The sequence below is a fragment of the Podarcis erhardii genome (assembly GCF_964252035.2).
Source record: "Podarcis erhardii genome assembly, chromosome: 6".
In the NCBI taxonomy this organism is placed as follows: Eukaryota; Metazoa; Chordata; class Lepidosauria; order Squamata; family Lacertidae; genus Podarcis; species Podarcis erhardii.
Window position 1 is genome coordinate 19,715,670 of NC_138510.1, and position 72,089 is coordinate 19,787,758.

Here is a 72,089-nt window from a genome sequence, read left to right on the forward strand (position 1 = left end):
TCTGTTTCTAGGGAAATTCATATAAAATGGCTTTCTCATTCAAGGTAAACGCAAGAAATTGATTTTCAAACAAAACCAAGCATGGTACACTAATTTGTTACATACACACAGGATAGTGTGTATATTAAGATACACTGCTTTTAATAACTGTACAGTCATACCTTGGAAGTCAAACAGCTTAGTTCCCGAATGTTTTGGCTCCCGAACGTTGCAAACCCAGAAGTGACTGTTCCGGTTTGTGAGCTATTTTTGGAAGCCGAACGTCTGACGGGGCTTCCACGGCTTCCGATTGGCTGCAGAAGCTTCCTGCAGCCAATCAGAAGCCGCGCTTTGGTTTTCAAACGTTTTGGAAGTCGGATTCCATTCAATTTCCAGGATATGACTGTACTTGGAATCTGTAGTGCATTCCAAATGCAATAATAGTAAGCTGGGCCAGTATTACCAACTTCATACTACAAATTGAGGGACAGTGACTTGACTAAGACAACCTAACATATTCACATTGGGATTTGAACTAAGCATTTCACAATGTACCATATTTTTTGCTCTATAAGACTGACTTTTTCCCTCCTAAAAAGTAAGGGGAAATGTGTGTGCGTCTTATGGAGCGAATGCAGGCTGCGCAGCTATCCCAGAAGGCAGAACACCAAGAGGGATAGCTGCTTTCACTGCGCAGCGATCCCTCTTGCTGTTCTGGCTTCTGAGATTCAGAATATTTTTTCTCTTGTTTTCCTCCTCCAAAAACTAGGTGCCTCTTGTGGTCTGGTGCGTCTTATAGAGCGAAAAATGTGGTAACTGTGATCGTATACAATGCCAGATACTTGCAAACAATCGAAATGAACAGTGCACCCAGTGAAAACGTTTCTGTCCAACCAAGCCTTTTGTTGATTAATATTCTACGGCCTTTTAAATGTGTTTGTGGGAAGGGGTGTTATTGTTTTGTTTTTATTCTAACTATTTATTTGTTCTTTTATCCTGTATTTTTATCTTGTGAACTGCCCTGAGATCTTTGAATGAAGGACAGAATAATAAATAAGTAAGTCCAAAACACAATACACCATACAGCCTTGCTTTCTTCCCTAGCCACTCCCGCAAGAGCGGTTCCTATCATAGTGGGATGCAGCAATGGGGATTTGTCAATGGAATGCATGGATATCCTCTTCCCTTCCACCTCCACTCAATCACACACTGACTTACTCTCCAAACAACTACCTAGGTGCAAAATGCTCTTGGAACGATCTCTCCGCCTTTGTGCAATAGCAGCTCGCATGTTTTTATAGCTGCCAACACAAACCCATTTAAGACAAGCCCATGCAGCCCAAACAATTACTTTATTCTTCTTTTCCCTATGTTTAATTGCTCTGCGCTCGCTTACTCCCTGGAGCTATTGACATCATTTCAGTTTATTTCCTTGGTCCAGATTTTGACAGATTGCAATGAGTTTTTGAATGCCGAGATAGATGCACGGGTACATAGTCGGAAAGGGGGGGGGAGGGATTTTAGACAGAGACAACAAGAATTAACAACAACATAACATAATTAGGTGATTAGGTGCATACGGTGCAGGAATCGGGCCATAGTGCTGTGGAATGAGCTCTCCTTACCAGAAAAATAAGAAATCAAGATAACAAACTTTTTATAAAAGAATGGAAATGGTTTATTGAATATTTACAAATAAACTGTTAACAGATAAGAACATTGGCAGGATTGTTGCAATAGCCTTCAGTTTGATAAGAGTATATATTTAAAGTAGATGAATAAATGAGTAAGTTAAGTTAATTTGGAATATGCAGAAAATATAAAAAAATAAATTTAAGGAACTGCAGAAAGAGGGGGAAGGAAGTCGAGTTTTTAAATGTTAAAATGATTGTAAAATTATTGAAATGTATAAAATTGAAAATCATTAATAAAATAATAATAATTAAAAAAGGAATGAGCTCTCCTTGAATATTAGATATGTGTCGTCTCTGTAGTTCCAACAAGCCCTCTAAGTAGATAATCTGTATCTGTACTGTAATTGGTTTTTAGGACGTTTTTACTTTTTCACTTTCTGCTCTCTGCCCTGGACAGGAGGGGCAGGAGGTATATACAAACAAATAAATGTTTCATTGTTCTTTGAATGTCCCGTCCCCCCCCCGGAAGCATGGAAATGAACACTAAACTTGCTCCATGCACCACTGTATTTCTGGAACTGGCTTTTTATGCCATGTGGAAGCTCAAACATAACGCAGACATTAACAGTTAGGGGGAAGTTGTGGAAACGGAATAAACCGCTGTGTGCAACACAGGTCCCAGTGCTCTCTGGGTGCTGTCAGACTCCAAAACCCATCAGCCTCAGCCAAAATGGACAGTGGTAAGGGATGATGGGAGTTGTAGTACCAAACATCTGGGGAGCCACCACATTGGGCAAGGCTGATCAAAATATTTACTGGAGCTTCCAAGACACAAGTACAGAGTAAAAAGGTAAAGGTAAAGGGACCCCTGACAATTGGGTCCAGTCGTGACCGACTCTGGGGTTGTGCGCTCATCTCGCTCTATAGGCTGAGGGAGCCGGCGTTTGTCCGCAGACAGCTTCCGGGTCATGTGGCCAGCATGACTAAGCCACTTCTGGCGAACCAGAGCAGCGCACAGAAACGCCGTGTACCTTCCCGCTGGAGTGGTACCTATTTATCTACTTGCACTTTGACGTGCTTTTGAACTATTAGGTGGGCAGGAGCTGGGACTGAACAACAGGAGCTCACCCCGTCGCGAGGATTCGAACTGCCAACCTTCTGATCGGCAAGTCCTAGGCTCTACTGTTTAACCCACAGCGCCACCCCCGTCCCTTCCAAGACACGAGTACAGAGTAGCTGCTGCTAAAGCCCAAGGGGAAATGTTTGGGTGACACCTTCCCGCAGCAAGTGTATCTTTGCTGCCATAGGAGCCAATTCCCAGCAACCAAGGTCCTTTCGTTCCCCACAATAAAATATTTGAGGGGGCTGGAGCCCCACAAAGTTGTTGGGCATTGTCATTCAAATGCTTTACATGTGCCATGTCTTGTGATTGATTATGCCAGACGGGGCTTGCCAGCCCTCCACCCGATATTTTATTCAAGTTAGCATCCTTGAAGGCCACTAAAGAGGTAGGAAGGCCTTCTTTTTGGCTTAGCGGGACAGCGCCTACCGATTTGAACAGTCCTTTCTGTGCTACTCTAGGCTGACAACCTTTTGCATGGAGGACGTCTCCCTGCGGTTTGGGGATGCTGTACCTGTGCAGCTCATTCTGCATGCCTGAAGTCTTAACACTCTCAAATTCCTTGCCCTTGACTTGAGATTTTTTCCCTAGGATTTTTAATGACTTCAGAAGAGTTGGCAGCGAGCTCATGCTGCCATCTAGTGACCTAACAAGAGAAAAAGAAATGCATTTCCCTCCAAAACGTGAACGCTTCCATACCTGGCATTTATTATCATTTTGTTATTTATCAGATTTCTATACCACCCTTCATACGAGGAACACAGGGGCTGTTTACAATATAAAGCACAGTCATGGCTTCCCTGAAAGAACTGTACAGTGGTGCCTCAGGTTAAGTACTTAATTCGTTCCGGAGGTCCGTTCTTAACCTGAAACTGTTCTTAACCTGAAGCACCACTTTAGCTAATGGGGCCTCCTGCTGCTGCTGTGCCGTCAGAGCACCATTTCTGTTCTCATCCTGAAGCAAAGTTCTTAACCTGAGGTACTATTTCTGGGTTAGTGGAGTCTGTAACCTGAAGCGTATGTAACCTGAAGCGTATGTAACCCGAGGTACCACTGCAGTTTGTTCTGGGAATAACTCCCAGCACTCTTTAACAAACTGCAGTTCCCACAGTTCTTTGGGGGAAGAAGAAAGGATTGTTATGAAGAAAGGCTGCAGCTTTTGCAACTTTTTAGTTTAGAGATAAGGCAAGTAAGAGGCGACATAATAGAAGTTTGTAGCATGGCATGGAGAAAGTTTTTCTCCCTCTCATAACACTAGAATTCACAGGCATCCAATGTTCGAAGATTCAGGACAGGCAAATGGAAGTACTTCTTCATGCAGTCACACCCTCCAATATTTTCCCAATGAAAATACAGTCATACCTCAGGATAAATACGCTTCAGGGTAAGTATTTTGGGGTTGCGCTCCGCGGCGAACTGGAAGTAACGGAGAGCGTTACTTCCGGGTTTCGCCGCTTGCACATGCACAGATGGTCAAAATGATGTCATGTGCATGCGCGGAAGCAGCAAAACATGACCCGCAGACACGCTGTTGTGTCTTACATTCTGTTCAGGTTGCGAACAGGGCTCTGGAATGGATCCTGTTCGCATCCCGAGGTACCACTGTAAGGACATCCCATTCCCTAATGATAATTTTACTATTTATACCCCACACATCTTACTGGGTTGCCCCAGCCACTCTGGGCAGCTTCCAACATATATAAAAACATAATGAAATATTAAACTTTTTTTTAAAATCCCTATACGGGATTACCTTCAAACGGTTCGGGGGTCAGATAACGCCATACCCTCCGTCATTTCTCCAATGAAAATAGGGACATCCTACGGAAAAGTGGACATTCCAGGATCAAATCAGAAACTGGAATGGCTTCTCTAAATCAGGGGTGTCCCTACAAAATAGGGACACTCAGAGGGTCTGCACGGTGCATAGTTAAACTGTGGAACTCACTCCCACAAGAAGCAGTGGTGGCCACCAACTTAGATAGTGCTTCTGCCTTCACAGCTGCAGGGAGTAATACTTCTGAATACCAGGTGCTGGAGGCCACCAGAAGGGAGTGTTGGTCAGTCACTGTGGGAACAGGATGGTGGACTAGATGGGCCATTGGACTGATCCAGTAGGCTCTTATGTTCATCTCACTGAGCCTGCCTCCCGTCCTCTCTACATTTTGAATGCCTGGCAAGGGCTTAGAAATCAGTTAACTCTTCAGGGCTCCTATGACAGGAGATCTAGGAGCTACTGTGACCAGCTGAAGAGAGATAAAACTGTAGAAAAGATGAGGACTGTAACGTTTTGGACAAAAAACTGCTTATGTGGTAAATGAACATTCACTAGCACGGATTTCCAGCTTTCAAATTCAGTTTGGTTAGGAAAATTCTAATCTAGTTTAATCTGTCCATGCATTCTCTTCATAAGGTCATTTACATTTTAGCATAAAAATTAGCAAATGCTTAACAAGAGAGGGAAGAGTTGACATGCTTATCTTGTTGCAAACATAACCGAGGATCTTGGCCACAAGATGGAGCTGTTGCAGAGCTTAATTTATTTTTATACACAGCATTCCCTCTTAGGCGGAAAAAGATTTGTCTTTTCTCTTGTACCTTTCATTTTAGGGGAAGGCGGGTGAGAATCAATTTTATCTCACCCATCAACACATTCCCAGTGCAGCTATAACTGCCAAATGTCTCCTTTCTTGCACATGGCACCGAAAAGAGCTTCTCGGCAGTAGCATCCAAGTTGTGAAAAACTCTGAAGAGACTTCTCTGTCTTCCTTTTCATGCTAGGTGAAGTGTGTGTGTGTGTATACATATATACATACAGTATATATGCATGCCTCTAAAAGGCTGGGATGTGTGTGCTGTGAGGCTGCTATTGTACTGACTGACTTTATCAGTGTTTGTCTTTATGCTTCATTTGTGATGCTATTGTTTTTGCATGTTTAATTTTCAAAATGTAAGTTACAGATAGGTAGCCGTGTTGGTCTGCCATAGTCAAAACAAAATAAAAAAAATCCTTCCAGTAGCACCTTAAAGACCAACTAAGTTAGTTCTTGGTATGAGCTTTCGTGTGCATGCACACTTCTGAAGAAGGTGTATCTGAAGAAGTGTGCATGCACACGAAAGCTCATACCAAGAACTAACTTAGTTGGTCTTTAAGGTGCTACTGGAAGGAATTTTTTTATTTAAAAATGTAAGCCACTCAAATAATCCTGGTTATAAAGCAGCGCAGAAGTACAGCCCCCCCCCCATACAGTGGTACCTCGGGTTACATACGCTTCAGGTTTTAGTTTTCAGTATCTAGCACCAAACAGGGCATAAATATTGTTCAGATTAAAAGGCAGACATGAAGTACGGTACTTAGGTTAAGTAAAACCAGCTTCTGGGCAATTAGCTTGTTGGGTACCACTAAAAAAAAAAAAAAAGATAAAATTTGAAAGCATTTATCTGCAAGGCTGTAATAGGGAAACTTGAATTATGGAAATTCACACTGTTAGTTGCTATGGGACTTGCTATGGGACTTGATTAAAGAGACTTTGCCCAGTAAATCCAGGAAAAGCAGAGAGGATATTAGCCAACCATTTGCTCAATAGACTAATCTTTCTCTAATTATTCAACTTCTCTGTTTTCAGAAATAGGTTAATGATTACAGTCAGGTCAGTCTGATATGCACAGCTGCCTTCAGAGTGTCTGGACATGAAGCAGGTTTCCATGTGCCCAGAGGAATGAAAAGGTTTCTTGGACTGGGCACACACCATACCTTTAAAGCACATGACTTCCCCCAAAGAAACCTGCAAACTGTAGTTTCTTAAGGGTGCTGGGAATTGTAGTTCTGTGGGAGGTAAACACACAGCTCTCAGGATTCTGTGGGGTAAACAATGTGCTTTAAATGTATGGTGTGTACACAGCCTAGTGTTTTAAGACGACATAAGCAGCAAGATTTCACGTCCAGAAGAGGTTAAAAAAGCAGGATTTGGAAAAGATCCACCCAGCTGCATGTTCAAATATTTGGCAAATACTCCACAGTTGTTTTTAAATTTGTATTTGACACCCAGTGGTCTTTGGTTTCTGCATTTGTTATGCAGCCATTCATTCATTCCTCCGGGTATAGGGCGGTATATAAATTCAATTAATAATAATAATAATAATAATAATAATAATAATAATAATAATTCATTTAACTTTTTTATAAAAATGCTGCAAAAATGGTATATAGGACTACAGAGTTCGCTCTGAAGGGCTAACCAACAGTCCCTTTATATATATTTTTTAAAAGATATTTATTAAGATTTTGTATAATAAAACAAGCATCACAATCAAACGAAAAGGAGTAAGACAATAAAAAACAGCACAATCAAACAAAACAGAAAAATACAATAAAAAACATAGAAAAAGTAAGGAAAAACAAAAAAAAAGAAAATCTAGTTTTTTACTTATTATCTTTATAACCCTCTTTCCTGACTTTCTCACATCTCCCTTTTCTGTGTTCCCCTTTACACAATCAAATTCAGCAATTCCTTACCCTCTTTCAAATCTTATTCAATATTATACATTTCAACCTATTATGTCTCCGGTTTATAAGTCCCTTTATAAGTCCCTGACTACAGCCTGCACCCTAGCTACCCTCAGGGAGCACAGGCCTTTCTCAAGCAGAAGCAAGAGAAGTGGCGGAGACCTACTTAGGGTCCCTTCCGGAAACGAGGATTATGTGCTCCCACTCCCTTTCTACATTCCCAGGCCTGGCACGCTGCAACTTGGAAATTACTCCAGATTGGCTTTTACCTTCTCTATTTAATAATGCATCCCGGCAGAGCTGCTTCTTCAGACGCACTGTTCCGTGGCCTGCACAAAAGAAAGCAACAAGGCTTCCCATGTTCCACAATAGGCAGCCAAAAGAAATGGCTTTGGATGTGCTGCTGTTCCTTTCTGCCTTTTTATTGGGGTCCGGGCACATTTACTGTCTCATCAGAATCTAAAACAACCAAAGATTCTTGTGGCACTTAAAAAAAAAATAGGTACAATATTAATTGGGGCATGTTTTGTGGACTTTGACAAATCTGGTAAATTTTGCTGCTAGAGACTAACATGGCTAGCCATCTAGAAATCACCACAGTCTATGACAGGGTTGGGGAACCTGTGGCTCTAGAGTTGTTGTCACCCCCAGCCCTTGTGGCTGGGAGTTGTAGTCCAACAACAGCTGGTCCTCACTCCTGGTCTAGGTGATCATTTTTGTCCAGTTGTCACAAAAGCAGTGCCATTGACCAGTGGCGTAGCGTGGGTTGTCAGCACCTGGGGCAAGGCAAGTAATTTGCGCCCCCTAACCTGGGGCAAGGCAAGTAATTTGCGCCCCCTAACCCGGGGCAAGGCAAGTAATTTGCGCCCCTAACCCCTAACCTGCCGCCGCTGCCAGCTTCTTCTTGCTGCTGCCTGGGCTGGGGTATTTACGGTAAGGTAGCCACGGCGGCGGCGGCGGGTCCATGTCAGGTGATCTGAGGCGAGTTGCCGCTGGCGCTGCCGCTCAAACAACGCCGCTTGCCCGGAGGAGGAGGGCAGAAAGGCGAGGAAAATGCAACATGGCCCAGCAGCTGCAGCAGCAGCAGCAGCAGCGGCGGCGGCGGGGCTGTGAGCAGGGGCTGCCTGGCGCGCCCTCCACTGCCCTGACGCGCGGGGACCGCGGCGAGCGCTGAGAGCCGCTGCCTGCCGGACGCCTTCAGCCCGGACGCGCGCACAGCTCGTCGGTTCCGCGAGACATGGGGCTCTGCTACAGCCTGCGCCCGAGGCTCTTCGGCGACTCTGGAGGTGGCGAGCGCGCCCCCCCAGATGTTGCGCCCGGTGCGGCCGGCCCCCCCTGCACCCCCCACGCTACGCCACTGCCATTGACCGTACATTCTGATATCACACTGACGTTGGCTGAGCAACTCTTCTTCACGTCCTATGCTAAAGTTGGCTATTGGATGAAGAATCCAAAATCCACAGCAGGGTAATATCAACCAAAATAGTACAAAATCTGGTTCATACTTTTAATTAATATTTTATATAGTTTTATGTAAGCTGCTTAAAGACTTTTGTCAATTAAGCAGTATACAGTACAAATCTTGGCAAATAAAAGTAAGATGAAGTTCCCACCAAAGAATGGATAAGCAAGGTGATGGACTATGCAGAATTGGCAAAGTTAACAGCCAAAATAGAAGAATCTAATAATGAGAGCTTTGTGGAAGAATGGAAATCTTTTCTGGACTATTTAAAGACATATTATGGTTTGATGAACTTGCAAGCAGGGTTTGAAATATAAGCAACAGAAAGAATTGGAGCATACAGTATTGTTGTGTTGATACAGTGGTACCTCGGGTTACAGACACTTCAGGTTACAGACGCTTCAGGTTACAGACTCCGCTAACTCAGAAATAGTACCTCGGTTTAAGAACTTTGCTTCAGGATGAGAACAGAAATTGCGCAGCGGTGGCGTGGTGGCAGTGGGAGGCCCCATTAGCTAAAGTGGTGCTTCAGGTTAAGAACAGTTTCAGGTTAAGAACGGACCTCCGGAACGAATTAAGTATTTAAACCAGAGGTACCACTGTATATGAAATAGAGGGTATTGTGCAGCAAAAGGGGAGGGGGCAGAATTAAAACACCCTGAAAAATGGGACTGGAAGTTAAGAAAAGTTAAATTTATTATATATTGAAGTATATATGTCAATTTTTTTAAAATTTCAATAAAAAATTATTATCCAAAAATTCTCAAATAAATAATACAGTAAGATTTCGACTTCTCTTGCACCCAGTGGTTATCCACTTCACATTCACACTTGTATGTTCCATCACTTCCCTCTGGTTGCTTGTGACATAATGAATGAGCAATGAGTCATTTGGGCCTAGTCTTGTAAGATACAAATATTGGCAAATAAATCAATAAAGCTAGGCTCCAGGACAGTTGCATCAGTGCAACACCATGCCTATAATACTATGACAGTGTTGCTAACCAATCTATGACACGGTCATGGCACAACATTATGAGTCGATGCTACTATGGTTACAATGGTTATCACCACAAGATGTGGCATAATAGCGATAGACAAAGGCATTCTTTAAGTCCCATGTACACTTATGCTTAGGATCAAACTGAAGTAAGACACGTTTCCAAGTAAATATGCATAGGACCAGGGTATAAGAAGCACAGGAACGAATGGATAATAGGGGACATTGTCAAAATAGAATGACGTCAACCCAGCTTTCTTCTCTTTCCAGAACTGGTCTACCAGATGCCTCCAGAAAGACCAGAAGAAGGGCATGAAGACCACAATATTCCTCAATTACTATTATTTTGTCCCCAAAAGTATATTGTGGCTCAGTGGTAGAGCACCTGCTTTTTGTGCAGAAGGCTCCAGGTTCAATCCTCAGTATCTTTAGGTAGGGCGAGGAGACCCATCTGAAGTCCTGGAGAGCTGCAGCCAGTTATTGTTGAAAATACTGAGCTAGATCATAGATCAATGGTCCAACTCCCTACAAGGCAGCTTCCTATGTTCCCATGTCTCTGAACTTGAAGGTTTTCTAACAGCTTTGCTCTCCTAGCACACTTATTTGGGAATCAGTCCAGCTCCCAGGAGCTCAAGAGACCCTGCTTCTTGAGACCGTCGCCCAACCCTGCCATTACTTCTGAATGAGGCAACCCGGGCTTCATTTATCTATACAATTTATTTTGTTTTTAAAGACCACCATTTGAGGGCAAAAGCTGCCTTGATTTATATGTCGCTTTCCCACGGCTGTTGCCAAAGCAACTTCTACAACAGCCATTCAACCATTATTTAAATGCAACCTCACATTTGAAACACGACGTTCTGCATTTTTCTGACCCGTTTGCAATCTCCCTTTCTCCACAGCAAGCTGTGTGTTTGAGTGTTTGTGCACATCTGTAACTCAGTACTGCAGAACACTTCATGCATCTGGTGAAGTGAGCTGTAGCCTACGAAAGCTGACGCCCTAATAAACTTCCATTACCCTTTTATGATGCCACCAACAAACACTCTGCTTTTGCTGCAACAGCCAGGAGCGACACAACACACCCTTCTGAAAAATAACTGAACATTTACGTAATTTAAACACCCTATATTGTTGTTGTTTAGTTGTTTAGTCATGTCCGACTCTTTGTGACCCCATGGACCAGAGCACGCCAGGCACTCCTGTCTTCCACTGCCTCCCGCAGTTTGGTCAAACTCATGCTGGTAGCTTCAAGAACACTATCCAACCATCTCGCCCTCTGCCGTCCCCTTCTCCTTGTGCCCTCCATCTTTCCCAACATCAGGGTCTTTTCCAGGGAGTCTTCTCTTCTCATGAGGTGGCCAAAGTACTGGAGCCTCAGCTTCAGGATCTGTCCTTCCAGTGAGCACTCAGGGCTGATTTCCTTCAGGATGGAGAGGTTTGATCTTCTTGCAGTCCATGGGGCTCTCAAGAGTCTCCTCCAGCACCATAATTCAAAAGCATCAATTCTTCGGCGACCAGCCTTCTTTATGGTCCAGCACTCACTTCCATACATCAAGCACCCTATACTAGCCGCCTATCTGGATTTAATGCTACAGAAGCAGCCCCCCTCCCCAATTTGCATGGCTCCGTCCTAAAGTCCAAGGCGCGGTTCGGAATTTGCAGCTTGGGAGGGGGGGGAGAGCCCCTTTTCCTTTAGCGCCAAGGCTGCCACATGGGCTGCCCTTCCCCCTCCGTAACGCCGCCTGCGGGCAAGACAGAAAAGAGAGCGAGCGACGAGGGAAAAGGGGCGTTCCCTCCAGCGCTTCCCTCAAGAGGAGTGGGCGGGGACCTGAACCCGCCGTCCCCCCGAGGCGGTCGCCCCTCCCTCCCACTCGCCAGCTCGGGCGCCATTGGCCAGCTGCGGCGCGCGGAGCTCCTCTGATTGGCCGGGCCCTCCTCCTCGGAGGGGCGTGGCCCGGGCCTGTAGGTCCGCCCCGTCCCCCCGTGCCCCCTCCCTCCCGCAGGGCGAGAAAGAGGCGGCGAGTCGCGCGCGGCGGCTGGCCTTTAGGCGGGTTGCCTCGCGATGCTGCTCCCGCCGCCGCCGCCCTCGTCGCTTCTGCCGGGAGGCGCCCCGGGCGCTGGAGCGCGAGCCATGGCGGGGCCGGAGCTCCAGGACGAGGCCGGCCTCCGCGAGCAGCAGGACGAAGGCGGGGAGCGAGGCCGCGGCGGGGCCACGGCCGAGTGCGCCCGGGGCCGGGCGGCCGGGGCCAGCCGGGCGGTGTCCGAGGCGGAGGCCGCTGCGTCAGCTGCCCAAGGGGAGCCCGACGGCGCCGGTCCCCGCTGGGGAGCCCAGCACGCCGGAGCCCGCGAGCTGGCCGAGCTCTACTCCCCCGGTGAGGCCGGCGTGAGCGGGGCGGGGGGGGGGAGAAGGGGTTCTTTCTCTCGCCTCTGGGTTAAAACGTGGCGCGGGTGGGACTCCTGGTCTGACGCAGGTCAAGGGTTCTGTTCACACGTGACGCCCGGTATCTGCCTTCGGGCGCGCGCCTGGAACCTTTGAAGCCTTCCGCACGCACGCACCTCGCCCCTAGTGGAAAGCGTGGCCTGGTTCACACCTGCAAGGAACGTCTCCTTTAATCTTCTACTCGGGATTGTTGCGCACTTGAGGAATGGCAGCCGGGCGTGTGAAGTGACTCCCTTGAAAAGGGAGTTCCTGGGAATATTCTGCTGCTAGAGAAGGGAAATCGGCACCATGCTCTAACCAACTTTTCTTTCTGCAAGTTGTGACTAGATTTTATGCCTTAGCTAATTGGGTAGGTTAGTTGGTTGAAAAGAATAATAATTATAATCTTCCTAATCAGTTAATTAATCTCTGTCATATATATATATATTCTACCTGACGACTCCTTGGCTCCCTTTATTAGCTAAACAAAAGGATTTATCGAATCATTCCAACAAATATTGTTCTACTTGGTCCTTTGACATATGCAGGTCCATCCTAGAAGTGGCATGCATACTTGAAATTCAGATTTAGTCGGCAGAATATTGTTAATTAACTACTATTTCTTTCAGTTGATGATATTTTCAATGTAGTGATTTTATAGTAAAAGTAATTGGACTGTGAACTTGTCCTGTAAAGTCAACAAACACGTATGATACAAGTATCCTTGCCAGCTGTGATTAGCTGCAAATCTCTGTTGAGTGGCAAATGTGTGGTTGTTGCCATGTAATGTGTGAGATGACTTTCTGGAGGCATAGAGCCAGGTATGTTGCAAAAGCTCACACTGGCAAACCTGACCATTTTTTACAGTTGAATAACTACTATAAAGTAGCCATGTCCTTTTAACATTCTCCACTGGGAGATTACGGTGTTTCCCAGGAGATTTGCTAAAAGCCTGAGGCTGTGTATCTTAACAGAAGTGATGTTGGATGTGTTTATTCATAGTGGCTTTGGGTGGTTAGGGCAGGTAATATATTTTGTGGCAAGTTTAGGCTACAAGGCCAAAAAACTATTCTTATCTATTGTTTTACAGTGAGGACAGTGGTGTGATCTTACATATTCGCATGTGCTTTAGTATTCCCACTGCATATGAATTTAAAGAAAAATCTGCATTTCATCCTAATAGTTATGATGATTCGTTTTACGAAAGTGTGTTTGAGTAGTTGCCCATTTCCTGTTTTCTTCTCCAAAAGTAGTGTTACAAAGGCCCCATGGTCATTTCAGTTTTTCCCTGAAATTAGTTACTATGTTGGGAGAACATACTGTATCATATGAAAGAGCTCTTTGAACCCTTTCTGCAGTCCTGTAATGGGGGGAACCTGTGGCCCTCCAGATTTTGGTCTACAGTTCCCATTATCCTGGCAGTTAGACTTGCTGGTTGGGGCCGATGGGAATGGAAGTCTGTCTGGAGGGTGCCCCTTTCAGCTCTAGCATTAGTTTACTATTTTAGGTGGTGTGAGGGTAAGCAAGCAAGCAGGTAATTCCTGTGTTTCCAGCTTTGGGTGTGGTGAACAGAAAAATGGGCATGCAATAAAATTGCATTTTTTATAGTTTCTAAGTTCAGTTTCCCTACTGGGCATCTGGCTGAAACCCTAATTAAAATAATTTACCCAGCCGTGAGGGCAGGCCCCTGACTGGTTGGCCTTTCCCTTGAAACCCAGAGACTGATTATTTTGGGCAGACCATTCTGTTGGCCCAACCAGTGTGATTTGATCAGATATTTGTTATCTCAGCCTCATAGGTAGCTGCTACATGGCTGATAGAACATTTTGAGCTGGGGTGGGCAGCCCTCAGCCCCATTTTGTGAGAGGAGAAAGATGTAGTGAGAGAGATGTAGTGATGGAAACCCACTGCAAGTGATTGGTTCAGGACTCTGTCAAGAACATCTGCCCTTTCCCCAGTTGCCACCTGGGTGGGGAGGGTGAGAAAAAGGTGTCTGGAACAGAAATGGGAGTGGCAGGGAGAGAGGGTTGGGTGGCCCTGCTCGCTGTTGGCATGCACCCCAACAGAGGGCATTAGGGTCAGAGGTGTTGCCAGAAATCCAGTGCATGCTAGTCATTTGAAATCCTTTTTGTGACCCATCATAAATATTGTTTCCTTTTTTAGTAAGTGCCATATGATAAGTGCCGGCTGGCAGTTGGAACAGGAATCTGGAGAAAAGTCAGCGATTTTCGCAGGATTTCCTACTTTCCTTGCCCTTCATAGAACACCATTTAAGAAATAATAAGCAGCAAGCTTGGGGAACATGAAAGAAAGAGCAAGGCTTACGGATCCTGTAGTACCAAACATTTGTATATACTTGGGAGTCTTTTGGACATCTCTAGGGCTGGTATCTTTAAAACTCGCTGGTAACTTAGATATTCATGGCATTCAGAAACTTGGGTCCTCCTCCTTCAGTTCAGTACAAGACATTTTGTCTTGGCCAGCCGAACACTGTGAGAATCTAAGTCCCGCCTTCGTTCAGGAAACAGCACGTACTTCCTTCGGTAACTTTCCTGCCTCATGTGACTAAGGCTTATAAGTGTGCTTTTTAGGTCACTTTCTTGCTGTACTGAAAGACAAAACCCCACCCATCCCAGGCTCCAGTGAATGAAGCCTGCAGATGCCAGCCCTTAGTGGATGCAGTTGCAGTGCAAACTGATCTCCTTGATTTAATTCTGTTTTGTCAGCCTGTCATCTTGCCACTGCTGATAGGGGCTGGCATCTCTTCAGTGTATAAGAAAGTGTTTAAGGTACCTTTTTTTTTAACTCTTTGCAGTCTTAACTGCATTTGGAAAGGCTTAGGATTCTGTGTTGGGCTTCTTGAGACAAAGCATACAAATATGCCTGTGAGTCACTAGTCCACCCCACTTAACCTGTCTGTGTTATTCATGGCACATCAGTGTGCCACAGAAAATCCAACTCCTAAAATTTACAAAAGCTTCACTGTCTTAGTCACCAGCAGGTGACTTGGTACTCTGCTTGAGTGAGTGGCTATTTACAAGTCTGCTTTAGAGCAAGCTCCTGTTTGTAGCAGAATCAACTGATTATCCCCACATTTAAGTCTCCTTCATGGGCTATTCCAAACATTTTAAAAGATGTTTGGGGAGTCTGAAATCCAGTCGTCTGAGGATGTGTCTGGCTATATTGATTTTGTTCCAGAAATCTAGCACACGCAAGAGATGGCAGTGTCCCTATTTTGCAGTTGTTGTAGGAACAGCAAATATGTCTTGTTCAAGGTTACAGCACAAATAGAGGAACCCTTTGTTGTTCCTAAAGGAACGCAGAACTTTTTAAGGTTTGGAAGAGGCTTAAAATAGGAATTGGCAGCTTAAAGGCTCTCCACTTTAATCAGGTCCTCCAAGGGGGTACTGCCTGACCCACGTTTTGCCAACCCAGAGGAAAGATGTGTGTATTATGAAGAGGATGGCATTAGTGGTAATAGGACTTACCAGTCCTTCATGCCTTAACCCATTCCCAGAACAGACGTCTAAGAAATCTAGTTACTGAACAAGCTTAAAGGGAAGTCGTTGGAAAAGCTTTTCTTATGTTTCTAGATCTGAAGCCCTGCACTTCCATTGTTTCCAACTACCATTGTTGCCTAAAAAATAAAGTGTTGGACTTGTCTCAACGGATTTTCGCTTCAGATTTCTTCTTAGCCATGTGTGACCTACCACACATCCCAGTCTGAATATCTGAAAGTGGAAGAGTAGCAACCTATTAAAGTGCTTGGATATTAAATACCGCACTACTCATAATGTGTAAATGAAAATAGGCAACTTGTGTGAGTAATGCTGGAAATAGGTTTCTATTCAGAATCTAAGCCTGCAATTATGATTTAGTCCATGTGCTTATTAGGGTGCGGTGGAGGCAACTTGAGTCAGTTCATTGTACTCTGGCAGTGGACTGTCTCGTTGATACACATTTGATTTCCAGTGGCATTTCTTTTCTTTTTAAGGTGATTTCTGAAGAAGTTAAGAAAAGGCAGGTTCTTTGTTATGTTTGTACATGTGTGGCTTTAAAAGGGGACAGGGTATCCTATTTTTTTCTAGGAGTCTAATGATTGCTACCCAAGCTGTTGCCAAAATTGAATGCAGTACAAAAAAATCACTGAATGTAAATCTGTGGATCACTGGTGCTCACAAGCGGATGGTGCAGAAAGTAACCTAAATTGAGAAAAGAAACCGGAGTTTTTAAAGTTTGATGCAAGCCAAACTGGGTTAATTCTGTTGGTAGAGCATGGACTCTTAATCTCAGGGTTGTGGGTTTGAGCCCCACATTGGGCAAAAGATTCCTGCATTGCAGAGGGTTGGACTAGATGATCTTTGTGGTCCCGTTCCAGCTCTCCAGTTCTATGATTCTATGAAACAGGAAGCTTACATACTCCAAGAGGGTGACTTAACTTATTCCAGGAGCCATGATCACAAGCATGGCTTTGTAGGGGCTGTAAACCACATGTAAAGTGGACTGTATGGACATTATCTCATAACAATTAAGCTAGATCTATATGTGCTGTCATGGCACTGAGCATTCCACTCCTGCTTCACTCCACTGACAGTTGCTTCGAAAGAAAAATAACTGGGTACAGTGACACTGAATTACATCTGTTTTAAATGTCACTGGGATTATGTAGGTTGGCAGCAGACATGATTCCGTGTTTCCTTTGTGCAACTTGCAGTTTTACTGTGATTATATCATTCACTTTGCTCTGACTTACTTCTATGTGGCTATGCACCAGTGTAAATGACAGCATTGAGAACTTCAGTACATGTATTAGACCATGGCATTTGGATTTAATAGACATTTCTTCTTCGCTACTCTGGGTCTCTTCCACACTTTTTTTAGCAACATAGATTTTCATGCTTGGTTTTTAATTTGCAGGTGATTTCAAAATGCTCTTAGTGCACCCGCCTGTTCAGAAACTTTGGGTCGTATAAGTTGTTCCTACATCTCTGATGAAAGGCACATGTCAGTTTCAGCAATTTTCCCTCTCCCTACATGCCCCTAAAATTTGTTCTATAGGTTTCAAGGACACTTGAAGGTTTGGGAGGGTGTGTGTGTGTGTGTGGATAGGGTGGTATCATTGGAAATTTGCTTCTCTCCACATTCTGCTGAGAGATGGCCTTCCATCAGAAAAGGGAGACCAGGATACCACCCATTATGGATGTGGACTGACAGTTCATTTGCAGTTACACCGTTACAGTAACAGGTAAAATAACTTCTAAATTTCACATGATGGAAAATTTTCTACCGCTGTTTCAGGATAATTGCAGGTGCCTTTGGCCCATTGCCAGCAGACTTTCCCCTTCGCTCAACCTAAATCATTCAAGTGAATAAAATGTATTGCAGCATTTAGTAGCTGTGACCATTTTTGCTGCTTTCAACAGAAAAACCCTAAACTGCTTTTGGGCTAAAACACCTTAGCAGGCAGGTTTAAATATAAGAGTGCGCACTATATGTGGATTGTGGATTTTCAGCTCTCCAGTTCCCTGTGCTATTTAGCATTTGTCAGGTGGCCTATGCCAGCTGAACAGTTTTACCTGTTTGCCGCTGAGGTTTGCCGTTGAGCAGCTTGTCAACACATCAAATCTGCCTGTTTCAGTATCTGAATGTTTATCGTCATCATTTTTTAAATCTGTATTTTGTATTTATTAAATTTGTTCAGAGAATAATACTCTGTAATGCTGTAATACTCTTGCTTTAGAATGCATTCTGTGTTAGATGAACGTGGCTATTTGTGGGAAGTGTTTCAGTCCTCAAAGCAGGCACCTTATTACTTCCACTGTCTCTTGTGTGTGAAAATTGGTGGGCAATTTAAGCCCTGTACTTTAAGGGAATCTGCTAATCTTGGTGGATGCAATGTGTGTTCACCAGACTTGCACACTATGACCCGCCAAGCAGCCATGAATTGTAGTTTGCCAAGTGCTTGACAAGCCTTTTCTCAGGCAGTTGGCAAAAAGGGGGAGTTTTCTCAAGCTGCTGGTGGACTGTAGTTAACTTTGTGGGTCCAAAAGCCTGGCATAAATCGTGAATGCACTAAATGGATTAAATTCGTTTGCACAGTTAAAAAATCCTGAAGCTCCCCTTGTAAAGCTGGCAGCTGTACAAATACAAATGATAATCATTGTTATTAAGGCTTGCTACCTGCCCTTCACTCTAAATTCCCAAGATGGGTTACAGTGGCTCAAATAACAGAATTTAAAACCACATAGAACCCAATCACAATTACAACAACAGTCCTACATTAATTAGCAATTTCCGGGTAAATCACCAAAATATTTTACAGCTGTCAAAGGCCAGGGTGTGTCTTCAGCATGTAACAAAAGGCAAATAATTATGCTGGATGCACCTCTATAAGGGAGGGACTTGCAGTTTTTAGGCTGCCGCAGAGAAAGCTGTCTCCTGGGCCACCAGTTCTTGAAACCTTTACAGTGTGTTGGTGTAGATGGTGATTCACTTTAAAATCCATTGCTGCAATCTATGTGGCGTTCTGCTATTGGTCACTGAAGGCTCCACAGCGCTATCAAGGTCTACCTTGCTGTCTACCTTAATCTAGGCACTTTACAGTTATGTTCATTTTTGGCCATACTGTATGGACAGATTTGGATTCCACATGGATACACATGCATATGGGGTGACTTCTCGGTCCACCAATTCTGCAAAATCCTCAGCTTTAACTTGAAATGGCAGGGCTGTCTTCACAAGCAGCTTGCACATGGTTCCCTTGGGAGATGCATGAAAGCGCCATGAAGTTCCCCACATGTTAATTGTTCCTTGTGGATTTGGGCATTTAGCTCTTCTATTTAGGGTGCAGTTGCTCCTCTGCAGAATGTGGGTATTAATTAACTTGGATGCCATAGAGGCTGACTCAGAATAATACCCATGTTGTGATCATACCCATGTCTGAAAACATGCTGTCGGTTTTGTATTCTGTCTTGTTCTACCTGTGACACCTGTGGGTTTGTGCAAACTGCACTGGCTTCATGCAGTTTCTCTTTTATCACCTAAAGCAGGCATAGGCAAACTCGGCCCTCCAGATGTTTTGGGACTAGAACTCCCATCATCCCTAGCTAACAGAACCAGTGGTCAAGGATGATGAGAGTTGTAGTCCCAAAACATCTAGAGGGCCGAGTTTGCCTATGGCTGACCTAAATGCTTGGTTCATTTGAGACAGGGCCAGTCTTTGTGTGGGTGTGGGCATGCTATGCATACTTCACTTAGGTACATTTCATCCTTTCCTGGTTCATGCGTTTGCTTTGCAAAGTGGAGGAGGGAGCTTATGCTCACCATCATGCAGAGAGAGGGCATTGTGAACTGCATGCTCTATGCAAATTTATGTTCATTCATGCAGTTATCTTTCCTTATAGGTGGACCTTGGTATGTCTGAGCACTGATACGGATCACCCAGTTAATGCTAGATGTCTGATAATAGAAGCATTCCACTTCCATACCACAATTCAGTGTGTAGATGATGAACTGCAGTTAATTTTTCAATGGGAGTGGAAGCTTCTGATCTTATCTTTGTGGCCATGCTGGTTGGGGAGCATTTTAGCTTGGAGGGAGGGCTAGGCTTGTTCTTGTAATGCTGAGCCATAGTCAGCTTTATGTCTGACTGCAGCTTCTAAATCGTGGGCTGTAATGGTTACATTTCAAATGATCTAGATAACCTTTTATTTTCATTCATTCTCACCCTACGGGATGAAATAGCTTTGCTTCTCAAACTTAGCACAGTATATATAGTAAGGCAGCAGAGACCTCAGAGAATCATTTCTTGTGTTTTTGTTGGGGAGGGGAATAATGCAAGGTTGTTGTTTAGTCGTGTCCGACTCTTCGTGACCCCATGGACACCAGGCACTCCTGTCTTCCACTGCCTCCCGCAGTTTGGTCAAACTCATGCTGGTAGCTTCGAGAACACTGTCCAACCATCTTGTCCTCTGTCATCCCCTTCTCCTTGTGCCCTCCATCTTTCCCAACATCAGAGTCTTTTCCAGGGAGTCTTCTCTTCAATTTGGCACATTAATGAGCACGAGTCTCTTAATCTCAGGGTCGTGGGTTTGAGCCCCACATTGTGCAAAAGATTCCCTCATTGCAGCGGGTTGGACCACATGACCCTCGTGGTCCCTTCCAACTACAATTCTATGATTTCATGTGTGTCTCTGATGAGATGCAATATTTACTTGTACAAGAAATATTGGGTGGGATTCACCTAACGAGTCTTGTTGGCAGAAGCCCTGTGCGAGGACTTCTGCTTGCATGATGGGGCTTTCCTCCCTCGCCTCTCCCTGTGGCCTCCAAGAATTGGTTGCGGGGGGGGGGGGGTCAGAAGAGCTACTAGAACAGTGGAGGTGGGGGAATAGAGGGGGCATCATTCCATCTGGCAACCTGCAATTATTGGGTAGATGTGACATTTGTAATAGCAGTGAATCCCATCCATTAATTTCTAAGCAATACACTTGCAGCACTTCCCAGTCCTATACACAAGGGTAATGCCACCACAAGTAAGACCCTTGGGCAGAGCCATAACCATAGGGTAGGGGGGCTTGCTGGGTTTTTTTCTTGCCCCAGGTGAAGCCTCCAGAGGGGCACCATTGAGGCCCCCAGCCTGTGTGTGTCTCTCTCTGTGTGTGTGTGCAAATGTACACGGGGTGTGCGTGCCAAACTGGGTCTTTGACCCAGGCAAAATAAAGCCTGGTTTCACCCCTGCCTTGGAATAATCTAGTGGCATTAATTTGTGCAATCTCTTTGCAACTTTCACAAGTGTTCAAAAGCTGATCGCAGCTGAGGAGCCCAATTCAGCTATGCAAAATAATGGAGAGAGTATGCTGAGAAAGGAACGTTGCTTGAGAAAGAAACCATTTTGCTCCTGGTAGTAGCCTATAGCAGATAAGTTTGCTATTTTGCTACTGTCAATAGTTTCCTCTTACTGCTCATAGACTACAATGAACCAGTGTTAGAAACTGAGATATGAAAACTAGGAGCTAAACCTAGATTGTGGGCACAACAGCGGAATGTCTAGGCACACTTTTTTTATAACAAGAATACAACGCTGAAAATGAAGGAACTGCAGCTAAAATATTACGTTCATTACGTCTAGTCTTTCCCCTGTCCACCCCACCCCCATAATATTCTTAAGAGGGTCTCTGCTCCAGTCTTCATGGAGTAGCTGGAAGTGCAGAGGCAGAAAAAGGTCTTCCTTCCACTCTGCAGTTTTAATCTTAAATCTTAGGCGCAGTACTGCGCCCAGAGCTCAGAAATTGCTCGCACTAATCCCCTGTTGCAAAATGCACCTAGAACAATGGGAGTTTCGAACACAGCAAGGAGCTTGCCCATCCATCTGTCACTTCTTGTGCTAGGCCATTGTGGGAAATGGGATGCTGGACCAGATAGACCTATGAACTGATCCAGCAGTGTTTTTTTTATGTTCACTATTGTAGAATTAAAAAAATAAGCTGTGTGTGTGTGTGTGTTCACTGTTCAATCAACCTGTTAAATAAAAAAATGCTTTTTTTGTTGTTAAACAGGGAAGAGACTGCAGGAATGGATTAGTGTCATCCTATGTTTTTCTCTGATGTCTTTCAACTTCTACCATCTTCTCTTCTGCTTGAGACTGGAACATGCCTTCTCAATTATTTTTGGGATATGTAAGTACGAACTGATTATATAATACAGTAGGCGAATTGCAGAAGTGCACAGTGGAAACAAAGACGCCATCATAAATGCTTATAGCTTAACCCTTAGCACCCTAATTAAGGGAAGCATGTTATTATCTGCAGCATCTATTCTATTCAGGTGTGCTGTAGAATAGGTGAGAGCTTAAACTGAGTAGAGCAACACACAGAAGCCGATGCCTGTTGCCTTCACTTATGATCCTCACACACTGAACACAAAGTCTGAAGTAGGATTCTAAGTGTACTCAGCTGAACATGCTTAGAATATTCCCTGTGACTGAGAACCTTGATAATGCAATGTTCCTATTCACATGGAGGTTTCTAAGCTTGTTCAGTTGGGTAAATATAGAATTTTCTTGAGAATTTCATGCCAAGTGCGCAGAGGCTCGAAGTTTCTTGTGGATATGGGGATGTTGGGGACAAGGATAATATGTGTGATCCTGTTTCCTCTCTATGCTCATAAATCTTGGGCTCTTGAAGGTGGCTTATAAGTTGAGAGCAATAAGATTTGGTGTGGTGGATTTGGCTAAGTAAAATCTGCAAAAGAACTGGTTTTTGTAAACATCTTCAAGTTTAGTACCCATATCCTTTGGGCCGTCTGATAGAAGTGCTACCAGTCAGATGCCGTGAGGGTGTATATTTTCGTTCTGTTACCAAACTACATTTGGCTTCTCAGAAACAATGAACCAAGTAGTCATCTGGTATATAGCTGAGCTTCCTGCTTCCTGCATTTTTGCACTTGTTGCTCCTGCTTGCATAAGTCAGCTTGGCAAATAGGAGCTGTGTAATATGCAGCCTACCTTCGGGTTGACTGAGAAATCCAAAACAGAAAATTCTCCCTTAGCCATATTAATGCCACTTCAGTGATTTGAAATGCTGGTTTCATTGGAAGCTTCCATTGTGAGAGTGGCTGCTGTGTGCTGACCCCACCAAAAGAGGATTCAAAGTGACTTCACTGACTTCTATTGAAGATGCTGTGTTGGTTGGGCTAGCAACATTTAAATTTCTGCCCTGACTTGTGTTGTCCAATAACCTGCTACCGTACCAGCACCTGGCCCAAGAAATCCTGAGGTTTGGCTAGCCCTTCCCGGGACCGAGCATAGGTCCTGCCCTGTGGAATGCGTTGCCTATAAGCAGTTCAGCAGGAGCCACTATCACTTGCTTTTAGATGTCTTCTAAGAGCTAGGGACGCGGGTGGCACTGTGGGTTAAACCATAGAGCCTAGGGCTTGCTGATCAGAAGGTCGGCGGTTCGAATCCCCACGACAGGGTGAGCTCCCGTTGCTCGGTCCCTGCTCCTGCCAACCTAGCAGTTCGAAAGCACGTCAAAGTGCAAGTAGATAAATAGGTACCGCTCCGACGGGAAGGTAAATGGCGTTTCCATGCGCTGCTCTCGTTCACCAGAAGCGGCTTAGTCATGCTCGCCACATGACTCAGAAGCTGCACGCCGTCTCCCTCGGCCAATAAAGCGAGATGAGCGCCGCAACCCCAGAGTTGGCCACAACTGGACCTAATGGTCGGGGTCCCTTTACCTTTACCTTTAAGAGCTAATACTCAGACAGGCCTTTCAAACCTGAGATTCTTTGCCAACCAGCTTTACTGATGTGTTTGACATGTTTACAGCTGTTCTTGTTGTAATACTGTGCTGTTACGTTGTATACTGCCTTGTGATATTTTACATTAAGTATGGTTTATAAATACTTAAATGAATACAAAGATATCATTCTGACACCTGATACATTTGCAATAACTTTATTTGACTGGCTCCTCGGCACTTGAGTGTAAATTGTCAATATTGCCTGTTCAGGGAAATGGTTAATGAGTGGTACTTAAGGGCTCCTGTGTAGAGAGATTGAACTGTGGTTTGTAGAAGTTCTGTATCCGAGCTCTGCGTTGCAGGCCAGACAGTTCTTCCACCTTGGCTTAGTTTGGAATATCAGGGATGTATACTTTGGTGTTGTCATTCATAAAATGTATTTGTTGACTTTCAGAGAAATATTGCTGCGTATGGTGTTGTGCTTTATAAGAGTGCTTGTGTGAAACCCATTCATCTTAATACAGGTCACCCAGGAGCAGCATTTTGTGGCTTGTTCTCTCTGGCTTTGGGATCTGGTTCTGGTTTGGGATTCTGTTAACGTCCTGTCTAAATGTAAATAGCAGCTGTGGGGGAAAGTGGAGCAGCCTCAAATGTGGGGAAGCTTCACAAAAACAACCTCTCTGGAGCTGCTACTTGCATCTCAAGGGACGCTTTCACAGAGCAGCTTCAGAGAGTTAAATTTGGCAGGTACTATGACAGAGAGAAACTTCTGTTCCACCCACCCACCATCGAGGCTGCTTAAATTTCCTTGCAGCTGCTATTGCATTTTTGTTTTAATATGTTTATTGTCTTCACATATAAATTGTTCTTTTTTGCATTTTATTACAATTTAACCCAATCATTCGCAGTTTTCCCTTCTGGACATTGTACATATCTGCTGAAGATAATTTTTAAAAATTCTAATTCAGTGGATTTATTACCTGTCCAGGATGGGTTATAATAATAAAATAGACAATTAGAAAACAAATAAAATGATTGCATAAAACAAACTGCTATGACTTTATGCAGCTCATGAAGTGGTTACTAGTCGATGAAAACTCAAGTGATAATAAATTCGTTTTACTGAAATATATTAAGCAAGGATAGTGTTAAATGAAATTATACTCAGAGTAGATCCATAAAAATCACCGTATTTGTGCGAATCTAATGCACCATTGAATCTAATGTGCATCTCAATTCCAGGGGTGTCCAAACTTTTTTCAAAGAGGGCCAGATTTTATGAAGTGAACTTTCTTTTTTGGATTGAAGTTGTTGAGCTTTTTATTGGATTTTACCCCAGGAAATAAACTGCCACAGGGGCCGGATTAAACCGACTGGTGGACCAAATTAGGCCCCCGAAACAGTCTTTGGACATGCATGCCTTAAAACCATTTGCAGGCGCCATCAAATCTAATACGCACCCTAATTTTTGCAACACAATTTGGCCCCAAAAGGTGTGCATTACATTTGTGTAAATGCGATAATAAACACGACTAAGACAGGTCCACTAATTTCAGTGAGTCTTTTCTGAGTAAAACTTCTTTCAATATCATCCTTCATTTCAGCAATGCCACTCATGGCTGTTCTTGAGTGGAAGGGTTTTTATAGCTTGTTTGGGGATGAATATGTATCAATGCATTCAATGGGCATCGAGCTGCTGAGCAAGTGCCACCACCACCCCCTCTTTCTTTTCAGGGGAATTCTTCTTTCAAAAAACCCCCCAAAAACTTGGCTCAGTCTTGCTTGTAGAAATATCTATGGAAGATTCACCTACTGCTTTTACTTCTCGTTCATGTTAATTGATAGCAGGTACTTCTCACATCTATGATGATAAGATCCCTAATCTGTTGTCATTTCAGCTACTAATTGATAAGGTTGACAACTTAACTGATAATATTATTTAGATAGTGGTAAATTATTAAAATAGTGGAGTTGTGATTCAGTGTAAGCAGAGCTTCCTGGCAGCCACTGGCACTCCTTTTTTAAAAATTTAATGTTACCAGTTGCTTACACTTGAGGAATTCCTCCAATGCCATGTGACAAGCTGGATTTCTATTTGCCAGGAGCCCTTAAACAGGGCTACTAAACTGTATACAGTGGTACCTTGGGTTATGTATGCTTCAGGTTACAGACTCCGCTAACTCAGAAATAGTACCTCAGGTTAAGAACTTTGCTTCAGGATGAGAACAGAAATGGTGCTCCGGCGTCAGCGGAAGGCCCCATTAACTAAAGTGGTGCTTCAGGTTAAGAACAGTTTCAGGTTAAGAACAGACCTCCGGAACGAATTAAGTTCTTAACCTGAGGTACCACTGTAGCTGTGTGTTCTGTAGGCTTGCATTCACTTACTCAGAGGGTGCTCCATAAACTGCTGAGTGAATTAAAACTGTTTGGCATTAGGAGGTTAGTAATTGTTCAGGACTTTAGGCACCTGTTGTTAACTTAAACAGCAATAAAGGGGTTGCTGCTGCTGCTATACTGTACTGTTGATGGAAACCCAAGAATATGGGATTCTTGCATGAATCAAACATAGGTGTCCTGACTTGTAGGTTCTAGTCCTTAGGACTTGTTCAGTCCCTTTCTAGCAACTGGTATCTAACCTGCACATCTCAAAACCTCTTCCACTGAGTAGCTGTGATATTGCCACAGAGCTTTGTTGTCATGCATTAACAGGCTGTAGAGAACTATCGTATTTTTTGCACCATAACACTCACATTTTTCCTCCTAGAAAGTAAGGGGAAATGTCTGTGCATGTTATGTTGGGAATGCCTATGGGTGGCATGCCTACGGATTTTCCTCCTCTAAAAACTATGTGCGTGTTATGGTTGGGTGCGTGTTATAGAGCGAAAAATACGGTAGCTGTGGAATTATAACCTGCAGCAGAGAGGCTCGTTGACAAGATTGTGTGCGAGAGTAACCTAATGTTTCTTCCAGTTCTTATTTTGGTATCAAATGGGGAGCATTTTTAATGCCTGTTGCTTCAAGCCCTTGTCTTTGACTGGAAAAGAGGAACTTGGTGCAAATGTGTGCACACTAGATTACACTTAAGTCTTATGATCTAAGGTACTGTATGTACCTTAGCAAGGCAGCTACCCCCCCCCCCTATCAAAGTTCAAGAACTGGGCCCTTGATCCGTGGGTTGTTTTGCAATAACATGCCTGGCAATTTTCCAACAAGGCTGAATATGATGGGGTGAAATTTCATGCACTTTAAACTGACATTTGTCCTAATGTCAGAAATGAATTTACAGAAGGATAATAATCAAGCTGCTTGCTTTTTAATGAAACATGATTTAGATTTTGAAACAGATGCTTCACAGTGGTGTTGCTCCTATCACAGTTTTGCAGGGGTAGAGCTGTCTTGCTCCTCAGATAAGCTCAGGCACTAGGAATCCTAACACGTGTACGGGTATGAGAATGCAAGTATTCGATTCTCCCCATTTCACTACACTTTGTATCTGGATGAGATGTAGGCGCTGGGAGCCTGTGCACTTGCTTCTCCTTTCTCTTTTAAAAAAGCAAATAGTTTCTTGTCTGTATTTTGCTCATTGGCTAGAGAAACACTTCACATTCTAGAACTGATTTCACCAAGCTGGCAACCTCCAGATACTTTGAACTAGAACTTCCATCAGCCCCAGTTAGCAGGAATGAGTGATTAACTGCAGTTGTTTATTTATTTTGTAAAATTTATATACCGCTTGATTGTAAAGAAAACCTCTTAAGCAGTTTCCAAAAAGAAACTGGGAATTGTAGTCAAAACTCCTGGTTGGTGTCAGGTTTAAAATATATAGAAAAGCCAGTAATTTAAAAGCACATACAGTACACTTGGCTAAAATCACGTGTCAGAATTGCAGTCCCGAAACATCTGCAGAGCACCAGGTGGGCTAACGTTGCCCTAAAACATACAATAAAACTGTAACATTAACAATATTAAGAGGCATAAGATAAAAGCATAACACCAACCTATGTCATTATGGATCTTAAGGTGTCTGGGGGAAATGGCAATGTAGGTGCCAGATGTTGGGCTTTCTGTAACTAGGCATCACCACCACCGAAATAGCTGCCTTTATTGTTGCGTAGTGTGCTTCTGATGAGAAGGCACTTGGAGATCTGCTGAAGCTCTTCTCCCAAAGACAGGCAGGCTGGTACTCAAGTGGTTCTGTCAATTTGAAAATGCTTTCTTGGGAACTTCAGTGCCAAGCAATGGATGTCAAGTGGTGCGAGTTTCAACACCTGACCCTTGGGCATCTCCCCTCTTCTCAAGCAAGATGTCTTTTGAATTGTTTAATCAAGCATTTTAGAAGAGGATGTATTCCACTCAATATAGCTACCTGGTTTTACCTTTGGTTGAAGCGCAGTGGTTGGTTTCATTCTGTCCCCCCCCTTGTGCATTTGATGAAGCAGCTTCCTAGCCCAAAAAAGCCTTTGTCACAATATCATCATTGATTTTTAATGAATGTGCCTCAAGACTATTTCATTGCTTAACACAGCTGCCTCTGCAATATAACTCTGGACCGAAACTCTAGGACAGGGGTAGGCAACCTAAGGCCCAGGGGCAGGATGCTTCCCAATCGCCTTCGCAATCCGGCCCAAGGACGGTCCGGGAATCAGTGTGTTTTTACATGAGTAGAATGTGTCCTTTTATTTAAAATGCATCTCTGGGTTATTTGTGGGGCATAGGAATTTGTTCATATTTCCCCCAAAAATATAGTCTGGCTCCCCACAGGGTCTGAGGGACAGTGGACCGGCCCACGGCTGGAAAAGGTTGCTGACCACTGCTCTTGGAATATGTCTCCTGTATTTGGCTTCTATAACAGAAAAACCAAAAAAGGAGCCGTTCCTTGAGAAGGCTGTGGCACTCTGATACTGTTATCATGGTTGCTTTGGTAGGAAAACAAATTCTCATGAGTCCTGTTATCACTATTTTTAAAGAATGGGACCTGTTACTTTGTACTAGATGCATTTCTCCATTCCTGTACCTTTTTTCAGCCCTAGTCCTTTCTGACATTTCCTTGATATTTCAAACAAAAAGCACTGGGTGCTCACATGGATCCTTTTCGGATCTGATACTTGAGTATTACTTGCGTTCCTACACTTGGAAGTGTTTCTTGCATTGCAACTTGGCTTGCCTTTTTAACATTGTCCCCTGTGCTCCTTGAGCAAGATGGTGAGGGTTTATTTGTTTATTTTTGTCAGCAGATACATTGGAATAATAATAAAAAACCAGGGGTGGTATCCAACAAATTAGTTCTGTTAATGCAATAATTACCATATGCACAACATAACTTCTTCACCCTCTTTGTGTACCTTCCCCAAATCTGCTCCAGAGGGTTGGTGGAACCCTCCGAATTAGGTGGATGTGAGGTGGGAGGAGGGGCAAGTTCTGTTGCTCAGCAGGAAATCCTTGCGCCAACAAAACTGCTTCTAATAATAATAATAATAATAATAATAATAATAATATACCCTCCCATCTGGCTGGGTTTCCTCAGCCACTCTTGGTGACTTACAACCTATCTAAAAACATAATAAAAACATCAATCCTTAATAACTTCCCTAAACAATTTGGTTTAAGTGTAAACAATGAAATACTCCCTTTCTGGAATATAGAATTGTACCTTGTGCCTCCAGCTGTTTTTGAACTACAACTCCCATCATCCCTGACTAGCAAGACCAGTGGCAAGGGATGATGGGAATTGTAGTCCAAAAACAGCTGGAGGCACAAGGTTGGGAAACATTCCACCCACTACGATGCAGGAATATGCAGCTGTCCCATATGAAGATTGTTTACATTGTTGCTGTTGGCTGTTTCCTCTAGGCCATCCATGCTTTGAGTTCTATCTAACAAGATGAGTCTATTTTTATTTAATTTATTTGCATTATTCATATCCTACTCTTCTTGTTCCTGTAATCTCAGACTAATAATCAACATTAAACTTCCAATTCTACAGTTCTATGATTCTATTAAAACAATATTTCTTTTGCATAGAAAGGTAAAGGCACCCCTGACCATTAGGTCCAGTCATGGCCGACTGGGGTTGCGGGACTCATCTCGCTTTATTGGCCAAGGGAGCCGGCGTACCGCTTCCAGGTCATGTGGCCAGCATGACTAAGTCACTTCTGGCGAACCAGAGCAGCACACGGAAATGCCGTTTACCTTCCCGCCGGAGCGGTACCTATTTATCTACTTGCACTTTGACGTGCTTTCGAACTGCTAGGTTGGCAGGAGCAGGGACCGACCAACGGGAGCTCACGCCATCGCAGGGGTTTGAACCGCCGACCTTCTGATCGGCAAGTCCTAGGCTCTGTGGTTTAACCCACAGCGCCACTGGCGTCCCATTTCTTTTGCATGCAACAATATAAAAAGACAATCTGCTAACAACACCAGCAGTAAAGCAAGGGACATTGCTTGAGTCAAATGCTGAGATAGCCATGTTTGTGCCTGGTGTTGAAAGAGGAGTTGCTTTTTTCCTATCCATGGCTCACGGCATGAAAATTTAGGGCAGCTTTCCCCAACCTGGCACCCTCCAGATGTTTTAGATTGCAACATGCATCAGCATAAGGCAGCAAAGCTATGCTGGCAGGGGCTGGTGAAAGTTGTAGCCCACAACATCTGGAGAGCGCTAGGCTGCAGGAGGCTAGTTTTAGGGTGTTTGAGCAGTCATAAGGCTTTTGAGAAGAGTCTGATGGCAACAGTTTGAATGCAGACAGTCCTTCCAGCTGTGCATCACAGCCTGGCCAGAAACCGGTAGCAGGAAGGAGAAGTTAGCAATTGCATCATCCTGGAAATGGACAGCAACTAAAATTAAAGCTGTGCTGAAACTAGTTTTGGAGAGGAGTGGACAGTGATAATCAGGGAAGGGAGGGGGAGAGTATTTGTTGTTTTAGGACTGGTAGGATTGCAACAGCAGTTGTAAGGGAGTGAAGTCATGTGTGCACAGGCATAAGGGGAGAATGACACACTGACTCTGGCAAACGGAAAGCACTTGTTGGTTACACAGGTGGGCATGGTGTACTTCAGAAGAGGCCCTGGATTTTCCACGAGGCTGTGCCAGTCCTGTTAATTTTGCTCATGAGGTGACATTGGGAAGTTCAACTCTGAATACTCCATTGTTTGTAGGCAACAGTGAATCTATTACTGAGCTTGAAGGCAGAGCATGGACGCGTTGACAAAGAATATTCTGTCTCATTATAAAAAGACTTTTTCATTCACAAAAGGGCAGAATGAATTCTGTGGAGGTCTCAGTAGGAACTTTCAGTTCCAAATGTGGAAGCAGGGGCCCACAAATGCCCACAACATAGGAAGTTGCCTTGGGTAGAGTGAGGCCAGTGGTCCATCCAGCCCAGTGTTGCTTACACTGATTGGCAGTGACACTCAGGGTCCTTCCCAATCCTGCCTGGAGATTCCAGGGATTGAACTCAGAACCTTCTACATGCAAAGCAGATACTCTTCCACTTAGCTATGGCCCGTTCCCTAGGTCAGCTTGACATACCAGCAAGCTTATATTTCTCCTTGCTCCCAATTTATTGAGCCCTCTAGCAACCAGAGAGGGCTGGAAGGGAGGCAACCTTGCCCTCCCTTATGCAGACACTCGGATAGGAGAAGAATCAGCAGAACGAATTCCTGCTGTTTCTTATTTGGACTAAAGCATACCTGAGAACCTGTTTGCGGTTCCTTAGGAGCAGTCTTAGAAATAAAACAGGCGCCAGGCACGTTTTGCAACTGGCCCGGGTCCAATTGAGATGACATAAGAGATCTCTGGATCCCAGGTTGGCAACTGGGGAAAGCAAAATGTCACTTGGAGAGGGATCTGATACATATCTGAGTTTCTAACACTGCTTGGGAGTCTTCCTCACCAATGGTAAAGGATCACTTCTATTAGGTCAAATGAAATGGCAATTTCTAAGTAAAAATATGGCAAAAAAGATTGTGGATTGGGAAGGTTTGATGCATGAAGAAGTAAAGGTAGAAACTAATACAGCGGTACCTCGGGTTACAAACACTTCAGGTTACGTGTTTTCAGGTTGCGGACCATGGGAAACCCGGAAGTACCGGAAAAGATTACTTCTAGGTTTCACCTCTCACACATGCACAGAAGCGCCAAATTGCGTCACACGTGTGTGCAGACGCGGCGCTGCAGGTTACGAATGCTGCGGGTTGCGGACGTGCCTCCGTCACGGATTACGTCTGCAACCCGAGGTTCCACTGTACGTAGCCTTGTGGCTTTGTTACCAGATCTCTTCCTAGACAGAATCTGCTAGCAAATTTATGAAGCTAACACTAAAGTAGGGCCAACGCATTGTCAAATTTAAAGCATGCATTTCTGAAGAGCAGCATTGAACTCAAGAGTCTGCTCTTTCCCAGAATCTTTGCACCATATCACGCCAGACCAGGACTGTGAGACTGTCTTCCTCCACAGCAAATCTGATGAAAATATGCATCTCCTGGGAAGTTATGGCTTCTTGTCACTGTGGTGACAGCTTGTGTGTCGGCTTCTGTAAGCCTCATTCCATCCCCAGCCATGCCCCTCTCACAAGCACATATTTCAAGCCCTCTCACCGCTGCAATCACACACAACTCCTGGCATTACAAAAATCACAGTGCAGGCAAGTAGCAGGAACCAGGCACTAATAGTATTGTCAGCACACCAACCCAGTTAACTAACTTACTCAGACGTTCACCCAGCTCTCACCCGGCAGGGTAACTCGAAGATTTATAGGGGCTGGGGAATGCTGGCAACCAGCCAGCCCCATCACATGCTCCCACTTTGGGGACTAGTTGTTACAACCTTCCTGAGGGGCCTCACCCAGTGATCACTACTTCATGACACAATGGACACACCTCATGGCAATCAAGTAGGGTAGTACCCTTGTCCCAACTCATGACAACCTCAAAGGAACAGCTTCTCTTAGTGGCTGCTCTTATAACATGCCATACATAGCTCCTACATAGCTCATGAAGCTGTCATCCCCCAAGATACAGGTGTTACAAGCCAGTTGTTCAGCAGCAAGGAGCAGAAAATAGCTGCCTAGCTATTCTGCTAGCAGCTATGCCTCCTAAGGCTAAATGGTCAAGGCTCACAGAAACACAGGGGTAGGGGAAGGCATACAAAAAAAATTATGAAAGCTTCTTGATTAAATGTTTGATCAGTCACTTGGCCAGCATCCCAGCCTGACTTTAAAGGGCACACTTCACTTTCTCTTTACAGTGTTTCCAACTTTTAACTCCTTCATATTCCTATTATAGGTGATGCATGCATATATTTCCTGCCAGATCACTTATGAAACCCCAAATGTAATTTTTGTGTTGCTGAATTTATGTTCTGATATTCTACTCATTGAATATTTCACATCAAAACTCAGCATATAAGGGTCAGCTACACACCCTGCTGAGAACACTAGGAAACCTGTTGAGGCTCTTTGCCTGAGTAGTTTCAGAATACAGTACATAAATTCTGTTAAGAGCTGCTGCTAAATTGCATTAGACTTCCTCATACTTGGCCTGTGAATCATGAATCTCTGCGTGCTTATTGCTGTACTTCAGAATAAGTGCCCAATTCAGGTGAGAGTGGCTCTCATCCTTCCCTATCCAGTAGCTGGCAGCTTCTTCTTGCTTTGTAAGCGGTTAACAAGTCACATTAGTGTCCTGTTTCTTTTCCTGAAGAGAGATGAGAGATTATTGGACAAAGCGAACATAATTTGGAGCCACATTCATATTTACTCTTGCATCTTATGAGTATCAGAGACCTTTTGAGCTTCTGTGATTAGAAATTAGGGATAAATTATAATTAAGCATGTACTCCCAAATGTATTGCTCTGCTTTTCTTTGGACCACATCAGCGAGGCCGGGGGGGGGGGGGGAGGGTCTTGTCAACCTAGGCAACCCAGGACCTCCATATACACTGCCCAGTCTTGTGCCCCAGGTAGGTCACTTTTGTGCTGCTAACACACCAGATTGAATCCTTCCCCCAACCCAATGCACTCCATTGTCTCTTGAGACAGATGGATGCCAATAACTCCTATTAATATTAATGTGACTTAAGAGTGACTGATTTGGGTTGGACCATGGCCTTTATACCAATACATAATACAACTAGATGCAAAATGAAACAGAGAAGGTAGCATGAACTGGTAATGTGAAGTATTTATATTCTTCTGCCAGCGTTCTGCATATCTTATAGTCCTTAGTGCCTTAGTGTGGCCAGGTGCATTAGAGATGGAATGCATTCTTGACAGCCTCTCCTGAAACATTTCGTGTAGCTTATCAGGAATCGCAAACCACAAGCCACAAATTCCATCACTGTAGTACAAGTGATTGCTTACCACAAATTCCCCCCTAATGGCTAGTGCTTCCAGGCAGCAGGCCGCAAGAAAAGATTCTTCAGGTGAAGTTCACTAGGCCACCAGATGTTATGTGACCTCAGCTCTCATCATCCCATGACCATTGGCTATGTGGGTTGGGATCTGTTGGTGTAGAGTCCAACATCATCTGAAGGTAGAGCATGAGACTCTTAATCTCAGGGTTGTCAGTTCAAGACCCATGTTGGGCAAAAGATTCCTGCATTGCAGGGGGTTGGGTTAGATGACCCTTGAAGTTTCTTCCAATTCTACAATTCTATGAGTCTTTGAAGAATTAAAGCTCCTCGCCCTTGCCGACTTTGGACATGCCTGCTCTAGGCTGATTTGTGAGACTGGGTAGAGTTGGGGCAATTAGCCCTGCCCAGGGGTTTCCACAGACTGATCTGGTCTTGGATGTCCATTGTTATTTTTAGAATCTGAGGTGCTATTTGCTACTTATCTGCTTTAAATGGCCTTTGCCAACCTGATGCCCTCTAGCTGTTTTGGACTGCTTGGCAAAGGCTGTCTTAAAAGCCCTGGGCTGTAACATCTATTTTCAAGGTTTCTATAGCTGCGAGGTCTTTGATGTATAGCATCATTTATCAGGGTTGACTTCAGGGTTCCCTCCCCCCTTCCATTTCCATCCTCCATTTCCACAATGATGTGTACAACACAACTCTCAAAGCCACCAGTCATAAAATGTAAGCTTAATAAATGGTCCAGCAATGAAGGTAGCAGTGAAAAGTATCAGAGGCCAAATTAAGAAAATGTCTGGGGTAATAAAATCTTTGGTGCCTGTAGGTCTTGTGCAAGCTGGCCTGCTTCAGCACTACTCTTCCTTGTTTACCATGCCCTTTTAACTCTCAGGAGACTTCTCTGTTCCGCATTTGGTGAGAATAGAGTTTTTAGGCATCTCATGCTTGCATTTCTGCCTGGGAGGATTTCACAAGAGTATTATATGCGCTCAGTTGAAATCATGCACGCTTATATTGTGATGGAGGTGAAGAGGCCGATAGCCTTTATGAATGTAAATGGTTGCTTTAGAGATGTAGTACACTCTGTGTTGAGCAAAGTGAACCCCTGCCCGGCTATGCGTTAATGTAGAAAATAATTCCTTTCTGCAAATAGATGAGAAAAATGCGGCATGCTGCTAAAAGTGAATGACCTGTCTTCCAGATTGTTACACTTATCTGCTGTCTGGAATCCTGCTAATTCTGAACCAAATCCTGTTAACTGGGATCTAAGAGAGCTGATCTAAGTGGCCTGATTGGAAGATGAAGTTTGGCTCGCCAGCCATGATTTGTGTGAGCCATGTGCTTAGATCTGCTCATGGCTCAGGGCAAATGATACGAGTTCCCTTGTTAAGAGGGTAAGGTATATTGGGACCCAGTGCCTCCCTCAACACCACTCTCTCGGCCTATTGAATTGGGACCAGGCTACACCTAATGTTAATTGCATTAAAGGTATATGTTTAAGAGTGTAAATAGCTGCTGAGCGACACCCTAAGCAGGATAGTGGCTGTTGCATTGGGAGGATAGACTTAAGTCTTACTAGTGAAAATCCATCCACTCTTCTGCCTCTTATAGCTGGTTCTGATGGGAGCTTCCCACCCAGGACAGATAGCAGCTTTGGGAAAAGGGATTTTCACCAGGAGCATGTCAGGGGCCAAAGGGCCAATCCACACACAGTCCTGGCCAAGGGAAGCTTTCATGGCAAATATAGGCATATATACTCTGCACCTCATGTGTAGTCTAGCCCTTTGTCCCAACTAATCAAAACGTGCAAAATCTATGCCCACAAGATGAGCCTCTTTTTGGTTTCTAGGCTGCTTGTTTGCAAAATGCTATTGAACACAGTAGCTTGCGAGCTCTTTATGACTATTTCCAGAGTGCCATGATTAAACAAGCCACACCTTGCTAGTCAAGTCAAAGTGCTTTGTTCGTAATCTGATTGCAATGCAGCTCTCCTTACTGCTCCTCTGCTTTGTTGCAGTCTCACTCAAGTAACCAGATCACTCTTGCATTATCATTATTTGTGAATGAAAACTGTGCAGTCTGGTTTACTAGTACTTTATATAGGCCTCAAGCAAATGTTACTGGAAGCTAAACTTCGGAACCTTGTGAGGATTCCTTTTATTTCGTGTCAGGCTAAGGTTGGGATCAAGAGGTAGACTTAATTTAATCTTTCTTGCCCCTGCCCTACCCTGTTAGATGAGTCACTGGTGTAGAAATGCCGTTAACACTTCAGCAGTGTGTGTTGTAAAGTTGCAGTGCAGTGAGCTGGTTTAGCACAGTTAAAACCGAATTGGGAAGCTCCTACTTCAGACCTTGCCTTTGCTATAAAGTTTCTATCAGACCCTGCACTCCCTTGGCTTTCCTTCTGCCCCTGCAATGTGGTGGTAGTACAGACCCCGCTTACAGGATACCATAAGGATTACTGAGAAAGTATGCATGAAGCTTTTTGAACTTTTAGAAGTGCTTTATTAATAGCAAATGGCTCCTGTGTCAACCTAGAGGGAGGGCTTGGGTGGAATGCCACTTTGTCTTAGGTCCTGTGCTGCTCAACATCCTTAGAAATGGCTCCAATGGAGGAGCAGAGGGGATGCTTAACAGATTTGCAGATCACAGAAAGCTGTTGGAAGGGGTGGCTAAACACCATGAAAGACAAAGTCAAGATTGAGTTGAATGGTTTAGAATGCTGGGCCACAACCAGCAACATGAAATTCAACAGAAATAAATGTGAAGTCTTGCATTTCACTACCAAATTTCAATGGTGGAAATGCAGTGTGGAGAGAGACCCAACTCAGCAGCAATACATGTGAAAAGGATCTAGGTGTCTTAGCTGATCTCAAGCAGAACATGAGCCAGCAGTGCAGGTGCTAAGAAGGTTAGTGCAATTGCAGGCTGCATTAATAGGAGCATAGTGTCCAAATCACTCTATTCCCACTCTATTCTGTGTCAGTCAGGCTGCATTTGGAATGTGCTGTTGGTTCTGGGTGTTGCATTTTAAGGAGGATACTGTCCAACTATATGGTATGTCCAGAGAGAGAGGCTGGGATGGTGAAGAGTGGAAACCAAGTCATATGAGCAACAGCTGAAAGAATGAACCTCGTTTAGCTTGGAGAGGAGAAGATTGGAGGGAGGGAGCGTGATGGCAAACTTGGATTTACCTGAAGGGCTGGCATGCAGAAGATGGAGCAGATCTGTGTTTTCTCACTTCAGAGGGCGGGAACTAGGCTGGAAATAGGAGGGAAGCTTAGCATCAAGAGAAGCTTCCCAACGGTAAGAGCTGTTTGACAGTAGAAGAGGCTGCTTGGGGAGGTGGTCTCTCCTCTTTCATTGGATGGACTGAAGCAGAGACTTGGTGGGCATCTGCCAGGGATGCTGCCATTGCATGTGCGCTACAGATCCTGTGCTGAAAAGGGAGTTGGACCAATGACCTCAGATTCCATGGATGCTTGTGGGGAGTGGCATGTCATAGCTTACATTTAGTACTTGTAAAAGCATAGATGTTTTGTGTACAAGTTGCATATGATAGAGGTGGTAGTGAATAGATGCAGCAGTGGCAGGTAAGTAGTTTTTCTTGTGTTTTGGGAGTTGGTCACAGAAGTGATTTATTGTCTCGAGAGGGGGAAGTCACTATGTCAGCCTTTTTGTATCTGTCAAAATAGCATTTACACATACTTAAAATTGATCTGAATGTCTCACGAATCTATTTTCTTCTCTCTCCCCTCCACTCTTTCTCTTTTAAAGTTGCAGGAATCATTACTGCTGATTTTGCCTCTGGTCTAGTGCACTGGGGAGCAGATACCTGGGGATCTGTCGATCTGCCAATAGTTGGAAAGGTTTGTCTTTTTATTATTGGGAAATAATAAACTTCAATAATCTTCAGGCAGTAATAGAACAAAACACTATCACTCAAGTAGGCAGAATTTGAGTGCAGAGCTTGAGAATCCTGAGCTTCACCTTTTCAGAATTATCCACTGCAGTCATTGTATCTAAACTATTATTTGGCTGTTGGGAATATGCTTTGGGCTTGCACACTCCCTCCAACTCTCTCTTTCACTTCTCGGTTTGCGGTAACCATATTTGGCCAGATTCAGATTTCATGGCAAACTTTAGTTAACTGCAAACCAGGGAAGAAGGGAATCCAGTCATGCAAAGGGAGGAGGAACCCCGTGAGCCCAAAACATATTCCTAAAGTCTGGATTTGGGATCTGTATCTGGCCAAAGTTGCAGGACCTCATGCTTTCAAGCGTCTTAAAGCGTAATGTTCAAATTGTCATGTGCCAACGTAAATCAAAACAACTTACTCAGATGTGCATTCTTTTGGAATAAGATTACAGGAGCACATGTAGAATGTCTTCTGACCGGTTTGGGACTTTTTAGTGTTATTGAAAACAAGCAAATGTTGCTATTGAGATCTGCAGTACACAGCTTGTGCTTTCTCCCCCACCCCTAAGCTACCAATCTGCTTTTGGTACTAACACTTCATCCTCACTTCACTCTTTGCTGTCGTAATGCTGACTAATGCAAGTGTCTTCTCTGTTGATCAGACTAATGAAAGACGGCATTTTCTTTCTCCTTCCCTGCTCCCCACTTTATCCCATCTTAATAAGCTTGGTGTACTTAACAGCAAAAAGGACGTGTAACCCTAGGTTAAACTGGTCCTAGGTTGAGTGAGCCAGGATATATTGAATAGCCATCCCTGTGACATGCCCTGTTGCTAACTTTGAGATTGCAGTGTGTGTGGTGCTAAGCCAGCTCCCACTTCACTAACAATTTACCTCCTAGTCACTTGCTTGCATGGTGATTACACTGTACCTATAAATACAGACACTAACATTTGAATTCAGGCCAGTAACAGTGCTTAAGAGTTATCTGTAACCTGTGAGTCCCTGCATTCAAATCTCACCTCTGCCATGAGTTCACAGCACGTTTGGCGTTAAAACAGCCAGCAGAAATTGCACCTTAACACTGTACTGTATCCCTGCTGGAGGAGCACACTCTACCCTGGGTTTAATCTGGGACTCAGAGTTTGGGAAAGTAAGAAAGCTCTATTTCAGGAAATGCATGCTTGACAGGAAAGATGCTAGTTCTGTCTATCTCAGGTGGAGAGGCCTTGAGCCTTTCTTGCTGTTGTATCGCAACAGGAGAAGCACAAAAGAGGTCTCCTCTACCAAGGTGAGGGTGAAGAAGCAAGTTGGAAATGAGATCAGCAACATATGAATATGAGTAGCACTTGGGGGAAGGTCAGCACAAGCTAGGTCAGAAAGGACAGACTAGGAAACTTGGAGGTTCCTCTTTCCTATGCAGACACATCAGCCTCTAGTTCAAGCTGTGTTGCGTCCCAGCACTTCCAACGTAGCCTCAGGCAAGCCCACCATATTTCAGTATGGGGAGAGAATGTTCTCCTAACCCAAGTCACTGTGGCCTAGAACTTGAAAATAAACTAGTTGCCTGCTTGTGGAAAGAGAGGATTCTCTCCAGGTGACAGGCCAGATTGCTAGGTCTCTTTTTGGGACCTAAATTAACTAGGTAGGTAATTTGTGGGCAGGCCTATCTAGTAAAAATTTGTGCAGGCTATGGACTTCAAAAACTGACAGACATCTCCCCCACCCCCTGTATTTACTTTTTAAGGCTTTTATCAGACCTTTCAGAGAACATCACATTGACCCAACAGCAATTACAAGACATGACTTCATAGAGACCAATGGAGATAACTGCATGTTGACGGTAGTTCCATTGGCAAACATGGCCTACAAACTGGTTTCTTTATCACCAGGTAAGTGACTATAAATCCATGAGTAAACTGGACTTGCAGCTTCCACGGTGTACAGTGAATAGGCCTTTGACCTTTGAAGAGACAGGCAGAATGAAGCTATTTATACGGAACAGCTGAGAAGGTTGAATGTATTTGCGAGACAGACTGCCTTTCAGCCCCTGCAAGGACCCTGAAAGTGGTTTACAGTAGTTTTTATCTTTGTGGGTGGAGCAATATAGTATCAGAGCAAGAAAAAATAGTTGCAGGTTAGTAAAGGAGTAGAGTGGCATGAGAACTAGCTTGCCATCATTTCAAAGATTTTTCTAGATTATTTAAACCATAAGTTGCAAGGTTTATATCAGCCTAGTCTTAACCTGATATTTGAAGATAGGAATCACTTCATCTAGTGTGTACTGTGGCAGAAGCAAAGGTAATCTGTAAGGTGCACCCATGTTAAGAGATGCATCTGGTGAGTGAACTAAGCCAAATACTCAAAGTGGTGGCCCAAAGCATCCCTCTAGTTGCTAGCAAGTCTTACACTAGTAAAGGGAGAATGGGAAGGATAACTACCTTGAGATATTGTGATCGTTTTCGCTTTGGAAGCGAAACAAAGCCTATTTGGAGCTACCCTGAGGATGTAGCTTGTAATTAAACATCCAACACAATTCTTTTATTTTATAAGTAGCTTAACATGGATGGAGAAAGGGTGCTTCCAGAATGGGGCTTGATACTGTTAACGGGTTGATCAGTTAGCGCAAATGAATGGGTTGTGGGCAATAGTGTTTTGCTTTTGTTTTTAGTTTATTGGGGTTTCCCTGGGAAGCTTAACCCCAGATTAAATGGGGGTTGGAATATGGGCCGATACTCTGGCACCAGAGATGTTGTGCAGACACTGAAAAAATTGCATGCATTGGGAGCACCCATCCCACCATGAACCGCCCATCTGGAAGCACCCCAAGAAAATGCTTCTGGTGTAGTTAAGTAGAACTTAAGTGCCTATCAGTTTGAACTTGAAGGTCAGTTCATGCTTGGCATGGCAAATGTGCCCTGATGTTCACAGTGCCAAATGCCTCAAAGTGGGATGGGAAAACAATACAGTCTTGAGTGGTAAAAAACACATGTCCTTATCAATAATTGGCTTGTTGAATCAGACAAAGTTTCCTCTGATGAAGCATTCTGGTGTTGTACAATGAACTGCTTAAATGTAACCAAAGTTTAGAAACAGTTCTGGGTTTTTTTTTTGGTGGGGGGGGGAGACCTATGTATCTAGGCACCTTCTATTGCCAGCTTATTTCAGTGAGAGTCATGTAGATCCTGCTTCCTCTTTTCTTCCCCCTTTCTAGAAGCATTACACCAATCGTGCCCTTGGGAGTGTTACGTCTTTGCCCTGGCTATATTTGGAACCTTGACAAACCAGATTCACAAGTGGTCTCACACCTACTTTGGTCTTCCTCGCTGGGTTATCTTCCTGCAAGACTGGCACGTTATCCTGCCACGCAAACACCACCGGATCCATCACGTGTCTCCTCATGAAACTTATTTCTGTATTACTACAGGTAAATAGAAGTGAAGCTTCTCTTTCATTGATGAGCAGACTATAGGCTTATGGGTTCTATTTTTTCTGCTTTTTTAAAAAAAAACAACAACTAAAACTGAAACCCACCAGCTGGAGCCAGGTGCAACATGTGGAAAAATGTTAAGAGTCAAGGAACAGGGCGAATGTGCTCAGCCCCCAGGTATTGGTGACCATTACTGGAATCAGGCGCATAGGCCCGTCAACAGAGTTACTCCTGCTTCACACACACACACACACACACACACACACACACACACACACACACACGGTGCACTGTGCTTTCCATCAGCTAAGGCTGGTGCACCTGCTATGACTCCTTTTGGACAGGTATAGCTTGCAATGCAGTTACCCAAACTCTGGCAGTCGCCTGTAATGCATTGCCTGTGCAGCTGCCATCTGAAACTTCAGCTAGGGCAGCAACAGAGCTGCTGACTGGGACCGGTCAGTGGGGATATATCATACACGCGCGTTAGCAACTTGCTATTCCAACACGAGCCTGTTTGTACATTTAGATCTCTTTCGAGTCGCCTCTTCTGGGTGTCGACACCATTTTGGAATGAGGCAGGCAGCGACTGCAGAGAGAACTGTCATTGCTGTGAGCGCCCCTTCTTCAGGGATGTTCACCTGCCATGGTGAGGAGGTGCTTTTGCCCACTGGAAGTGCATATGCTCTCTGCATTCAAAAACCCCCGGAGCCCAGCAAGAGCCACTGTAATGTACAGTTACAGATAGGTAGCCATGTTGGTCTGCCATAGTCAAAACAAAAAATTCCTTCCAGTAGCACCTTAAAGACCAACTAAGTTAGTTCTAGGTATGAGCTTTCGTGTGCATGCTGAAGAAGGTATCTGAAGAAGTGTGCATGCACACAAAAGCTCATACCTAGAACTAACTTAGTTGGTCTTTAAGGTGCTACTGGAAGGAATTTTTTGTTTTCACTGTAATGTAAATAGTGTTAAGCTAGATGGACCCAGTGGTTTGACTCAGTATATACATCAGTTTCCTGTTGCACCAAATGGGTACCCTTCTTTTCCCAGGCTCTTGGTTTCTGGTTGTTTTAACGCTGCAATTCTATCCCATTTTTTAATTTTGTTTTGTATGATCTGGTAAGCAGCCCTGGAATATATTATATTGAAGTAAATTTATAAAAATGTTTATGAGCAGAAAGTGCTTCTTTGAGTACACACAACTGTGGGGCTAATCTTTTCATCCAGCGGTAGCTCTCTAGCGCCTTGCCTGGGTCTGGAGGGTCAACTTTTTAATGTGTGCAGGGAGCTGTTGCTGGAATGAGGGAGGTTGCACAGAGCAGAGCGCTACCCAGGAAAGTTTGGAATCCCTACATTTATTAAATCGCATCTGTGTTGCAGTCCTAATTACTGTTTACAGCAATACTTTTACACATAAGACATTCATAATCTGGGACTTGCAAATCAAACCACGAAGGGTTTACCATTGGTGCCAACATTCCGCCTCCCCCACCCATTCCTTTGAAAATTTTGACATGAAATAAATGGTATTGGGTATCATTGTTTCGACACTTGATATTCCTATGTTTGACAACAACACATGATTCCAGGGTTTATATCTGATAGCTAACATTCAGTGATATTCAACACCTGATGTTCAATGGACTGTTATATCTGATGGCTTGTGGCATTTGGTATTTTGACAGCTAACACTCATTCCAGCCCAGTCTAAATTACTCTTAATTTTGTCATACTAAAATTTGTTTTGTGGCCAGGTTCCGATTTGAGATGTTGAGCAACTCCAGAACTGTGTCCCCTCAACTAACTGCAAAGTTTATCTTTCCACATTTCCTGTCCTTCACTTTCCCTGCAAGGGGAAAGCAGCAGAGTGTATCAGTAACACCTCTTTCCCCTTGACACAGCTACCGCAATATGTTCCCAGTTTTAAAGGGGATCAGTTGCTGTTTTTGCATCACCTCTTCAAAATTGGTCTTGGCATTCCAGTTTTCATTGGCGTGTAGCAACTAATTACAAATGCATGTTAGTTGAACAGGAGCTGTGTGTAAAAGTTGAATAACCTTGTTGGTGTATGGAAAACCTGTACTAAATCAAACTTGGTTGACAGTTTGCATGGTTTGAAAGTAGCCCTTAAAAATGTTGTTAATGAGACTTGTGTTGTGTTGAACACTTTTAGTTTCAAAAATAAAGCTCCCATATAGGCGAAAGCTTTAGAGTGCAATTGTTTATACACTTACCTGAAGCCAGTCCTATTGAAGTTAATGAGATTGACATGCTTCTACCTGAACCTGCTTCTACCTGAACCTCCATAAGATGGGGGTACACACTACTCCTGTTGAATGACCCAAATAATCATTTGCCTTTCATTTTACTTTTTTATTAGATTATCTTAAAACAAATCAATTCAATTATCTACAACTGTACTTCTTCATTTACATCTGTATTTTCCCTTTCTATCGTTTTCCAGGCTGGCTCAACTACCCGCTGGAGAAAATCAGATTTTGGAGGTTCCTCGAGATTATCATTCAAGGACTGACCGGAGAAAAACCGAGAGCAGATGACATGAAATGGGCCCAGAAAATAAAATAAACTCTTGCCAGGCTTCTGCAGTCCTTATACTTGTTGCCAATATTTTTAAAAGAAAAAAGCCATCAGCCAAATTAAAGACTTGTAAAGAAATAATGGACTAAAGCACAATGCTTTTAAAAAGTGCTAACAGACTGCAGTTAAAGGACTCACTCTTCAAAATAATACTTGAAAATGCAAATGGCTAATTCCCATTTGTACGGAGCACCTTCTGTTAGCCACATCTGCTGATGTTGACCATTTTCGTCCTTGAGTCTCAAAAGCCATTAGTTGGAGAAGACAATGCACCATTTTCTAGTAAGATATGTCATTGGCAGAGTAAAATGTGTTGTATCAACATGAATTACCACTTTGAAAACAGGGTTAAGACCAATGTGGAATAATGAAGATAAGCAGACGAGCACTGCGTTTTTAAGGAGCAGGTTCAAACTGCATGTAAAAAAACAACAACAGCCAGAGGGGAAGGGAAGTTTATGAAATTGTCACCACTTCAATACATTTAATGTTTGGTACACCTTCCAGTTGCTTCATCTTGCTATCATGTCCAGTCTTAGTCTATGTGGTGTGCAACAGAACATTTGGGAGTCTCATTCTACTAGTGAATAAGGATCCTTATTGTTGTCTGTCTCCTGAAATAAACAAGTGTTTTTACTTCCTTGATATCTGAGCAGACTGTTGCTGTATAAGCCTGCAACTGACTTGGTAGCAACCTGGGAAGAAGAGCAGAACGTGTTCTGCGCAAGTGTCCAAACATAAAAGATGCTTGTGTTAGGTCGTTTAGTGTTCAGCAGTTGGGATTCCTTTCAGTATGATTCCTCTTCCAATAATCATTGTTCAAAGTAGCTCTAGGAAATTGGGCACATGATTTATATGTTAGAAAGGGATAGGTTAATGGTGTGTATTTTTTAAAGGTGCTTGCTCATTCATGTAAATATTATAAAGCCTTAATCTTTTTGGTGTAACATGGATTAATATTTTAATGTGGTCTGAATGTATATAATATATTTATAACAAAGCAGTTCGATTATACTAATTGCATTTGTTCAGTCTCCTTGCAATTTTTATTTTTGTTGTGGTTTGAGGGTGTGACCTCATCTCTAGCAGGCAAATACAAATCACAGAGCAATTTAATATATCATGCTGATACTGACAAAACCCATGAAGCTGTGAGTGGATTTCTTGATTTCTACAGAATACTGTTGAAAAGTCAGTGTTCTAGAAAATAAATCCATCAAGGTAGATCTGTGGAACTCTGTGCCTCTACAGAACAATTAGAAATGTAGATATTTGTGCTGCAGTGGGTTGATTTAAGTCAAGTTTCCCATTGAATTCTTATTTCTTAATATAAATCTGATGGCCAAACACAGTTAACTTACAGATAAAATAGAGGTATTTGCTTATGGTTTCATTCTTATAACCAAGCCTTTCCATCACTTTGTGGCACTGTGTACATTTTTTGTGCTTTATTTTTATTTTACTTATATCACCCTTTGGCCTTCAGGACTTCCCAGTTCTTATCAACCTCAGCCAACATGATGGATTGTCATGGCCATTGGGAGTTGCAGGCCAGTAGCATCTGGGACACTTTACCACTTCTGAACCATCTTGCTGTTATTAACAGGTTCCACGATATCTTTCACTCTCTTTTTAGAAATGGTGTGACCTTCTAAATATTTGTCTATTGGGATCCTTTATGAACCACACTTTTAAGTTAGAAAATCCCAAAGCAGTTCACAAAGCAAACCCCCTTCAACCTTAAAACAGTGAGTTCATAGAATCATAGAGTTGCAAGGGGCCACGAGGATCATCTAGTCCAACCCCCTACATTGCCCATCGTGGGACTCAAATCCACAACCCTGAGATTAAGAATCTCAGGCTCTACCAACTGAGCTAAGTTAAAACAATACCATAGACTTTTAGATTTACAAAAACTGTCATAATAATCAACACACCTTCCAGGCAAATAAAACAACCCAACGAAAGGGAAAGCATTATTTACTATTGCCATCAGCTGATAATGCCAGACGGGTCTCTAAAATGACTGATCAAACAGCCCAGATTGGAATGATCTAACAACTTGGGAGTCGCTATGTCATTAAACTTCAGATGATAGACTTGGACAACAGCCTGGATTGGAATGGAACCAGGGAAAGCTGCGCTGGCAAATACAGTTGAAAAAATATGTATACACAAATAAAGCTGTATTCGACGGACGAAAGGATATATGATTTTTGACATGACTGAGAATTGTAGAGCCAGGGATGGAGAACTTTAAAGTGTTAGGATCGGGATGTGGAAAATATGAAAACAATGAGAGGAGGTAGGATTGAAGATTTGGAGATATGCTTCAGAGGTCCAGACTACGGGGAGCATGGAAAAATTAATAATTACAATTTGGACTACAATTTGGTCTTTTCTTTTTAGTTTTTTTAAAAAAATCAGATTATGATGTGGATATATTGATTGGCTATCTTTATTGGAAAATCAATTAAAATGATTTAATAATAATAAAAAGATGGCTTATGGCTGTCAACACTTGCCCTGCATGTTCTGGACAGCTCAGGGATTGAAGTATCTGCTTCGCATGCAGAAGCAGGTATGGCTGGGAGACCTCAACCTAAAATAGAGGAGAACCACTGTCAGTCAGTGACAGTGTAGACAGTACTGAGTTAAGTGGACCAGTGGTCTGATTCAGTATAAAGCAGCTGTTGATGTTCAATTCCTGGATGGGTGTGTGACCATTATGGAATTGGAAGGTTTCCTGAGGCTCATCTGGTCCAACTCCCTGCAATGGAGGAATCTCAACTAAAGCATCCATGGCAGATGGCCATCCAACCTCTGCTTGGAAACCTCCAAGGAAGAAGAGTCCACCACCATCCAAGGGAGACAGTTCCACTGTCAAACAGTTCTTGCTGTCAGAAAGTTCTTTGTGATGTTAAATAGGAATCTCCATTCTGGTAACTTAGAAGCCGTTGAATGTTTGGGTCCTACCCTCCAGAGCAAGAGAAAAGAAACTTGCTCCATCTTCTAGGTGATTGCTCTTTAGATATTTGAAGATGGCAATCGTATCTCCTCTCAATCTCTGCTTATTCGGGCTAAACATACCCGCCTGGGGATAAGCTGTGCCCTGTAGTCCATTAAAAGATAACAAACTGAACTACCTGTTTATAAGTCTCTGTCCATTTGCATATTTTTGTCAGAAGCATTTTTATTTATTAAATCCATAAACCACTTTTCACTACAAGGTGTAAGTCCCAAGGTGATTGTTAACAACAAAAACAGGACAACAATAGAAAGGGAATACAGATAATATCAGGAAGCAGCAAAAATATAGAAAACCGAATGCAGATATAACTAGAGCTTCAAAAAGCCTGTGAGAACAGAAATGTTTTAATTAAGCAACAGAAACACATTGAAAATATAATCATCCATGCCTCCAGGGTGAGGGAATTCCAGAGTAAGGCAACTCGTAAGTCTGGAGGGCCAAAAGGTGATAAGGTCCCCCCCCCTTTTTTAAAAAACATGCAAAATGAATATGGTGCTACAAAGAGTTGTAAGGTCACATTATAAGAATTTCACATCCCCACACAGAGTGGTACTTGCCAGTGGGACAAGGAGGGTCCCCTCCGCCAATCCTAGAACCTTGGCTGGCTGATACAAGGAAAGGCACCTTTTAGGTCCCAAGTTGATGAGGCTTTTCATATGTCAAACACCTTAAATTGAGCCCTGTAGCATAGAAGCAGCCAGTGATCCTACAAAGCAAGTGCAATGTGGCAAAGCATCAAAAGTCCCAGACGTGGACCCTGACAACAGCATTCTGCACCAGCTGCAGTTTCTGGGCTGTCTTCCAGGGTAGCCCCATGTAGACTGCATTTCAGGACTCAAGACAGATGGTTCCTGTTGCATGCAAAAGTGGACAAGCTATCACGATTCACAGACAGCCATAACTTGGGAACCAGTTATGGACCTGAAAATAGGTTCTCCTTGCTGCTGCAGCCATGTGGACTTCTAGTGACAAGGATGGATCTGGGAGCAAACCCCCCCCCCCAAAAAAAAGACCCTATTCCTCCAACTCTGTATAAGGAATAAAATACCTTACCACCATAATGAGAACATTCATTATAAATGTGGAAGTAGGCACTCTTATTTTGTCAAAAGGAGAGTAGGAACGGTATTTGCAGTATCCCTTTTAGAAATTGTTTAATGAAAATCAGTTTGATTTATATCAAACTTGCTGTCTGGTTTTCATCCTCCAACTCTCTTTGGAGGGGATAAATGGCTTTTAAAGTGGATCGCTTTACTTGTTGGTCGTTTAACACAATCTCGTCATTCTTAACATCGGAGATCTGGGACTGCGGGCGGTACAGCTGCAACTTTGGCATCAGTCATGCTATAGATACATTTTGTCATTGTCTCTTACCATTCCTTAGGTGAACAGGGACTCCTGCCGGCCATAGTTGGATATTGCAACGACTACATTAAAGGTTAAGTATCCAACTAGGTGCAAAAGGGTTTGGAAAGGGTAGGGTTTTCTCTTTCTCTTTGAATTCTTGTTTTTCTTCCTCCTCCTGCACGCACTCACTATATCATAAATGGCCTCATAAAGTCTCCTTAGTTTCATTGTTTTTTATTTTTTGTTCATGTGTTTTTACAATTTATATATACATCATACAGTATCCATCATTTATCCCTTTTGCTCAGACTTACCATTCCATCTCTTCATGGCATTCTAGGTAGTCTCGTCGGCTGCATATGCTATTATTCCAATCTTTTTCATCTCAAATATTCCTTTATATAGTGCTATCTGCTGCTCAGAAGGTTATATTGACAGTTGTACCCTCTAAGATACTCTCCAAAACACTTCCACTCATCTCTTATCTGTGACTCATCCATATTTCTTAATTTCACAGTCATAGTTACTAATTCTGTGTATTCTATCCTTTTATTCTGCCAATTTTTTCCCCTGGGTACCTCTTTTTTTCTTTCCATTTCGTCGCATATACAACTCTAGCTGCGGCAGTCACGTATAAAAAGAGATTGAGTGTCTTTTTCGGCTCCTTAGTTCCAAAAATGGTTTGCAGTACAAATAATGTTTGAGAAATAGAAGCCCAATCGTATCCAACTAAGTCACACTCAGAATGGAACCTCCTCCCACCCCAAAAAAGCGAGGAGGCGGGGGCGGGCGCGGAACAGAGCAGGTTCTTTAAAAATTGTTGTACCTAAGACATTTTGGTATTAAATTCCTTCAGGGCAAGACATCTTAGCAGCAGCTCGCAAGGATAAAACTGCTGCAATGTGCTCCTTTGCTGATATTTGCTGACTAATATGGCTAAAATTAAGTAATGGCTCTGATCCAGGTATAAGTTTGTCAGGTACTACCCACAGTCTCTTTTGCTGCATTTAAGTAGCTGTGCAGCTTTTTGGATCATGCCCATGATGTGAAAAAAACATTTAATCAATTGATCTATGGGAGAAAGTTTTAGCAAGGAGTCATGAATGTAGTGGGGGGAGGAAATAATTTCTGTGTGAAGTGTTTCTAAATTAACGCTGCCTTCAACACTTCCCACATTTGGGTATTTTATTTATTTTTTTTTATAATAATTTTTATTGATTTTACAACATAAACAAAAAACAAACAAACATAATGCGACTTCCCCAAACCTCCCCTTCACTGCATCCAAATTTCAAAATTTTTAGCAATTCTTCATCCCATTTTTATATTTAATTCTCTTTAAAAAGAGTTTCTGCTTTATAAATTTCGATTTATAGCTGTAATTCTTTGTGTCCAATCCCCTGACATCTTAACATTCCGAAATTTTACAACAATTTTTAAGATAGATTTTAAATTTTTTCCAGTCCTCCTCCACTGTCTCTTTCCTCTGGTCACGGATTCTGCCGGTCATCTCTGCCAGTCCCATAAATTCAGTCACCTTGGTCTGCCATTCTTCCAGAGTAGGTAGTTCTTTAGTCTTCCAATACTTCGCCAAAAGGATTCTTGCTGCTGTTGTTGCGTACATAAAAAAGGTCCTATCTTTCTTTGGTACCAATTGGCCGACCATGCCCAGGAGAAAAGCCTCCGGTTTCTTTACAAATGTCCACTTAAGGATTTTCTTAATTTCATTATAGATCATTTCCCAGTAGGCCTTAATCTTTGGGCAGGTCCACCAAAGGTGATAAAAGGTTCCTTCACATTCATTACACTTCCAGCAATTGTTATTGGGCAAATGATATATCTTTGCAAGCTTGACTGGGGTCATGTACCACCTATAGATCATTTTCATTAAGTTCTCTTTCAGGGCACTACATGCCGTAAATTTAATACCTGTGGTCCATAACTGCTCCCAGTCAGCAAACATAATATCATGGCCGATATCTTGTGCCCACTTAATCATGGCTGATTTAACCGTTTCATCTTGTGTGTTCCATTTTAGCAGCAGATTATACATTCTAGACAAATTCTTAGTATTGGGTTCTAGCAATTCTGTTTCTAACTTTGACCTCTCCTTCTGAAATCCTAGTTTTCTGTCCTGCTTAAAAGTTTCATTAATCTGGTAATAATGTAACCAATCTCGGACTTTAGGTTTCAATTTCTCAAAACTCTGTAGTTTCAACTTTTCACCATCATATTCTATAATTTCACAATATTTTGGCCAGTCTGTATCCATGTTCAATCTTTTTACCGCCTTAGCTTCCATTGGTGACAGCCACCTGGGGGTTTTACTTTCAAACAAATCTTTATATCGATTCCATACATTATACAATGCTTTCCTAATAATATGATTTTTAAAATTTCTATGTACCTTTACCTTGTCATACCATAAATATGCATGCCAACCAAAACTATTATCATAACCTTCCAAGTCCAGAATGTCTGTATTCTCAAGAAGTAGCCATGGTTTCAGCCAGCAAAAAGCTGCTGCTTCATAATAAAGTTTTAAGTCCGGCAGGGCAAAGCCCCCTCTATCCTTTGCGTCAGTCAAAATCTTAAATTTAATTCTGGGTTTTTTGCCCTGCCAGACAAATTTAGATATATCTTTCTGCCACTTCTTGAAACAGTCCATCTTATCTAAAATTTGCAATGTCTGGAACAAAAACAACAATCTCGGCAATACATTCATCTTAATTACAGCAATTCGGCCTAACAAGGAAAGTCTCAATCTTGACCATATATCAAAATCTTTCTTCACTTCAGCCCAGCATTTCTCATAGTTATCTTTAAATAGGTTCACATTCTTAGATGTTAAATTCACCCCCAGATATTTTACCTTTTTGGTAATTTCCAAACCAGTTTCTCTTTGAAAACTATCTTTTTCCTCCACCGTAAGATTTTTTTCCAACACCTTTGTCTTGTGTTTATTCAATTTAAAACCTGCTACCTGACCAAATATTTCAATAAGTTCCAGAACTCTTTTTGTGCTAGTTTCTGGCTGTTGTAATGTCAAAACTAAGTCATCTGCAAATGCTCTTAGCTTATAATGTTTAGTTCCGACCTGTATACCTTTAACCAGCTGGTCTCTTCTAATCATATTAAGGAAAACCTCCAGTACCGATATAAACAATAGAGGGGAAATTGGGCATCCCTGTCGTGTCCCTTTCTCTATTGGAATTTCATCCATAACCATACCATTTACAATAAGTTTAGCCTTTTGTTCAGAATAAATTGCACTTATACCATTTTCAAAGTTCTTGCCTACCCCCATTCCTTGGAGATTCCTCTTCATAAAGCTCCAACAAATATTGTCAAAGGCTTTCTCTGCATCCACAAAAATCAAAACAGCTTTTCTATTTATATCAGTTTCCAAAAGTTCTAGAATATCTATAATATTCCTCACATTGTCTGACAATTGCCTGCCTGGTAGAAAGCCTGTTTGGTCCCTGTGAATCTCCTCTAACAAAACTTTTTTGAATCTTTTTGCTAGAATGTCTGCAAAAATTTTATAATCCACATTCAAAAGTGATATAGGGCGGTAGTTCTTAACTTGATGTTTCTCAGTTTCTGTCTTTGGTATAAGTGAGATGAATGCTTCCTTCCACGATTCGGGAGCCTTTTTCCCCTCCAAAATTTGATTGCAGACTTCTTTCAGTGGTTGTATTAACCAATCCTTCAATACTTTATAATATCTCGCGGTTAGTCCATCTGGTCCTGGTGATTTTCCCAGCTTCATATCCTGGATGGCACTCTCTATTTCTTGATCTGTAATTTTCTCATTTAAACTCCTTCTGTTGTTTTCCGAGATTTTTGATAGTCCGTATTTTCCAATAAATTCTTCTATCTCCTGTTCATTTTTTGGCCCTTGTTTGTATAATTTCTTAAAGAAACTTTGAAAACAATTACTTATCTCATTTGGTTTATTAATAGACTTCCCATCTACTTCGAGTGATGTCACTGTATTCAGTTTTTGTCTCTTTTTCAGTTGCCAAGACAGTAGCTTCCCACATTTATCTGCAGACTCAAAAGTCTTTTGTCTCATTTGTTTAATTTTCCATTCTATTTCCTGGTTCATCAATTCCATATATTGTGTTTGATAAAATTTTATTTCTCTTAATATCTCCTGGGATTTAGGCTTAGATCTCAGTTTCTTCTCCCCTTCTTTTATTAGATTCCAAATTTTCTCTTTCTTCTCATTCTGTTTTTTCCTCTTTATTGAATTCTGTTGTATTAGGAAGCCACGCATCACGGCTTTACTTGCGTCCCAAATGATTCTTTTTTCTGTGTCTGATCTCAAATTGATCTCGAAGTAGTCTTTAAGTGTTTTTTGGGCCTTTTTGCAAATTTCCTCATCTCCAAAGAGGGTGTCATTCATTCTCCATCTAAAGGTTCCAGCTGTTGTCAGTTTCATTTCCATCTTGACAGCATTGTGGTCAGAGCAGGTCTTTGGGCAGATTTCTGTTTTTTTAACCTTTGATGCCAGATTACTAGAAATCCATATTTGATCAATTCTAGTCCATGTCATTTTTGCTTCAGAGAAGAAGGTCCCCTCCCTTTCCAGAGGGTTCCTAGTTCTCCAAATATCAATCAGATCCATAGTGTCAGTCAGGTCAAAAAAAGTCTTTGGTAGTCTTCCATCATTAGATATTGTTTGTCTTTGGGCCTTATCCATATTTGTAGAGACGACTCCATTCATGTCACCCATCATTATAATTTTAAAGTCCAAAAAGTCCATTAAAGTCTCATGCAACTTCTTAAAGAATTCAGCCTTCCCCTCATTTGGTGCATAAACTCCAACAATCAATATTTTTTCTCCATGAATTTGGATTTCCACTGCCAGGTATCTTCCTTGATCATCCTTAAAGATCAATTTTGGTTCAAATTTTTCCTTGACATAAATCACAACTCCTCTTTTCTTGACTCTATCTGATGATATAAATTCTTGTCCTAATCTCTTATTTGTTAAAAGTTTTCTATGTATCCTGGCAATGTGGGTTTCTTGTAAACAGATTACATCTAGATGTTCCTTCTTTAATAAATGAAATACTTGGCCCCTTTTTCGAGGGTGGTTCAAACCATTGCAGTTCCAACTGAAGAGTTGCAGAGACATTTTGGTTACTGGGTAGATCTTCCACCGACTGCACCAAGTTGTTGTTCCTCCTCGGTCGGTGCTCGGTTCAGTCCAAAGGATAGATTTGAGATGTCCGGTACTTCCTCCTCACTGACAGTTCCTTTCTGAAGATCCTCTTGATTTCTTTCCAAAAAGATCTCTTTATCCTGGTTTGTTTTTATTTTAATTTTCTTCCCTTTGTAGCTAAAGGACAGCCCTTGTGGAAATTCCCACCTGAATGAGATATTATTCTTCTTAAGTAGATCAACTAGTTCTTTAAATTGAGATCTAACCTCCAAAAAATATTTAGGAATATCCTTGAAGATTTGAATCTGAGAATTTTTAATGACCAAGGCCTTCTGGAAGTGTAGGTTCAATATTTTGTCTCTTTGTTCCTTTGATCCTAAGGTAATTAAACAATCTCTTGGCTTCTTCCCTTGCTTCCTGCCAATCCGAAAGGCTGAAGTTATCATAAATTCATCTTCCTCTCCATCTAGCTCATCATTCCAGAAGTCTTGAAATTTATCTGTGAGGAATTCCCCAAGCTTGTCCTCTTCCTCTTCTGGAACCAGTCTTAATTTCAGATTCTTACTTTTCCTTTCCAGTTCTAGTAGGGCTAATGCTGAATCATGTTCATGTACTTTTTTTACAATAGGCGCAAACTTTCCTTTGGTTTCTTCAGCAGTGGACCTAGCACTCTCAGCTATTCTCCTTGTTTCCGTAGATTCTTGAACCAAACGGTTTATAGAATCTGTATTAGATGAAATTGTTGTTGTATTCAGGTCTAGTCTTGTTGTCAATTCCGTCAGTTTCTTAGAGTTCTCTGTAGACTGTTTGGTAAGTTCTGCAGATTGCTTAGTGAGTACTTCTAGTGACTGATTTATTTTAAGCAGGGCCTGTGTCATTGACTCCATTGATGCTGCTGTTATTTTTTCTTGTGCAGCTGCTGCTCCTGATAAGGAGCCTCTTTTTTGAGCTTGTTTTTGAGCCTGCTTTGTTTTACTTCTTGTTGAAATCTCTTCTGACGGGTTGCTCATAACTCAAGGTCATTCACACAGGAAAGTTGCAAGTGGAAAATCCCACTGGATACACCGTAATGTAACTAAAGCCCTCTAGAGGAGGAAATTGTAACCATCCAAAGGCACCCAGAACAAAGAAACAGAAAGTCCAAAGGCAAAAGTCCCATTAAAAGTCTTTAGTTTGTAGCACTTTACTGTTAAAATTGTAATCCACCAAAGTCCCGAGTATGTTTCAAAATAAGTCTTATTTTGTAGCCGCTGTCCTTTGACAGCTCACTTGACAGTTCCTTTTTTCAGGCGATCGCTGCTCCGGCAGCCTGGCCAGAAGTATCGGCAGCAGAGGTTTTTTATTCCTTATCCCTTTCTTTTGCAGGTTAAATTAATTCTGTTTCCTCCCCCCCTTCTCCTGCACAACAGGGGGGAGATCCTTTCGATGTCTGGTTTAATAAGAGTTAAAAGGAAAGTCCATTTAAACACAGCTTAGTCTTTTCATTGCTCCGTTAGTCATGCAGTTCCGGGAGGCTGACTTCCTTAATTTTGCCTTCCCGTTTTCAGCCAAATCTTCTAAATTTTTAAGTCCCGTTTTACTTTTGCGATCTTACTCACGGGTATTGTTGTTGCCAATCGTTGATTTCAGAAAGGAATCGGCGCTCTCCGTTAATGGCGACGCGGCTTCACTCCGTAAGCTGGGTAGCGATCCTCAGCACCGCGCTCACCCCGATGCCGCTCCGGAGCCTTTAAAAAGGCTCTTTCACGATGCCGGGGGGGCGCAAAGGTGCCCACCGAATCTCCTTGCTCACAGGCTTCAGCGCCTGTGATTTTAGGGGTCCCCCGCTTGCCGTAGCGGGTAAGACCCGAACTTACGGAGCAGTCCTGCCTCGGAGCTCGAGGCTAGGACCGCCATCAAACGCTGGCGCCGACCGGAAGTCCACATTTGGGTATTTTAAACCGTTCACCTTCACTTTGGTCTGTCAATATTTTCATATACACCATTTTAGATACAGATCTTCCAGATGAAGATCTTCATGCATATGTTTTCAAGGTGGAAATCATCAAGACGCTCTTACCTTGCAGGTGCTTGGCTCTACTATATGCATATCAAGGTGTGTGTTTAGGGTCAAGGTGTCAATGTGTGTAGGCCATGGAATCCTATTGCCTCTGGATTAGAGTTTAGGAAAACTAGGCAGAAAGAACTAGACTCTGAGCTCAGTGCATTGGCAAGTTTGCTTGTCCAAAGCCCCTTTGGAATCAGCAGAGCAGTGCAACAGCACGCTTGTTTAAAGATGCTTGGCAGGGGATCTTCTCCTGGGATTGTGGCCTCCATCATCTTAGTTTACTGTCAGCGAAGTTGGAAAGAAAGGCCTGGGACCTTCTGTCCTTAACTACATACCTTTCCATAGGCTACATGCTAGTGCATGGGCAGAACACATGACTCTGTATAGCAGGCTGCATTCCAGCCATGGAGAAGTCAGAGGTTTCTACACATTCATGTCTCCATTCAAGCAAGAAGCATTATCGCAGTCCAAGAACACATTCCAGCTATGCAAAAGTGGTTGAAGGGGGCATGGAGCAGTGGCAGTGTCAGGTGGAGCTTGGAGCAAGTCCTGAGGTCTGGATACAGAGGCCTGAATAATACACACATCAAGTTTTTAAAATGAACGGTGTGTTTCAAATTCAAGGAAATCGGCTCCTTTGACAAATACAGAAACCTGAACAGTACACGCTTTGTGGCAGGTAAGGTTTAACTCTGAAGCAGTCACATTTTTCTCACTGTCTCACCATCACATCAAGCTTGACAGGCAATGGGGTTTAGCGGTTAGAGTAAATGTTGACTATAGACCAGGAAGACCCAAGTCTTTTTCCTGAATAGCACAGTTGCTTGTTTGTTGAGCACTTAAATAACCAACAAACAAGATATATTTGCATAGGTACAATCTATATCACTGGAGTAAATGGAAAGCCCTCTACAAAGTTTTAGTTTGATTATATTATCTGACTTCCACCTTTGATTTATTCTTAGGCAGCTGCTTGAGAGTGCAGCCCAGTGCATACTGAACCAGGGAGTAAGTCTAAGAATTGAATACAGTGAATCCTACTTCTGAGTAAATATGCGTAGAATTCCACTATTAAATTCTCAATTTATCCAGGATTTGAGAAAGTTTGCGGCTGACTGTTTGGGGCCCTGACTGACTCTGCTAAAGCCTGACTGAAGCTGCTAAACAGACCCCTGGGCTGGGGTGTTATTTAGGTGCATGTATGTTGTTGCTAAGGGACGTGGGTGGTGCTGTGGGTTAAACCGCTGAGCCTCTTGGCTTGCTGATCAGAAGTGTTATGTAGTGAAGTTTCACCCTGGGCCAGCAGGGGGATACTGTATATAGTTTTCACTCAGGTCTGTAGATAGTTTTCACTCAGGTCCACGTCAGTTATTTTAGGCGGGAACTCTGGGCTGTTGTTGCTACAATGTTGACAGCCGGCTGCCTATAAAAGCAGGCCGGCTGAGCTGTTTGCAGTTAGTTCTACTCCAGCTTACAAAATAAAGAGCTACTTGGAGAAATCGCTGTGTCGTCTGCTATGTCAACCCACAACTTAACAAGAAGGTCGGCAGTTTGAATCCCCGCGATGGGGTGAGCTCCCGTTGCTCGGTCCCAGCTCCTGCCAACCTAGTTCGAAAGCACGTCAAAGTGCAAGTAGATAAATAGGTACTGCTCCAGCGGGAAGGTAAACGGTGTTTCCATGCGCTGCTCTGGTTCGCTAGAAGCAGCTTAGTCATGCTGTACGCCGGCTCCCTCGGCCAATAAAACGAAATGAGTGCCGTAACCCCAGAGTTGGCCACGACTGGACCTAATGGTCGGGGTCCCTTTACCTTTATGTTGTTGCTCTTATTCATTTTTTGCATCAATTTTAGATCTTCTTATTGGAAATTGTTTAGCTAGGATATGGGTACTTTTTGCTGTTTTATTGTCTACGACAACGTTTGTTATGTTTGTAATTATGTAAGCGTCCTTGAGCATGGCTTGAACTATGGAAAGGTGGCATATAAATAAAATGATGTATGTGTGTGGATACAGAAAAAAAATTCTCCCTCTCAGAAGACTAGAAATGAAGCTCAATGAAGATTCAGGAGAGAAACACAGCGCATAGCGAAAACTATGAATTTTGCTCACACATTTGTTTTTTTTAAAGGGCAGCATGAGCGGTTCTGTGTTAACAGCAGGAGACCCTGAGGATCTAGGCCTGACATATCTCAGGAGGTCTCTCTTCCCCATAGGAATCTATCTGCCCACCTTTAATCCCCAGGGGTGGAGAGGATGTGGCCTTGTAGATATTGCTGGGCTGCAACACATATCAGCCCCAGACAGCAAGACCGGGATTTCTGAAGCAGGGTTCTCCAATTCAAGTCCCTTCACACAAGGATGAGGAATCTGGCCCTCCAGGTTATGTTGGACTCCAGGTATCATCCGGCTTCAGCCCAAATGGTCAGTGACAGTGTTTAAGAATGATGTGGGCCACAGGTTATACAGCCCTGGCTCAGAGTCCTCCCTGTACAGCAGATCAGGTGGGATGGGCAGAACAACATGCTCCTGGCCCAACCTGAGTTTGGAATTAGCAGCCTTACAGCATTTTTCTAAATATCTTCAGATGTAATCAGTAATGAAAAGTGCAGCTGAACACCCTAGTTACTTAAAGATCTGGATTTTCACCACAAAACTCACAAACTGGCCCATGGACCCCAAATTATATTTTTTTCCCTTCCTACTTATGAATTGTGGCCAGGGATTCATTAGGATTCATTCAGGCTGGGGACTCAGGCAGCTGACTTTAAGATAGCAATTGTTTTAACTTATTGTTATTTTATTTTTTTAACTGCCAGGGAGGGCAAGACTGGTTCAAGAAACAAAACAAAACAAAACAAAACAAACTTGTTGGCTGGTGGGGGTGCCATCTGCCTTGAAGAAGTAAATGGTCTTGGGCTGACCTTCTCCTGTAAATTAATGCTATTATTTTGCAAGAGAGCTAATATCTCATCTGTAGACCTGCGCCAAAGTTTTTTGCAGTCGTTTTTGCAGCGAAAACCCAGTGCTTTGCAGCGCCCCACACAAACCGAGTTATTGATCCTTCAAACATGGGGCTTGTACCTAACATGAACTACCCTCTGATGGCTTTAAAAGAAGATTGGGCATGGAGAATATGCTTTTGAACACCAGTGGCTGTAAACCAACGGGAGGGGGAAATGCCCTTGTGGTCCAGTCCTAATCCGTGGCTCCCCCGCACCTGGTCGGCCCCTGTGAGAACAGGATGCTGGCCTAGTCGGGCCGCACGGGCTCTTTTGTTATGTTCTGACGTCCCGCCCTCCCGAGCGCCTCCTTTTCCCCGGCGAAATACGTGCACCGCAAAGACGTTTCAAAGCAAAACGAAAACCCGCGCGCTGCGAGCAGGCCAGCTGCGGCGAGACGCTGTTGGTCCCACCCGGACCTCCCTCGGAAGGCGTGTGCGTCTGCGTGCGCTTTTGTTCTTTTGGTTCGCCGGGCCCCGCGCCCTCCCGCCCCCGGAGCCACTTACCGCCGCCGCAGCTCACTTCCCGCGTTGAGGTGACGTGGGCGGCAGGGAGGCCGGGCTCGCAGCGACAAGCGGCGCAAGATGGCGGCCACCACGGGCTCGGGTGAGCGGGGGACCCGGCAGCCGAGGCCGGCCTGGCCTGCGGGAGGAGGGCACGGGGCCTCCTACCCCGACAGCGAGGGGTCGGGGGTCCTCGGGGACGGGAGGAAGGAGGGACCCGCTTCATCCTCCCCCCTCAACCAGGCGGGAGCCACCCGGGGCTCGGCGGCTGGGTGTGTCTGGGGCCCGAGGGGCGGTGGCCGGGGAAGCCGGTGTGCTGTGGGGCCGGAGCGGGGCTGAGGCGCGGGGAGGCCAGGGGCCTGGGCTGGAAGGCTGGCGGGGGCGGGAGGGGGCCGGTGGGCTCCGCAGGAAACGTGTCAGGGAGGCTGATGGACGGGACCGCATGCGGGCAGCCAAGTAGAGCCTCCATGTTCAGAAGCACTGCACCTCCGAAGACTGCGGCGGCCCTCGCGCCCTCCCTCCCAATTTCTAACTGCCCTTGTCCGATTCCCTGGCAGGCTGCGACTAAGAAAGCAGGACCTGACGGGTTGCTCTTTTTTGCTCTTATTTATTACAATTATATGCCACCTTTGTCTTCCAAGGAGCTCAAGGTGGCCTGCATGGTTCTCCACCTCTTTCATCCTCTCAACAACCCTGCGAGGTAGGTTTTTCTCAAACCTGGGCCCCTGCCCTGGATGCTGTCAGACTGCAACTCCCATCACTCCTAGCCAGCAGAACCATTGCTCAGGGATGATGGGAGTTGGGTCCCCAGCTGTTGTTGGGCTACAAGTTTGAGAAACACTGGAAAAGACGGTGACTGGCCCAAGGTCACGCAGTGAGCTTCGTGGCAGAGTCAGGATTGGAACCCTGGTCTCCCAGGGTCAAGCACTCTTAAAAGCATCACGCCACACTGGCTCTTGCGGTTTTATTTGGGGTGGCCACTGAGGAATCCGGACCTGGAATGATAAGCAGCAGTTTTATTTTCTTGCTGGATTATATCCTGCCTGCCTTCTACGTTGGAACTTAAGGCAACATGCATGGGACTCCCAGGTGGGCTCCATTCCAGATGCTGATCAGCCCCAGCACTGATTAGGTTCAGCGAGGTGGCCGCATCCTGTGCCATCAGACTGTGCCCTGTGTTCAAGGTTGTTGGGGTTTTTTGGAGCACAGTGTATTTTTCAGTCACTATTGCTGCCTTAAAAAAAGAATTACGTATGTTGGTTCGCCAGCATGGAGGCCTCCAGGTATTTTGGACAATGACTCTCATCAGTCCCAGCTAAAATTGTCAGTGTTCACAGGTGATGGAACTTGTAGTCCTGGAGTGCACCACGTAGGCCACCCCTGCTGTACATTGATCTTCATTTATTGTAAAATGCATGGAAGTCCTTCTAGGAAGAAAAATGGATATAAATATGCTAATCTATTTGTTTAGTACAGGATGGGGTGTGACTTCTAGGACACTACTTAGAGAAGAGGCAGGCTAGACAGGAAGACAGATAGATGTCTTGCAAGGAAGCTGCTCTCTAATTATTACTGTCTCATTCATCCTCCAGAATGCTTCTCTTGCTACACAATAGCCCCAAGAGGTTGACTAGTGTAGCATAGTAACAGCTAGTAGCCCCAGTTAGCATGACAAATGGTTGAGACTTATGGGAGTTGTACTTCAAAATATCTGGAGGGCAGCATATTTCAGGAAACCATGAACCAGGAAGTCTCTGATTCAAATCATGCCTCTGCTATAAGCTCACTAGTAAGGAATTGTTAGGTAAGCTGGAGGTTTTTCCATCCCTGAGTCCAGTCCCCACACCTATCATGGCAATGCTAGACAACCTAACCAGGCCACCATAAGGACTGCTGCCATTGTAAAGTGAAGCATTTTGGATACTAAAAAGTTATATGCATAATAAGTATTTACTAGGTTAGTCTACAAATGATGATCAGAAAGCATCATAGCTGAACAGGGTTTTGAACCTCACTCTCCATGTTGAAGCTCAGGATTGTAACTGCTACTGTCCATAAAACTGATCGGTTTTCAGGAGGTAGTAGAGTCAATGATAGTAACCTTTGGTGTTGGTAACAAGAGGATGAGGCATAAGTCAGAATGGTTATATACTACTTCTTGTAGTATACAATTTTTCTAGATTTCTGAACTGTAAAGAATGGGCTTCTAGGAAAATCAGTGCAGTATATAGTGAGAAAGCTAGTTAGATCTGGGAAAAATGAGTTCAAGCTCCACCTTTGCTGTGGACAAACTGCATGGCTTTTAGCAAACCATGAAGTTCCATGGCCACATCCTTATCCTGTAAAATGGGAGCAATTGTGATGCACTTGGCATGATTGCTGCAGTGTGGACAAAGTAATTAGAGGTAATTAGAGTTACTATCTTAATACCAGAATTCATAAGAAGAGCCTTCTGGATCAGGCCAGTGTCCAGCACCACTGTTCTCACAGCGGCCAACAAGATGTCTGTGGAAAGACCAAAAGAAGGATCTGAGTGCAACTGTATTCTTCCAATTGTGATTCTCAGCAGCTGGCATTCAGAGGCACACTCGAAGTAGTTCAATGAAACTGATTGGTAAGAGATTCAGGATAGACAAAGTCAGGGCAAAAGTACAGGAATGCTCTTTCACGTGTGAATTGTATCCATCTCTTGAGTTAGAGTGATCTTGTATTTTTGTTGTTGTTTAGTCATTTAGTCGTGTCCGACTCTTCGTGACCCCATGGACCAGAGCACGCCAGACACTCCTGTCTTCCACTGCATCCCACAGTTTGGTCAAACTCATGTTGGTGATCTTGTATTTTTAACCTCTATTTAAAAGCAACTTGGTTTGGTAGCTAATAAAATGCCAATTGGGTGATCACCTTTAAAGCCCCAAATGGATTTGGCCCTGTGTACACAAAGGAGCCTCTCCACCCCCAACGTTCAGCCCAGATACTGAGGATTAGCTCCAAGGGTCTTCTGGCAGTTCCCGCAATGCAAGACCAGGCAGAGGACCTTCTTGGTAGTGCCACCCAGTCTGTGGAACACCCTCCCATCAGATGTTAAAGAGTTAAACAATTATGTGACATTTCAGACACCTGAAGGCAGTCCTGTTTCAGGAAGCTTTTAATGTTTGGTGTTTTGTTTTGTCGCTTTATATTTTGTTGGAAGCAGCCCAGAGTGCCTTGGGTAACCCAGTCAGATGGGTGGAGTATGAACTATTATTATTATTATTAATTTTACTGATGAAGAAATTTTATTCTCAGGGTTTACCAATGATCTTCTCAAATTCTTTTCTGGCTGTTGCTTCAAATTTGGCTCTGATCAAGATGTTTTAAGGCAAAAATTGGCAAAAGAAATAGCATACTAGGCTTCTATGGTCAGGTGGTTATTTAATACTCAAAATCCTTCTTTCCAGAGCTTAGGATAGAATATATATCTAGGGGCTATAACTCTATATAGGGGCTTTGTTACTCTATCCTCACAGCAGCCTTGTGAGGTGGGTGAGCCTGAGTCAGTGTGACTGGCCAAAAATGGCCTAGTAGGCATCACATCTCCCTAGTCTGATGCTGTAAGCAATATACCACTCTGTTATCACTCCTACTTCCGGGCAAAGTTCTGTTGAGCAAAAATATGTTTCCTGAACTTGTTGGACAAAAACGCCTGCTCTCAGTTTTAAAGTTGTTGTTGTGTTTTTATAACAACAACAACAACAATGATGGATGGAAAAAGTAAAAATACAAAATTGTAAAAACACAAAAATCGTGAACCAGAGAAATGATTAAAGTTATCTTCACTCCTCATATCTGATACTTTCTGCCTTGCCAGTGCAGAATAGAGCTATAACATTGGTTTTGTTTTCATGTTCTGCCTTGAAACTTTAGCATAGAGACCTATTTAAATACATTACCACACAGGAAATAATTCTTGAATGAGGAATTGAAAAGCTACCTCTGCTTCTTTTAGAACCAGTTTTCATTTTAGAAGTTTGAGACGGAAGTATGGTTAACAGTATTTTGCAAAATGTCAGTTAATTACTTAAACTTGCTTGAGGCTCATATTTTTACAGAGATGTTTTTCATTCCTCCTATAAATGAGTTCTGTTTCAGCTACCAGATTTGAAGTGCTGGCACCCCAGATCTCAGCACTTGCACTAGCTTGGTGTACTATCACTGCAGTGCCAGCCTAATGCCATGTTTTGTGCCATTGCACTACAACAGTGGGTGGTACATTCTCTGTTTGCTCTTGCAGGAAGTTCTAGCACTGGGCTGTTTGTATAAAATGTGATGCTGACATGGGGACCTCATGTCCTTTCATCCTGTCAAGCCTGCAGTCTCTTAATCCTTTGCAGCTGCTGACTTTGCAGTTTAGACTTGGTTGGAAGAAGAACAAGGCAAATGACTTTTATTTTCCTGGATGGCTTTGAGAGCATTCACTGAGAGATGCCACTCTCCTATTTCTCAAAGAAACAGACTTACAGTTTGGGTGAGTGGCTTCCACATAACATTAGGCAGGCACCTTCATTGTACAGTTTTAGGCAACTGCCCAAAGCTTTTATTTATTTATTTCAGCAAGCCTTTCTGGCCACATAATTCAGTCATGTATATTTGTTTTTAAATTCTGTCAATACTGTCTGTGTTTTACTGAGAATTAATTTAACTGTGTTATGTACACTGCGAGGTTCATTGAGTAAGTGGTTTATAAAATGCCTTAAATAGCAGGCCAGTTGGGTAGTAATTTAGAATGTACCAGGCCCATGCACATTCATATAATTTTGCTAGACAGCTGATGGCTGGGCTCTTGTGCCTGCCTGTCAGTCTCTACCGCAAGATTGACTTTGTACAGTTAAAAGTAATGAGATGTATCTTCCAATTTTGATCATGGAAGGACACATGTGTATTGACAGTTATTGCTTAAATTTGAAAAATAAATAATGGGGTTTGGTCATATTTTGAAGGTAGAAGGTGTGGCCTACAGATGTTGAACTCCAACTCCCACCAGCCCTTGCCAGCATGTTTGAAAAAATTCTTCTGATGTATGTTGAATTTAGCATTGTGTGAGATAGATAGATAGATAGATATAGATAGATTTATTTGTGTGTGTGTGAGAGAGAGAGAGAGAGAGAGAGAGATTTTGAGACAATCTTTTTTGAAGTAAGCAACTAATAACTAATAATAATAATAATAACAGCAACATATTGAGGGCACCATCTTGGCTACCCCTGGGCTGCAGCGTGGGTTTGGGCAGTTCTTAATACATTTTGGGGCAGAGTGTCACAGTACAGAACTTCTGACAGTAATTCAGGTTAGGGTGGGACTGCGCTTTTCTCCTTTGTCGTGCTTAATTTCTTCTTGTGCTTTCCCCTCATTACTTTTGTATTGCATGAAGATTCAGCACAGGTGTAACAACGTGTAAAGAAATGCAACCGCCTTGTGACTGTTTTTGCGGCTGGCAAACATGTGCTCCTCTAGTAGCAGTGAGCAATATATGGTATATGGACAAATGAGACTGTTAGGCAAATGGCCCACCACACCACTGGCTGTTCTGACTGGCAGAAACTCTCCAGGGTTCCAAACAGAGTGGGAAGGGGGGCTTTTCTAGTCTTACTACTTGAAATCAACCGGAAATGCCTATATCTTGGGCACCTGTGATGATGAGTTGGCAGCCTTCCTTTCTATCTATGAAGCTGTAGTGGTGTCTACCAATAATCCTTGCCAACTGCCCAGTGCCAAAGTTTGGAGGAAGGCTAGGGATTGTTTGATGGCTGTGTAGCCAGGGCGCTCAAAGAACCTTGGCTGTGCAGGGCCAAAATAACAATACGCACCACTTTTCACGCTCCAGAGCAGGAAGGGTGGGCAGGGAGAGCATTGTCCAGTGGTGTACAGTGGTGCCCCGCAAGACGAATGCCTCGCAAGACGGAAAACCCGCTAGACGAAAGGGTTTTCCGTTTTGGAGGCGCTTCGCAAAACGAATTTCCCTATGGGCTTGCTTCGCAAGACGAAAATGTCTTGCGCGTTCCTGCGGTTTTTTCCCCTTTCCCCACCTTTTTCTAAGCCGCTAAGCCGCTTATCAGCTGATCCGATAAGCCGATAAGCCGCTAAAAGCGCTAATCCGTCAATGGGCTTGCTTCGCAAGACGAAAAAACCGCTAGACGAAGAGACTCGCGGAACGGATTAATTTCGTCTTGCGAGGCACCACTGTATTCTGGCTCTGGTAGCCAGCCGTCTACTCTTTCCACCTAGAGATACCAGGAGGGCTTGATGGGAGAGAGGGTCCTGTAGCTGCTGAGTACATTATTTGGCTTTCCTAAGAAGGTGAGCAAAAAAAGATAGATCCCTGGTTAAAGGTGGGTTCCTAAGCTTGGAAAGGCTAAATGCCTAAAAGCTCTAGAGAATTGTGTGGAAAATCTTGGTCTACTTGTTTGGAAAAAAATGAACACGTAATATCCAGAAACCCATGCTGTGGTCCAGAAAGGGAGATATTTCTTACAGTTTAATAGAAAGGTTAGTAATTTATAGCCTATCTGAACAGTGGGTGAAAGGAAAGTCGATGCTATATTCTATGTTTATGTGAGTTTGAGCAAAGGCTGTAGAGGGGATGTTTCTTTGGGTGAAAAGTAAGTCCCATTTCAAATGCATACATCAGGGATTTCTTTTTGTTTTCAAACTGACAGGGAGCATCTTTTCTAGCAGGTAAATTAGAAGTTAGCATTATGTGTTCAAAGAAAATCTCAAATGCATTGTCCAAAATGTCAAATAGATTTATGTTTTAGGTTCATTCAGAATAGGCTGTGAAAAGTAGAAACAACAGGATTCATTGAGAATTCAGCATACGAAAAATCTTGAAAGGGTTGTTTAACACTTAGGACTGTTCCAAACCAATTCTCTTCTTTGTGAGTAGGATGAAACCATAATAAGGGCAAAATGTCTGTGGGTCACCATTCTGCCAGATGTTTAACATTCCCTTCTCTCCCTGCTTCCGATTCAGATGGAGTTGGCTCTTGATCAGTAGCAAGGGGTAGCATTGGGTGCACCCCAGGATCTATCAACTATCAAAATTATGAAAACTTAAGATTTGTGACTATATGGAATTATAGATAAAAGTAGGTTAATTTAAAATAGATTAGCTGTAACATATGTTCCAAAATGTTATTTTTGCAAAGCTGTGTAATATCCATAGAAACCTGTTTGTGTGTTTTTTTTTTTAAAGAGTTCTGATCTCTTTAGAAATAATGAATTTTATTACGAAATCACAAGAATCAGCACCGTGATCTCGTGGATGTTATTTTGTTTGTGGTAATGCTGCCTGGCTGTTTCTATTAACGGCATGGAATGGTATTCATAGATTACAGTGAGTAATATCTACCCATGAACTCTGAATAACCTCTGACATAAGATTGTAAGAACTGACTTTCTAGTTTAGACTAAAGGCCCAGCTGGGTAACGAATTGTGGCCAGTGAGCTGCCCTGGGAAGTTTTTGAGCAGTGCAGGATGGAAATAGCTGCCCCTTATTGAGCCCTAGCAGAAGTGCAAGGCCTTTTAATATAAAGCTATTCTAGCAAATGTCTTCTGATAAGTGTACTTTACATGAATTTGTCTGATCCGTTTCATGGCTTCTGTTAAGACAAAATATCCTTTTAAATATTTTGTTGTTGTTGCATGTGCTGTGTATTCCCCCAGTGGGGTAGGAAAGTTGCATCTCAGTGACAATTGCATTATGTACTAAGAACAGGAGAATGAGACATGGATTGCAGAAGCTCTGTGCCTCTTACAATGCCTTGGTGTTTCCTTAGCTGCATAAAAGAGTATAGATGTTTTAAGTGACAAAGAGAGATTGGTAGCAAAAGCAGGTGATAATTCTTTGAAAATATTGTAGCAATGAACGGTAGAAGATGCTGTGAATCAAAGGATCTGATAAATGCTAATTTCGACAAAGGAGTGGGAAGTCATTTGAGTTTTAAACCCCAGTTTAAAGCATAATGAGATCCCAATAGGATGGAGCAGTTTACATTTCATTGCCACATTAAATTCTGCCTGGTTAATATGACAGATTCATATTTTAATTAAGCTTTGGACAGGAAGCAATAGAATGTGAAACACTTAAGTGCCTTTCTGAGTTAGTATTGAATCTAATCCTGTATCTCGGACTGGCATGACGCCACAGAGATGCAAGGTGCAAGCTTGAGAGCTTGTTTTCTCTTCCTGCTGAACTATTCCAGTAAAACAATTGTGTAAACCTGATAAATCTTCCATCAGTCAAAATAGGATGGGTAAACTAGCTCAGCCCCTAGGCCATTTAGGTGGCTACCTTCCGGTGCAGAGGCAGACAGTTTGCTCTGCCGTGTTCATGTCTGTGCCCTTCCCATTACATGTTTGCTCTTGTTCATGGCAAAAAAAGTTGTGTGTTGCTTGTTGCCATGCTTTGGGTGAAGTGGCAGCGTTCTTGTGCTTGTGATCTCTGAAATATAGTTGGAAGGAATCTCCAAGAATCTCCCACAGAGCCCTAGAGTGCCTTGGAAAACAGCAAGAGGGTTTGCTGCTTTCTAAGACTCAGCACAACAGGGAAGAATGCTGACCTCTGCCCCATCTTGAAGGTGGGGAAAGAAACGGGAACCTGGCCCAGACAGAATGCAGGGGCTCAAAGAAGTTTGGAATGCCTCCAAAACATAGCATGACATCTTGGGAGGCGGGCATGGTTGATGTCACAAACAAATATTTGCTGGTTACCTTGCCAGGTGCCTCCTCAAATAAACTAGTTGCAGTGCTGAGCTGCAGGGGGGAGAGAGGACATCTTAAAATTTTGAGGTTTTTAGTGATGTTTCCATAGAAATGTGTTTTGACAATTTGACAATTGTTTTTAATATTCGGTTGGAAGCTGCCCATAGTGGCTGGGGAAACCCAGCCAGATGGACGGGGTATAAATAATAAATTATTATTATATATTGTTATTATTGTACAGCAGTGATCTGGAATGCTCCCTATCATCAATTCAGATTTGGCAGACAGATCATATGGTGATATTGTAGAATTTAAATAATAGAAATCAGAATTTTTACTAAGGGTGGCTTTTTAAACAGTGAAATTATTATTGCCTGATTTGAGTTAACGTATATCTTGAAGCTGCTATCAACATCTCTGTTTTTTTTTTGTTGTTGTTTTTTTACTACTGTAGGTGTCATTGTTCCCCTTAGGATGCAAAGTAACAACTGAGTAAATGATCAGTTCTGCTGCTTGGCACAAAAGTGATAATAGGAGAGAGCAGGATATTCAGGAAACCTGTCACTGTGTCAATTATCTTATCAAGCATTCATTTTATGCCTTGACTTTTGAAAGTTCTAGCATGGCTGTAGCAGAAAAGCTTTGCCAAAGTAAAATCTATTGCAGGTGATAGTTATTCCTAAATGGTGCACCTTAACTTCTTTCCAAAGGTAGAAGTCTGTGCAGCTAACTAAATCCATAAAATAATACAAATGCGAGATTAAAACAATCATAACATACTATTGTGTTAAATCATCATAAGCATATGAGGGGGGGGGGGTAACATAATATGTGCTTAATAATAGGTGATGAACACCCATAATAGCGACAGGTCTGTGCTGTTGTCTAAAATGTCTCTTGAGTAGCCACTCATATTAATGATTGGTTAATACTGAAAACAAAACAAATTCCTTCCAGTAGCACCTTAAAGACCAACTAAGTCAGTTCTTGGTATGAGCTTTCGTGTGCATGCACACTTCTTCAGATACATTTCGTGCATGCACACGAAAGCTCATACCAAGAACTGACTTAGTTGGTCTTTTAGGTGCTACTGGAAGGAATTTGTTTTGTTTTGACTATGGCAGACCAACACGGCTACCTATCTGTAACTGGTTAATACTGGTTTTAAATGTTTTTATGTTGTACACTGTCCTGATACTCTACAACAAATGGTATACAAATACTTAAATAAATGCATAATTTTTCTAGCGTTTTCTTCTACTACCTAAAAGTCAACTCTGGCAGGTCTTCCCTATAGACTAAGAGCTTATCCACATTTGATCATTATTTAGCAGTTAATCCACACACGCACACACACACACCCCAATTCAGTTGAGACCAAAGTTGTCCACCTCTACAGATAATTGGAATTTGTATTTGAGGAGCAACTTGGGTCTTTCCTGTTCATATCAGTAGGCATTCCCTTTTGTGTTTGTCCTTGTTTCCTAATTTGTTGATTACCGGTATATTATGCCAATTAAATACAGTGGTAACATCGGGTTAAGAACTTAATTTGTTCTGGAGGTCTGTTCTTAACCTGGAACTGCTCTTAACCTGAAGCACCACTTTAGCTAATGGGGCCTCCTGCTGCCGTTGCTCCGCCTCTGCACGATTTGTGTATCCTGAAGCAAAGTTCTTAACCCGAGGTACTATTTCTGGGTTAGTGGAGTATGTAACCTGAAGCGTATGTAACCCGAGGTACCACTGTACAGACATAGTAGTACGCATCCAGATAGCTGTGTGCAAGAGGAGCACATTTCTTGGAAGAAGGTATCTTCTCAACTGTGATATATTCACATGCAAGCATTATTAGTCATTGAACCTATTTTAAATTGTACCTAGAAGTGAATAAGTGGGCACTTGCTCTCAGGAAGTACCTTTTTTTTTTTTTTTTTTTTTTTACTAACTAGAGTATTCAAAAAGTCCTTCTGTATAAAGCATGTTGCACAGTAATAGACACTAGAGTTACAAGAGGTAGAGAAGATGTTTTCTCTTACAGAAAAGAGAGCAGTTGGTATATCAGATGTAATTAAAGGTATAAAGAAAATAACATGTACAGTGGTACCTCGGGTTACATACTCTTCAGGTTACATACGCTTCAGGTTACAGACTCGTCTAACCCAGAAATATTACCTCGGATTAAGAACTTTGCTTCAGGATGAGAACAGAAATCGTGCAATAGCGGCGCAGTGGCAGCAGCAGGCCCCATTAGCTAAAGTGGTGCTTCAGGTTAAGAACAGTTCCAGCTTAAGAACAGACCTCCAGAACGAATTAAGTTCTTAACCCAAGGTACCACTGTATAGGAAACATTTTCAGCCAAACGCTTTGACTTTGCCCGATACTGTGAAACTGGAGAGTTTATATTTGTCATGGTTTCACTGAAGAAAAAAATGTAGTATGTTCACTTAGATGGTTTATAGTATCTGCTAAACAGATCTGAATTGTTTTCTGCTTAGTTCATGTTGCTTATAAACAGTTTATATTGCATTTCCCCCCTGCATCAGACTTATTAAATAATATAAGCTAAATATTTGTTTCTTAGCTTTTTCATCTTTCATGGAATGTAACTGAAATGTGTTCCAGTGAGTTTTTCCATCACTGTTAGATAGCTATTGTTCTCTTGAGAAAAACATTTTGGCTGCTAATTTGGAATATACTAGTATACTTAATTCATTGTATTTTGAGTTGTTGGGGGAGGGGGTTTGCCTCTGTAAGGTTCTGTTGTACTTCTATTATATTTTTACTTGGAGCAGACCCTTAGTGGAAAAGCAACTCATGCATTGAACTGGGAAATCCAGCCAGATGGGTGGGGTACAAATAAATAATTATTATTATTAATTATTATTATTATTATTATTATTATTATTATTATTATTATTATTATTACCACCATATTTTTCGCTCTATTAGACACACCAGACAATAAGACGCACCTAGTTTTTGGAGGAGGGAAACAAGAAAAAAAATATTCTGAATCCCAGAAGCCAGAACAGCAAGAGGGATCTGGCTTCTGGTATAGCCGTGTGAAGCCTCTTCAGGGCATCAGGATGAAGGCTCCCCCTGCCCTCAAGAGGCTTCGCGCGGCTAAGCCTCTCCCGGGCAGCGGGAGGAAGGCTCCCCCAAGAGCCGTGCTCCCTTTAAAGAGTGCGCGGGGCGTGTGTGCGGCTCTTGGGGGCTTACCCCCGAGGAGCGAGAAGGGCAGCCCTTCACACGCTCCACACAGCTCTTTAAAGGGAGCGTTGAGCAGAGCCTCCCGCCTGCATTTGCTTGATAAGATGCATACACATTTCCCCTTACTTTTTAGGAGGGGGAAAGTGCGTCTTATAGAGCGAAAAATACAGTAGATTAGCTAGTAGTAATCTGGTGGAGTAGCATGCATCTCCCCAAGCCTTGCATTAAAAACAAATGTTTGTTAGACACATGCTAAGACACTGGTGCAGACAGTAAAGCAGCTGGTACTGTTGATTATGTGAAGCAAGACGGTGAACCAAATGGGTAATTGGCCTGATGGAGAGAGGCTGCTTGTTCCTTTGACATGTGTGCAGGATGGGTGAAAACTGGGATTTCTGCATAGTTCACTTCTTTCCTTCTTATGTTTCGTTTCCCACAACTTTAGTCAGTCAGTGGGTACCGATCTTTGAACTTGGGTCCTGTTTCACAGGGGTGCTACAGCACAGCTTAGATCACTAGGAACTACTTCTTCATTTCTATAAAGTTGAGAGGGCTGCATCACTACATTACCCGTAGAACAGAATTTTTGTTGCAGTTTTAACTTGGTGAGTTTTTAAACCCATTCCTCCATCACTGTTGTCCCCCCAGCCTTCCTTCTGGTTGTCTCTGCCACCTGTTGTTGAACTCATAAAAAGCAGCACACAAGACTTTCACTGATCATAATTGACACAGTAAGGATGCAGGTAAACCATGCAGTGTGGCTGGCTGGCTGCCACTTTCTGCAGAAACTTGCCAACTCCACAGTGCGTATTTCCATTCAGGGAAAGGCAAGGCAAAGCAGACATTCTGATGGGCATTCTCTCTCACACACCCCTCCAGCTCTACTCTCTTCCCAAAGAAATGAGAAAGGGCCACAGATAATTGTTAGCTGTGATTTTTCTCGGGGACCTGAAGTTGGCTAGCAGATTTGCTTGCATTGTGCCGGCCCAGAGTAGTATATAACTCTTGGGCATGCCATAATAGCCTCTTAAGTCTGGTAGCATAATGTGGTGGTTCTGCCACTTCATTGCAGATTCTCTTTTCTCCAGGCTCCTCTTCGGTATTGGTCTAAGATTTTGTAATTTCTCCGTAAAGCCCAAATGGGATACCTTCTGCAGGAACTAACCTTAGATGCATGTTGTTGTTTTCTTAAAATGTTGTATATTGTTGAAATTGGTGTGCATTGTTGCTCACATTAGTATTACTTTACTAACTGCACCATTTCTCACTTTTGGGGCTGCAGTCCTATACCCATATCCTTGGGAGAAGCCCCATTGAATTCAGCAGGACTTACTTCTAAGTAAACATTCATAGGATTGCATTGTTAATTAATACAGTGTTCAGCATAC

At 43.0% G+C, this 72,089-nt stretch overlaps 2 protein-coding genes across 4 annotated transcripts in view; both read left to right on the forward strand.

Moving 5' to 3' along the window:
• The first annotated feature begins 11,752 nt into the window (after positions 1-11,752).
• On the forward strand, positions 11,753-44,657 carry LOC309345024 (plasmanylethanolamine desaturase 1-like). The gene is made up of 6 exons (XM_081868038.1): positions 11,753-12,077; positions 21,682-21,801; positions 37,487-37,578; positions 39,374-39,518; positions 40,841-41,053; positions 43,521-44,657. The coding sequence occupies exons 1-6, from the start codon at positions 11,768-11,770 to the stop codon at positions 43,640-43,642; spliced, it is 1,002 nt and encodes a 333-aa protein (XP_081724164.1). The 5' UTR covers positions 11,753-11,767; the 3' UTR covers positions 43,643-44,657.
• Positions 44,658-58,709: 14,052 nt separating this feature from the next.
• Positions 58,710-72,089, forward strand: part of LOC309345114 (ubiquitin-conjugating enzyme E2 variant 1) — a 17,432-nt gene continuing 4,052 nt past the window's right edge. Inside the window, exons 1-2 of one of the 3 annotated variants that reach the window (XM_081868173.1) lie at positions 58,786-58,857; positions 62,994-63,258. In XM_081868173.1, the coding sequence (XP_081724299.1) occupies positions 63,216-63,258 (43 nt within the window). In that variant the 5' untranslated portion in view covers positions 58,786-58,857; positions 62,994-63,215. Of the gene's footprint in view, positions 58,858-62,993; positions 63,259-65,760; positions 65,876-72,089 lie in introns of all 3 variants that reach the window. The other 2 variants (XM_081868175.1, XM_081868174.1) reach the window with 2 other exon arrangements.

What these genes read in the sequence shown, in the direction of transcription:
- LOC309345024 (XM_081868038.1), top strand. Translation starts at nt 11,768, where the DNA reads ATGCTGCTCCCGCCGCCGCCGCCCTCGTCGCTTCTGCCGGGAGGCGCC. An exon ending in CTCAATTATTTTTGGGATAT is followed by an intron (nt 21,802 to 37,486) that starts GTAAGTACGAAC and finishes TCTCTTTTAAAG; the next exon opens with TTGCAGGAATCATTACTGCT. An exon ending in ATCTGCCAATAGTTGGAAAG is followed by an intron (nt 37,579 to 39,373) that starts GTTTGTCTTTTT and finishes TTACTTTTTAAG; the next exon opens with GCTTTTATCAGACCTTTCAG.